Genomic DNA, 71,238 nt, shown 5'->3' with positions numbered 1-71,238 from the left:
CTGGGAAGAGAATGGAGGATGATGGAGGAGACGCCTCTCGCCCAAGCATGCAGTGTTTGGTTTCCGCGTCCTAGTTTCCAGTCCCCGGGACATTTCTTGGCTGTGTGCTAGGGGCATGTCTGCCAGGGTGCCCCCATGGCTTTGTTGCCGCCGGGTCCTTCCCATCCGGTCCCATCAACTTGACACAAGCGGCATCCAAGTGGTCAGACACCCAGAGTCAGTTCAATACCGGCTGGTCTCACTCATCGCAGGAATTTAGAAAACCTAAATAAGGGACCAGGAAAAAACCTAATTCTAATAAAGTAAAAATCAAAATCAACAAGCAACTACAGAGCAGAGAGGAGGGAGTAGGATCAAAACAAGGGGGGGAGGGGGGAATTGTATAGGGGCTATAACCAAGACGAAAAGGCATGTGCAAGAATGAAAAATGATGTAAAAAATGCATAAAATAAAATATATACATAAAAAAATTCGGCACTCACCCCATTCTACTCACCCCATCACCTTCTAGGTGATGGGAAGACCTAGCTGAGAGCTCTGCATGAGTGATTTCATTTCCTCTTTCCAACAGCGGAGCTTGCTAAGTCCCCTTATTGCATTGCAGGACAAGAGTAGTTCTGAGATAATGCAATGTTAGGTGATTTCATTGTTGTGCAAAAGTCATAGAGTGGGGCCTCCCTGGTGGTGCAAGGGGTTAAGACACAACCTATGAAGCTATCTGCAGCCTCTGCAGCACAAGTTTGATTCCCAGCCAGGGAGGTGACCCACATGGTGTACCAGACCTCTTCTGTCTGGCCCGCCGCTCCCCTCAGCAGTGCATTTCAGTCGATCTGCCTGTTCTGTTCCCCACTCTGTCTCTGGTGAATCCTCTCACCCCTAACACCTCTGGCCTGCACCTCAGTTCTTGTATGCATAAATAAATGAATCTTTAAAAAAAAAAAAAGTCATAGAGGGCCTCCCCGATGGCGCAGTGGGTTGAGCACAGCGCTGTGAGGCTGTCTGCAGCCTCTGCAGCGCAGGCTCGATCCCAGAGGGCAAGAATCCCACATGGCGTATGGGATGTCTCCTGTCGCACCCGCTGTTCCCCTCAGCAGTGTACTTCAGTCCTTCTGCCTGTTCTGTCTCTCGTGAATTCTCTCACCCTCCCACGCCTCTAGCCTGTACCCCAGTGCTTGCAAAAATAAATAAATCTTTTAAAAAAGAAGTCATAGAGTGTATTTACATGAGACTGAGCCTGGGTGGTAGGGCCTGTTCTACACACCTACACTATGTGTGGTATGGTCAATTATTGCTCCTAGCCTATAAACCTGAAAGCTCTGTTACTCTACCGCATACTGCAGGCAACTAGAACATGATGGTGTGTGTTTGTCTAAACACATCTAGACATAGAAAAGATACAATCATAAGATGGTATAAAGGATAGAAAGTGGAATGCAGCTTGCAGGACTAGACATTGCTCTGGGTGAGTCAGTGAGGGAATATGAGTGAAAGTGAATGCCTAATACATGACTGCAACTTTATAAACACTGTAACTTAGGCTACACTAACTTTCTTTTAAAATATTTTTTTAAGAGCCTCCCTGGTGGTGCAAAGGGTTAAGCACAGAACAGTGAAGCTATCCTAAGCCTCTGCAGCACTAGTTTCATCCCCAGCTGGCCAGGGAGCTACCCACATGGCGCAGCAGACCTCTCCTGTCACGCCTGCTGCTCCCCTCAGCAGTGTATGTCAGTCAGTCTGCCTGTTCTGCTCCCCAATCTGTCTCTGATGAATCCTCTCACCCTCCCACCTCTGGCCTGTACCCCAGTTCTTGTATGCATAAATAAATAAATCTTTAAAAAAAAATAAGGAGCCTCCCTGGTGGCACAAAGGGTTAAGACACAGCATTATGAAGCAATCAGCAGGCTCTGCAGCACGAGTTCGATCCCCAGCCAGGGAGGTGACCCACATGGTGCAGCAGACCTCTCCTGACTCACCCACTGCTCCCCTCAGCAGTATACTTTGGTGTATCTGCCTGTTCTGTTCCCCACTCTGTCTCTACTGAATCCTCTCACCCCCTGCACCTCTGGCCTGTACCCCAGTTCTTGTATGTATAAATAAATATTTTTTAAAAAATAAATAAAATATATATTTTTTAAATCTATTCTTCAAGAATAGATTACTGTAGGAGCCTCTTTGGTGTCACAGGAGTTAAAGTCTCAGTGCTATCAAGCTATCACCAGTCACAACAGCAAAGTTCAATTCCCAGCCAGGAAGCTACCCACATGGCCCAGCAGACCTCTCCTGTCTCACCTGCTGCTCCCCTCAGCAGTGTGTTTCAGTGGGTCTGCCTGCTGTGCTTTCCGTTTTGTCTCTGATGAATCCTCTGAACACTGCCCCACCCCCCCCCACCTCTGGCCTACACCCTAGTTCTTGTACGCATAAATCAATAAAAATTTAAAAAAAGAATAGATTACCATAGCTGACTGTAACTTTTTCCTTGATAGACTTTCAAAAACTGTTAACTTTTGGACTCTTGTAATAACATATTGTACAGCTATACAAAAACATTTTCTTTCTTTATATTCTTCTATGAGCTCTCTTCTATTTATACATTTTTTTATTTCGACTATTTATTTGTTTGTTTGTTTGTTTGTTGAATACTGAGACTTAAGCATACATGGGGGCCTAGGTCTACACAGGGTCGGAATTATCATATCACTGTTTGTCTCTCATCCCCCTGAAGGGAGCAACAACTTGCAAGGAGTTGCCTTCTCTATGATAGAATTTATCATTTTATTTTTTTCCCACCATAACCCTTAGATCCCCTTGTCCCTTTCTCGCTCTCTTAGGCTCAGAGCCTTCAGTGTTTGCTGATGCCCACTGATTTTTGACTGTGTTTCTCATTATTGAATTGTTTGCTATATAAATGTCTAATATTGGGCCTCCCTGTTGGCACAAGGAGTTAAGTCTCAGCACCATGAAGCTATCCACAGCCAATGCAGCACGAGTTCGATCCCCAGCCAGGGAGCTGACCCACATGGTGCAACAGACCTCGCCTGTTTTGCCCGCTGCTCCCCTCAGCAGTGTATTTCAGTAGATCTGCCTGTTCTGCTCCCCACTCAGTCTCTGGTGAATCCTCTCACCCTCCCCAGATTTCTGGACTGCACCCCAGCTCTTGCATGCATAAATAAATAAATCTTTAAAAATAAATAAATAAATAAATAATATTTGTTTTGTTATTCTGACTTGCTTTACTATATGTAATTCTCTCAAACTCCCTCCATTTTGTTGAAAATGACTACATCTCTTCCTTTCTTATGCTACATCGTATTCCATAGTGTGGATATTTCACATCTTCTTGATCCAGTCATCCAGCGATGGAAATTTAACAATGACTTCTCTTGGAATATGCCCTGAAGGACCTGGCTGAGAGTTTCCTTGAGGATGTGTCACTTTTCAGAAATATATCCGTGGTGGTTTGCGTGGTTTCTTTTTTCATCATAGATATGCTGTAAGCAGATAATGAAAATCTTTTGGTGTTCAGGTCTGTTTCTAAACTTGTTAAGGAGCTTGTTGAGGCCTGCAAAAACTTCTGCTAAACACTTCACTGTGAATTTTCTTTAGGTTTTTTTCTTTTTCTCCTCCAATTTCCTTTTATCTTGCCTTTTCTTCAGGTATGCATTCTTTTCCAGTTCCAACAACTCCTCATTAGTCAATGACTCCTCAGGAACCATTTCCAGAAGCTCTCCAAGCCTCTCTTCATCCACACCCAGGTTTAAGTTGCTTGCCACGTTGTCCACAACCTTATTGGGTTTTTTTTCTTAAAGATTTATTTTATTTATACAAGAACCGGGGTACAGGCCAGATGAGTGGGAGGGTGAGAGGATTCACCAGAGACAGAGTGGGGAACAGAACAGGCAGACTGACAAAATACATTGCTGAGGGGAGCAGCAGGCATGACAGGAGAGGTCTGCTTGCCATGTGGGTTGCTTCGAGGCTGACTGGGATTGAACCAGCACTGCAGAGGCTGCGGACAGCTTCACAGTGCTGTGCTTAGCAGTCTGCACCACCAGGGAGGCCCCTTTATTGGTTTTTGGAAACTTCATCCCTGGCAAATCCTTTGACATCACGGAGGAACTACTTGAGTATCTTCTTTCAAATGCCACTCATTTTTTGGTGACATCATCTCAAGTTCAAGCAAGGCACTTGCTACAGACGTAGATGGTGTAATCCTTCTAGAATTGCACTGATATCTTCTCATTGTTCTCTTTAATTGCACCAATAGCCCGGGCAAAGGTCCTCTTCAGGTGATAGACCTTAAAAACTGCTATAATGCCTTGATGCCTTGATTAGATCAAAGAGGTAGTGTTGGAGGGAGAAAATCCACTTTGACATTAGGATGAAAAGCACCAACAAAGGAGGATGTCCAGGAGCATTACTGACAATAAGCAAAATTTTGAAAGTTATGTTATTCTCCAAACAGTACTCCATTTCACTGGCATAGCAATTTAGGAGGGCCTCTTGGAAGAGGAAAGGGTCATCTATAACTTCTTATTGCTCAGGTAGTACTTTGGCAGTGTGAGCTTCCTGATCTGGGATTCTCATTGTACCAGGTCACAAAGGGTTTTTTTTTTTTTTAAGATTTATTTATTCATTTACACAAGAACTGGGGTACAGGCCAGATGTGCGGGAGGGTGAGAAGATTCAACAGAGACAGAGCGGGGAACAGAACAGACAGGCTGACGAAATACACTGCTGAGGGGAGCAGCAGGCACGACAGGAGAGGTCTGCTGCACCATGTGGGACCCTCGCTGGCTGGCTGGGATTGAACCGGTGCTGCAGGCTGTGGACAGTTTCACAGTGTGGTGCTCAATCGCCTGCACCACCAGGGGAGGCCCACAAAGGGTTTTAGTTTGTAACCCGAAACAATACCCCCCAAGCAAGACTGTTACCCTATTCTTTTTTTTTTCTTTAAGATTTATTTTTATTTATTTATGCATACAAGAACTAGGGTGTAGGCCAGAGGTGCAGGGGGTAGAGATGAGGTGAGAGGAATCACCAGAGATAAAGTAGGGAGCAGAACAGATGTATTAAGTGAAATACACTACTGAGGGGAGCAAAGGGTGAGACAGCAGAAGTCTGCTGCACCATGTGGGTCAGCTCTCTGGCCGGGGATTGAACTCATGCTGCAGTGGCTACGGCTAGCTTCATAGTGCTGAGACTTTAATCCCTGTGCCACCAAGGAAGCCCTGAAGCAATCTTTTTTGTTTTCATTTATGGCTTTTCTTATCCTGCCTTTAAAAAATTTATCTTTTTTGTAGCTCTTTGGTGTAGTTTCTTTCTATTTGCTAGATTAGAAACTGCCTAATTGATGAATCATCTAATAAAGCCAATTAGATCTTCACATTCACTCAGCCAGATTGTCGTCATTTCATACAATATTCCTCCCACTGTACTCCACCGCAGCCTCCGCCTACTGAATTGGGTGTTCCCTTCACAGAGACGTCTATGAGTGTGGCTGTGTTGTCAAGACCTTTGGAAAAGCCCAGTTCCTCCCATAAGCCCTGTTGTGGGGAAGGCCTGGGTGGTGATGTCTTGGTAAATATTCAATACATTTAAATATTTAATATTTAATATCTGACATGGGTTCAGGGGAATCCCGACTTGTAGCATTTGTGGGTTTCATGGAGTGAATGTTCCACCATGGCCAATTTCAAGCTACCAAAACTGGAGTGGAGCAAGCCACTGTATAGTACTTCACCATAACAGATACAATAGAAAATAATAAAATATAGTAAAATAACTAGGAAATGATGAGTTGGAGTCTTGACTGCCTTTGTTTTCTATGTAATCTATTTAAGTATAAATTTCCATAATTTCATTTTTAATAGCCATATTTAACAACCAACTCCCACAATTCCTGAAAATGTAACAACCAGCTCTCAACAAGCTAGTGCAAGCCACTCCAGCACTGACCTGACCTAGGTCCCTCCGGTCCAGCAGAGGGCAGCTCTTCAGCTTCCTCCCACCTCAGGGCTCCTTCGTATAGGATTCCCTGTCTCTCTAGCCTGGGTTTCCCTCTAGTGGACATAACAATCATTCAGGTGGTTCTCTAGCTCCACCTGCACCAGCACTCAGAACCCAGAGGAAGCTGTGAATGAGGTTTGTCGTCACTCAAGGGAAAAGTTTCTTAAGGAGGATCCATATGGCTTCACAATGTCCTCAGGCACTAGGCACTTGATATTCTGCCTCTCTGAGGAGCAGTACCTTGGAGGGACCCCTGGGCTTCCATCATTATTATAATCTCCAGAGCTCCTCAAAAATCCCATTACACTCCACATGTGGCAGCTCAGACTGGCTACATCAGCTCTTCAAGCTTGGGGGGTATCCCTCTTTCCTCCCAATCAGATCTATCTCTAAGAAGACAAACTGAAAGGTTGTGCACTCACACAATTCATAGCCCACCAGGAAACACTGATGGGGACCATTCATATATGTTGGGCACAAATGAGAAAATGGAGTCAATCACTCCAAATCTTTTTTGCCAGAAGGATCTTCCAAAGTATGGATATATTTGTCACCCATCTATTGCTTTCAGTTAGTCCAAGCTCCATAGCCAGGCATTTAAGGCCTTGGTACAGACCCCACTCATAGTGCTTACCTTAAACCTATGAAAAAGAGAAGAAAATTGACATTTAAAAAATTCTCCTCTGGCTAGGCACTTTGCTAAACAGTTTGCAAATTGTATGTTATTTAAATCTCCAATAATGTTGCTAGAGAGGAATTACCACTTCACAGAGGAGAAAATTGAAAGTCAGTACAAGCTGGCCCAAGGTAACACAGCTTGCAGACAGAGGAGTTTTATATTCAGTCTATTCTTTTTGCTCCTGAAAGCTGCATTTGTCTCTTGAGACCTGGTCTCTTCCTCAGGGTGGCTGCAGACTGGGGTGCAAAGTGTCTAGAACCCCTTTCTTGCTGCATGTAGAGAAAAATCACATTCCTTAGGGTTCTAAGGGAAAGTGTGCTTTGCAGTGAAATACAAAAAGAGGTAGCAGTGTCACAGGCATAGTGAGATAAGAAATCAGATTTTAATCTGATTACATTCTTCTGGTGCTGGCGCCACAGTCCTTCCTCTTCTTTCTTCTCCTTTCATCCTCCCTAACTCTCCCTTCTCATCCTCTCCCACCTTCACTTCCTTAGTTTCCACTGGAATCCTAGACATCTTTAAGGCTCAGATCAAATTTCCCTCCTCCAAAGAGGCCTCTCTGAGTTCCTGGTTCCGGAATTTGCCTAATGAAAGTGGGAATTGTAGTTTGAAAGGAAGAGCTGATCTCTAGCTAAATATGAGAATTGATCACATGTATTTATCTCCACTAACTCCTGAAATTCCACTAAAATGACAGGAAGTGAATTGGGAAGGGCGGTAAGTAAAACACACAAAGGAAGTGAATGACTCCTTAATGAAGACAGGTTTCTTTTGGGAGTGATAAAAATGTTCTAGAATTAGCCGTGATTTGGTTATACCAAAAAGAAAGAAATAGGATATAAACCAAAGATACTTCAATTATATACACATAATTACAGTTTATAGTAATGTTATATATAGTAATAATAGTGCAGTTGAAAAAAAGAAATGGGGGGCCTCCCTGGTGGCCCAAGGGGTTAAGACACAACCTATGAAGCTATCTGCAGCCTCTGCAGCACAAGTTCTATCCCTGGCCAGGGAGTTACCCACATGGTGCAGCAGACCTCTCCTGACTTACCCACTGCTCCCCTCAGCAGTGTATTTCCGTCAATCTGACTGTTCCGTTCCCCATTCTGTCTCTGGTGAATCCTCTTATCCCCCACACCCCTGGCCTATACCCCAGTTCTTTTATGCATAAATAGTAAAAAATTTTAAAAAAAAAAAATGGGAAAATTGAACTCCCACCTTAGATCACACACAAAAATTTAACTCAAATGAATCAAAGACCTAAATGTAAGGACTAAAATTACAGAACTATTGAAAGAAAACAAGGAAAACCTACATGACCTTGGATTTGGCAATGGATTTTTAACTACGATGCCCCAACTATAAGCAACAAGAGAAAATAGATAAATTGAATTTCATCAATTTAAGACTTTTGTGCATTAAAAGGCACTATGAAGAAAGTCAAAAGACAATCCACAAAATGGGAGAAAATACTTGCAAATTGTTTATCTGATAAGGGTCTGGTATTCAGGCAAATGATCTACCTTGAATTACACTCACACTCATGATTATGTGGTTGACTGCAGCTGCAGAGAGAATATTGTACTACATATTGCTAGCCTGGGGAGGAAAACAGAATTCAAAATTCAAAGTACAGTTTTTATGGAATGTGTATCACTTTCACACCATCATAGAGAAATAAAATCATAAATCAAACTGTCAGGGAACCTGTGTATTTAAAGACAACAGAAAGACAAACAATCCAGATATACAAAGAACTCACACAACTTAACAAAAACAAAGTAAACAAGCCAGTCAAAGAATGGGCAGACGAGCTAAAAAGACACTTCTCCAGAGAGGAAATGCAAATGGCCAACAGGTATATGAAAATATGTTCAACATCTCTCATAATGAGGGAAATGCAAATCAAAACCACAATGAGATACCACTTTACACCAGTGAGAAAGGCACATATTACAACAAATGTCGGTGACTATGTGGTGAAAAAGGAACTCTCCCACACTGCTGGTAGGAGTGCAAACTGGTCCAGCCACTATGGAAAGCTGTGTGGAGGCTCCTCAAAATACTAAAAATGGAGCAACCATATGACCCAGCAATTCCACTCCTAAGGATCTACCCAAAGGACACAAAAATATTAATTCAAAAGGATTCCTGCACCCCTATGTTTATTGCACGTCTGTTTACAATAGATAAGATTTGGAAACAACCCAAATGCCCAAAAATAGGTGAATGGATCAAAAAGATGTGGCATATATACACAATGGAATACTATTCAGCAATCAAAATGATAAATTAATGTCATTCATAGCAATATGGATGGAGCTAGAAGGGATTATGCTCAGTGAAATAAGTCAGAAGAAAAAAGAAAAATATTGGATGGTTTCACTTATAGGAAGAATATAAGGGAACGAAATAAGGGATCGGGGTTGGGGGGAAATAATAACAACAAAAAACAAAACAAAATTAACAGGCAACTATAAATCAGAGACATTCTGCAGGGGAAGGGGAGGAAGAGGGATCAAAACAGGGGAGAGAAGAGCACAGAGGACTATGGTGATGGTGCACAGGTGAATTGGTGATGGTAATTCTATGGGGACTACACCTGAGAAAAGAAAGTAAACATTGTGCAAAAATGAACAATGATGTAAAATATATATTAATAAATAAATTATAGGGGCCTCCCTAGTGGTGCAAGGGGTTAAGATGCAACCAATAAAGCTATCTGCAGCCACTGCAGCACGAATTTGATCCCCGGTCAGGGAGCTACACAAACGGTGCAGCAGACCTCTCCTGACTCACCCGCTGCTCCCCTCAGCAGTGTATTTCAGTCAACTCGCCTGTTCTGTTCCCCACTCTGTCTCTGGTGAATCTTCTCACCCACCACATCTCTGGCTGTCCCCTGGTTCTTGTATGCATAAATAAATAAATCTTTTAAAAATAATTAATAAATTATATAAAAAACAAAAAGACAAACAACCCAATTGAAAAATGGGCCAAGGATTTGAATAGACACATGGGCCAAGGATTCTTCAAAGAAGTTATGCTAATGGCCAATAAACACATGAAAAGACTCTCACTATTACTATTTTTTTTGAGAAATGCAAATCAAAACCAGAGTGAGATGTATTTCCTGTCACTAAGATGTGAACAATCATAATGATAAATATGAAAATAACAAGTGTTGGTAAAGATGTGGAAAAATTAGAACCCTTAAACTTACTGATGCATAATAAAATGGTGCAGAAACTGTGAGAAACAGTTTGGCAGTTCCTCTAAAAGTTAAATATCAAGTTGCCATTTGACCCAGTAATTCCAGTACTAGGTATAGTCCTAAGAGAACTGAAGACATATTCAAACAAAAACTTGTTCCTCAATGTTGATAGCGGCACTATTCATAATAGCCAAAAAATAGAAACAACCCAAATGTTCATAAACTGATAAATGAACAAAAGGTGATTATCTATAAGATGAAATGCTATTTATTCGTGAGAGGGAATGAAGGACTGATACATACTGCAACGTGAGTGAACTTTGAAAACACTTTACTTAGTGAAAGAAGCCAGACATAAAAGGTCACCTACTGTATAACTCCTTTCGTATGATATATCCAGGATAGGCCAACCCACCGAGACAGAGAGCAAATGAGTGGTTGTCAAGATGCAGGAAGGAAAGAAATGACTGCTTAATGGATGTGGGGTTTCTCTTTGGGAAGACAGAAATGTTCTGGAATTAGATAGTAGTGGTGGCTGCACCACCTCATGAATATACCAGGAATGTCATGTAACTGTGGATCTTTTAATATTCACAGAGGTGTCTTTTAACCTACCAGGGGCAGGGGCAGGGACAGATTATAAAACAGGTTACTAGGGCCTCCCTGGTGGCCCAAGGGGTTAAGCGCAGCACTGTAAAGCTATCCGCAGCCTCTGCAGCACGAGTTCGATCCCTCAGTCCGCCAGGGAATGTCATGTTATGTGAATTTTTCCTCAAACTTTTAAAAAGAAGGAAAGGAAAGAGGGAGAGTATGAGAAAGAGGGAGAGTATGAGAAAAAGGAAGAAAGAAGGAAAGAAACAGAAGGAGAGAGAAGGGTAGAGAGCAGCATTTGAGAGACATCTAAACTTTATGAAACTGGAAAGCAGATGGATAAGGGCTAGCTGGCTTAGCAAAAGAAGAGAAGAGAAGGCTGAAACGTAACTACATAGTTAGGGTGAAAGTGAGAAGGAGAGAAAAGTGTCAACAAGAAGCCAGTCCATTAGAGCATCCAAGAACAGAGCAGGAATTGGAAGCTGAGGACAGGTGGCAGGAGGGGCCTGGAAAGAGGAGGCTTGGATGAAAGTATCAGAAGTTAGAATCCTAAATCTTCCCCTGAACTTCCAGAGTCAGGCAACTGCCTCTCCTGGCTTGACAGGAGGTTGAATTGGCTCTGGATTTGGGGCCATCAGGCACAGCTGAGAACAGGAATGACACACTGTATTGTAATCAGTGGTGGTGGTGGGGTGGGTATGCTGTAAGATTCTCTCATCTCCTTTCCCCTTTTGGGTCCCAGAACACTAGTAACCTGCTTTAAAAAAAAAATTATTCATTTATGCATACAAGAACTGGGGTACAGGCCAGAGGTGTGGTGAGTGGGGATGAGAGGATTCACCAGAGACAGAGTGGGGAGCAGAACAGGCAGATCTACTGAAATGCACTTCTAAGGGGAGCAGTGGGCGGAACAGGAGTGGTCTGTTACGCCATGTGGGTAGCTCCCTGGCAGACTGAGGGATCGAACTCGTGCTGCAGAGGCTGCGGATAGCTTTACAGTGCTGCGCTTAACCCCTTGGGCCACCAGGGAGGCCCTAGTAACCTGTTTTATAATCTGTCCCTGCCCCTGCCCCTGGTAGGTTAAAAGACACCTCTGTGAATATTAAAAGATCCACAGTTACTGACAGTTAGAATCCCTGGTGAAACAGCCAGGTATCTGCCTAATAACCTGTCATTGAAACTCAGTCATTGACACACACACATCGAGCTTTCAATCAATTTTTAATATTTCACTCTTTAACATGAATTAAAAATGACAGCAAGTATTACCACGTACTTGATAAAAGCCTCTAACAACAACAACAGCAAAAATAGGCTAAAAGAAATGAGGGAAAAATTCAAAGGAATAAGGGAAAACAGGGAGCAGAAACTTTCAAAATTTAAAATCAATATAAGAATATAAGAATAAAAGAAAAATCTGTGTCCAGGGAAAAAGAACAGGAAACTACCAAAAGGAAACATTTGGGGAATAACAACAAAGCTTAGAATTAAAATATAAATAATAGTAAAAAAAAATGTTAAATAAACAAAAGGACTGGGAATTGTGATAATCCAGAGTCAAACAAAACATACAAAAGTGAAAATAAGGGGAAAGATTTTTTTTAAACTATCAGGAGTTTCAGAAAATAGAAAAAAAATAGATAGAGGAAATTTTTAAAAATACAGCATGAATGGGTTTCCAGATTATAAGGTATAGGGAAAAGAATTCAAAAGGATCCTGTAATGCAATTCTGACACCGTCGAGACTTCACAGGTGAAGGACAGGTGAAGGAAAACAAACTGGCTCTCACCTCTGACACCAGGGCTTCTCAGACCACCCACACTTGACTGGCTACAAATTCAGGGGTTTCCACTACCCTCTCAGGTTTGATAATTCACTAGAACTCACAGATCTCGAAAAATGCTAGCCTTATGGTTACAGATTTTCTAGTGCAAAAAAGGTAGTAGTCAAAGCCAAAAGAAATGACAGCGACAGCCGGGTCTTGGAAGATACCACCTGGAAGCTCCCCAGCGTCCTCTTCCCAGCACGTGGATGTGCCAAAACACACACAGAGTACTAGCAAGCAGAGCTCACCTGAGGGCCAGTGTTCAGCGTTCTTATTGGGGTTTCATTGTGTAGGCATGGCTAATTGAATCATTGTGTGATTAAACTCAATCCCCAGCCCTCTTCTTCTTCCAGAAGTCAGGTTTATATCACATGGCTCAAAGTCCCAATCCTCTAACTACATGGTTGGCCTTTCTGGTTTGGCCAATCTATATCTGGAGTCATGTCAAACTATCTAGGGGCACATCTTGAGTCATCTCATTAGCATAAACTGTTAGGGCCCCGCATGAATAACAAAGATAGTCCTTTTACTCAGGAAATTCCAAGGATTTAGATGCTACCTCCTACTGATAGGCGATAAGGGCAGTCAAATTCTTTATTATATAACAGACCCCAGCAAGGCACATCATTTGAAAAAAAATCAGAACACAAGAGACTAAGAGCACATCCTAAAAGCTTTCAGAGAGAGAAACAGGTCATACACAAAGACTTGTAGATGAAATTATATCTTCTTAACAGCAACACTGGTTACTAAGTAATAGGAAAGCAGCAGCACTCCTGTCCACCCCCACCTGTGACTATGCAGGTGTTTATTTTTCACAAACCTTTTCCCTTTGCAAAGACACAAAGGCAGCTCTTTCTCTTTCTGCCCACTTGTACCTGTGCAAGAATCTTCTTCTCCTTTCCTCTCCTTAATAAACCTGTTCTTTTAAAATGTGGCAAGAGAGAGAGACAGACAGACAGAGGAAGGAAGGAAGAAGAAAGAAGGGAACAGGAAAGCAATACCTTAAAATTCTGAGAGAGAACTATTTATAATCCGGTTTTCTATACCCAACAAAATTACTGACTAAAGGTGAGCGTATAATTGTAGGGTAAGGAAAAATGTCAGGGTTTTCTGCCCTCCCGCCATCAGGATAGATGATGGATCCTTGCGGTCCTGAATGCATGCCTGATGGCGGGCACCTGGAGTAGGGTGTGGGCATAGGTAGATGGGATTCACCTATCTACCTATGGGCTGAGACTGGGCTTTTAAGGGCGGCGTCATGGGGACGCCAGTAGAAGCCAAAAGAGAAGCCGAGAAGCAAGAGCAGAAGGAGAGGAGAGAGAGAGAAGAGAGAAGACTTGCTGGGGGCTAGGAGGCCTGCCAGCCTCCCGGACCCCCAGCACCCCTGCCTGCTGTGTACCTGGTAAACCGCAATAAAAGCCTCTGCAAAAGCCACTGAGAACTCTGACTCCTCCTTTACCCGGTCTGCTGGATCATAGAAAACCTGCATTGTACCCATGTCCTAACCTTACAATAATAAAGATTATTTTAGAAATGGAAGTCAAAATTTTTACTTCCCAAGTATGCTTTTTTAGGCAGCTGCTAGAGGATGTGCTCCACCAATATGAGGAAGTAAATTGAGAAAGAAGAAGCAATGCACTCCAAAAAGCAGGGTAGTCAGCATAGGACAGAAGCAAAGGGAGTTTCCAGATGTTGAAGGGAAGTTGCAGAAAGACATAGAGAAGGAGCCCTATGATTAACAAGTTTAGGTTACGACAGGAAGACAGGGCCTCCCTGGTGGTGCAAGGAGTTAAGCACAGCACTATGAAGCTATCTGCAGTCTCTGCAGCACAAGTTCGATCCCCTGCCAGGGAGCAACCCACATGGCGCAGCAGACCTTTCCTGACTGGCCTGCTCCTCCCCTCAGCAGTGTATTTCAGTAGATCTGGCTGTTCTGATCCCCACTCTGTCTCTGGTGAATCCTCTCACCCCCTGCACCTCTGGCCTGTACCCCAGTTCTTATAGCAAAAATAAATAAATCTTTAAAATAGAAGAAGAAAAAAAAAGAACAGGAAGATAAAGTGCTCCAAATGGAATGTTTCCAAGGAGAAAAAAATGGAACCGACAGATTGCTTGATGTATATGACCACATTAAGTAATCTTTGTAGGTCTGGTAGAAATGTGTAGGATTGGGGGTCTCCCTGGTGGCACAAGGGGTTAAGACACAACCTATGAAGCTATCCACAGCCACTGCAACATGAGTTCGATCCCCGGACAGGGAGCAACCCACATGGCGCAGCAGACCTCCTCTGACTCGCCCGCTGCACCCTTCAGCAATGTATTTCAATCAATCTGCCTGTTTTGTTCCCTAAAGACTCTGGTGAATCTTCTCATCCCCCACACCTCTGGCCTGTACCCCAGTTCTTGTATGCATAAATAAATAAATCTTTTTAAAAAATTTTAAAAAATTAAAAAGAAATGTGTAGGATCAAATTAATCATATATACATAGAAATATAACCCCCCAAAATGAGATGATTTAACTCTGAAAAAATGCATAAGAAAGGAAATGTAGTCAGTGTATTCCATATTCATACTGTAAAAATATCGTAAATATTGAATATTTATTTATTTAAAAATTGAACTATAATTTAATTGGAAAATAGGGGAGACTATCTGGGGGTGGGAAGGGAAATATAAACATTATATCTGCTCCTACTGTGGAATGTCAACAGAAATTTAAAAATCAGAAAGTATAGATTATCTGTAGTGATCAAAATATGGAAGTAAATATTAAAAATAGAAAAGTAAATGAGTAATTGCCTTTGTGGACTAGGAATCAAGAATGCTGAAGAGAGGGCAGAAAACTGCTTTATTTTAACCTTGTCGTACACTAACTGATTTTTTAAAAAAAACTTGTACATGTATTGTTTTGACTTAAAATGTTTTAAGATTAAAGAAATAAAAAAAAATGCAGAAAAATTGAGTGTCCCCGGGGTAGCACTCGTTACCTTGGTGAATTCATCACCATCCTGAGTCCAGATATCACCTCAGAAACCAGAGTTGTTAGCCCTAAATGCAGCAGCATCCCTATGGAAAAGACACACATTAACCAGACTCCTGAGACTGATATTTTAAATCAGATGCCAATTCATTAATTTATAAGGGGAAGCAGGGCTTTGAAGCAGACTGGATTGTCTTGTTGCTGATGAGTGCATTCTCTCTCTGTAGGCGGATCTACAAAGGGAACAGAGTGGTTTTCAGCAGGTTGCTTGGTGATCCATGAATGAGGTAGGGAGTGAACTGAGTGTTTTCAAAGAATGATTCTTCCTCCATCTCCCTTGTTCCTAGGCCAGCATCTTTGCTCCAGACAGTGCTAGGATGGATACTCCTGGTGATTTTCCAGACCCCTTCTGACTGGTGCCTTCTTTCTTTAGCTGCATCAATATATTTTTTAAAAAAGATTTATTTTATTTATTTATGCATATAAGAACTGGGGCACAGGCCAGAGGTGCAGAGGGTGAGAGGATTCATCAGAGACAGAGTGGGGAGCAGAACAGGCAGATCAACTAAAATACACTGCTGAGGGGAGCAGTAGGCAAGTCAGGAGAGGTCTGCTGCACCATCTGGGGGTTAGCGCCCTGGCTGGGGATCGAACTCAGGCCATCCTGGTAATGGTGTTGAGACTTAACCCCTAGGCCACCAGGGAGGCCCTGGCTTTTGACATTTGTAACTAACGATTATCTCAGACATCTGTGGATTAGAGAATAAATCACCTAAAGGTAGTTCTAATCCCTCTGCCTTGGGGCTACAACCAAACGTGGAACCATTCTGATCTGTGCCCTCCATTCATCACAAAGCAGAGCACACAGGCTCTTTCAATAAAATCTGGTTGACTGAGTCACTTAGTAAGCTTACAAATATCTACCAAAAGTCTTTCTAGGTACTGAGGTTACAAAGGTGGTAAAAGTTGGATGCTGCCTTCAAAGATGTCCCACATGCACCTCAGACCCAACATATGCCAAACTGAGGGCATCATCTTCCTTGTCTTTTCTCCCAACCCACATGTCAACTTACACTTTGTGTACCATGTCACACTCATCTGTTTGCAATTCTCACTTCCTCCTCATTTGGGATGCTCATAGTGAATGGCTTGGTGTTTTCACACCACAGGGGTGGAAGGAAGACACTGAGGCAGAGACTAAAGTAGACAGGGACCAGATCCTGAATGCTGAGTATTCTAGATACTTTGGCTGCTATCCCAAGTTAACTCTCTTTGACTTAAATAGAATGACTGTGTGTTCTGCAACCATCCCAGATTAGGCAGGTTCATTGGCGGTGGTTCAGGCAACTTGAAAGAGAACCTTGGAGCCCTTGGTATCATCCCCATCAGTTAGGGGAAACAGGCCAGCAGGAGACAACAACCTGGGCCCCCCTGCAACTCTCTTTATGTTCTCGTAGCTGCAGCTGTTCTCTGATGCTCTCCACTGCACTCTGCTATATAGTCTGCTGCCCCCCTGTCCTCTGCTGCCGCCCTTGTGGGCTCAGTCTCCCCACTCAATTGTGCCCACTCACACATGCCCACACCCTACCCAGGTGTCCTCCATCAGGCACCATGCAAGACCACAGGTGTTGATCACAGATGCTAATGACCGGAGGATGGAAAAAGCTGATGACTTCCATTTATCCTACACCGTGTAATTTAACTTTTCCTTTTCCACTGAAGGTGGATGACACAAAGGTGTCATTCATCATCTTGGGCAGAGATGCAGCTGCAAGCAATGTTTCCACTTTACAGAAAAGCAGAGGCTTGAGGGTCTCCGTGGTAGCACAAGGGGTTAAGCACCGCACTAGGAAGCAAGCCACAGCCTCTGCAGCAGGAGTTCAATCCCCAGCCAGCGAGGGAGCAACCCACATGGTGAGGCAGACCTCTCCTGTCTTGCCCACTGCTCCCCTCAGCAGTGTATTTCAGTCAATCTGCCTGTTCTGTTCCCCACTCTGTCTCTGGTGAATCTTCTCACCCCCCTGCATCTCTGTATGCATAAATAAATAAATAAATCTTTAAAAAAAGGAAGAAAAGCAGAGGCTTGAAATGACTTCACACCACAACTAGCAAGAAGCAAAACAAGGGTTTAAAATTTCCAGACTTCAATTTCCCATTCTCTTTCCCCTACTAATACACCTCCTACAGAATGCTTTGAGTGGAGTGTAAGAGAGGTGAGTCTCCGCCCAGGCCTGATACTGGTAGAAAATTCTCATCACTGGCACTAGAGGTTAAGTTCTTACCTCTTCTCCTGGCCTAGTTCTCATCCCTAAATATACTCGTCCCTTCCCCCTCCCCAGACACTCTGTCTTCCTTAAATCCTGACGATTCTTAAATGAAACTGAAGCTTAGAAAGGCTAAGTTTCATGCTCCAAAGTCCGAAGCTTCCCACCTCACTTCTCTGTCCAGGTGTGGACCACCCTGCTAAAGAAACTTGCAGACCGGTGAGGAAGCGGTTACCCTGGTCCAGCCCCAGTCCGAGGCTGAGAGCCGCCAGGTGGCGCGGTGGAGGTGCGTTGTTCCCCACCTGCCCCAGCAGCAGGCGAGACGCACCTGAACCAGGCGGGGCGAGCCCGGGGAAAGTAAGCTCCGGGGCGGGACGCAGCCCTATCCCCCAGCCAGAGTGGACTTGGAACGCGGCTTTACTTCGGCCTGCTGGGGACCGCCGGGGCCCCGCGAAAGAGTCACGCCCCCACCAGGCGAGCGCCGGGCTGCATCACCTCCCCAGAGTGCAATTCATTTTGGGGGGCACCGGGAATAAATGAGGGCGACGGCGAGAGAAGCCCGGCGAGGCGAGGAGGGGCCTCCACCGCCCCCACCTGTCGGCCGCCGGGAGGGGGTGGAGCGGGGGCGGGGCTCGCCGCGCAGGGCCCGCCCCGGTCCCAGACCCCGGGGCGCGCGACGAGATATAAGGCGGCCGGGAAACAATGCGCCTGCAACTCGCGCTCCCGCGCCGATCCCGGGAGCGTCCGGGCAGCTGTGCGCGGGCGAGGGAGGGCGCGCGCTCGGGGCGGGGGGCGCGCTCTTGGGTGCGGGCCGCGCGCTAGGCGGCGCGCATGTGCGTGTGTGCGGGCTGCCGGGCTGCCGGGCGCCGGCGGCTGGCCGGTCCACTCCAGGTGGCTGGCGGCCGGAGCTTGGTGAGGCTGGGGGCGGTCGGGAGACCCGCGCGGGTCCCCAGGGGCGGGCTGCAGTCTGCCTGCTGGGCACCGCGCGCCCCCGTTAGGCCCGGCCGGGCCCTGGGAGCTGCGCTCCGGGCGACGCTGGCAAAGTTTGCTTTGAACTCGCTCCCCGCAGCCCAGTCCGCGCGCTGAGAGCCGCTTCTCTGGGCAGGCGGACCCCGGCCGGGCTTCCCGGCACGCGAGAGGAGGGCGCCGGCTGCAGGCAGGGAGGTTAGGAGGACGAAAGCCCGACATCCTGCTGTGCTGGGGAACCCAGGGACGCCCCCCTTTCTGGGCCCGCATTTCAGTCCGCACGTCCCCCTTCCCTCCCGCAGGGAGTGGACATGGACTTCGACTCGTACCAGCACTATTTCTACGACTATGACTGCGGCGAGGATTTCTACCGCTCCACGGCGCCCAGCGAGGACATCTGGAAGAAATTCGAGCTGGTGCCGTCGCCCCCCACGTCGCCGCCCTGGGGCGCGGGTCCCGGCGCCGGGGACCCTGCCACTGGAATTGGGCCCCCGGAGCCATGGCCCGGAGGGGGCGCCGGGGACGAGGCGGAATCCCGGGGCCACTCGAAAGCTTGGGGCAGGAACTACGCCTCCATCATCCGCCGTGACTGCATGTGGAGCTGCTTCTCAGCCCGTGAACGGCTGGAGAGAGCCGTGAGCGACCGGCTGGCCGCTGGCGCGCCCCGGGGGAACCCACCCAAGGCGCCCGCTGCCCCGGACTGCGCCCCCAGCCTCGAAGCCTGCAATCCGGCGCCCACTGCACCCTGTCCGCTGGGTGAGCCCAAGACCCAGGCCTGCTCCGGGTCCGAGAGCCCAAGCGACTCGGGTAAGGACTGTCCTGAGCCATTCCAGAGGGGGGTACCCCATGGGTGGCCACAGCGCTGCCAGCGTGAGGTCAGGCACTAGGTCTTCCTGAGCCCTTCCGGCCACCTCCCCCTTTCTCTGGCTGATGCTGCCGGTGTAGCCCCCAGCGGTGTCTGTCTCACACGTGGGTGTGTTAGTAAACAGTTTCAAGAAGTGGCGTGGCAGCCAGAGTCCCTTTGATGATGATTGGCGCCCCAAGGGACTAGGGAGACAGGGTGAGGCTTGGCGCTTGGAGGATGATACTGGGGTTGGACTGTAGGGGGTTTATGTCCCGGGGAGGCTGGAAGGGGCCCCTTAAGGGTCACTCCAGGCTTGAGTTTATTGTTGCTTCCTCTTTCCCTGGGAAACTCACACTCCCCTAGGGAGAGAAGAAGCTGAGGAGCCTTTTGTGCAAAGCCAAAGCGTCCATCCTTTAAAAAACAAAAACAAAAAAAAAAACCGCAAAACACTAAAACTGGTCTCCTGCCTGTTTTACTTTAAAATGTGGGTAATGCCTTCCCCTTACACCTTTTATTTCTCACCACTTGTACGTCCACACCTTCACCCATGAGACAGGTAGTGGAGGAGTGAAAAACTCCCCCATTAACAGATGGGAAAACTGAGGCTTAGAGGTAGGAAATCACTAAGTTAAACCCAGCTTCCTCTCATCTGGCCAGCTATTTTTCCCCAACCCACCATCCCAACCAGGCACTTATTCCTCCATGTTTAGAGGATATTGGGGGTAGGTTATCCGAGAAGGGTTACACCTACCTTGTTCCTTTGGACTGAGGTGTAAAGGTGTCCCTGTAGCGTCTTCCCAGTTAATCAGAGCCTCAGCTGCTTCCTTGCACTCAACAAGGCCAAGCTTTGGGCTAGGCGTTCAAATCAAGGATATGGAGCTCCAGCCCCCTCTCCCATCTGTGAATGCAAGTTTGTAAACCTCACTGAGGGCAGACTTCAGCATCCTGTGCCACCAGAAAGCCTTATTCCTAGCCTAACCTCTTAGACCTCAGAACCCATGACAAACACTGGACAGGATGCTTGTATAGATGCAGAATGAGACTAGCATCTGGTAAGGTAGAACAGAGGTAACTCACTGTAGCATTTAAGAAGAACTTACATGACCTTTTGAGAGAGAACTGGGCCATAGTGGGGTATGGATGTTGTCATACACTTGAGTGGGAAGATAACAAGAAAAATTAAAAATCACTTTTTCCCGGTCCATTGTGTTCAGGTCATTTTTAACCTGCTTACTTTCTGCACCTAGAGGTGTTTAATGGCTGGAATGGGAATATTGAGATCAAGAAACCAAATAAAAAGATGTATCTCTACAAAGGCTGATGGAGTGGGAGAGTGGAAAGAGTATTATTTTGGGAGTTTAAGAGATGAGATCTTAGTTTTGAGATCCATTCATGTTACAAAGGTTATGTGTGGAGTTGGCTGATCTGGGTCTGTTTCTCTCTTTGCACATGAGGGGGTTGGACTTGATTGTAGAACTAAAGACATTCCCTTGTCTGGGTAGAGTTAGAGACTCCTCTTTGAAAAGGAGAATAGTGGCTTCCATTATTTCTTTAGGCAGAGCTTTCCCAGTCAGGAGGATTAACACTGAAATATTAAAGGTTTGGGATGTGGGTAAGCATATTGAGTCATTTTCTGACCTGCTGTCTAACCTGAACCTGTTTGCTAGCTCCTGGTTCACTCACAGGCCACATGGCCCAGAACAAAATGCAACAGATTGCAAACAATGAGGGGGGTGGGGAGAGTGACTGACGGCAAACCTCAGCCAATGGGGGCTAGGGGCTGGGTGAAGCAGCATTCCAAACACTGCTGAGCCAGCCAATCACAGTCATTGAGGCCAGGAGGGCTGAATGGTCAGGTTTTATTAATGGAGAAATAATGCGATTGTCCACACAATGGAAGCCTTCCTGACAAAGGGGCTCAAGCATCCTGATATGCAAACGAGGCCGAGAACTGAGCTCTTCTGTTGTCAGGCTGAAATGCATGAAGATGGCCTTCTCTGTGGGGCCTGCGAAATGTGTGAAGCAGGAAGATTTTTCCCCTAATTGCCCCATTCCTGGTTGGATAACTTAAGAGACCTCCAAACCAGGGATAATGTGGGCACATCCAGGTGTCTCCAGGCTCTTGGTGTTTTGGCCCTTGAATCGGGACCTTCTGCTGCTCAGTTCTTGCCCCCGGCACAGGTAGCTTGGCCGTGGTCGATGTCCTTTGTGAAGTTCCTGCTGACCTGCGAATACAAATTCAACCTTCTGGTCCCGGGAAGGGGGTGGGGCAGGCAACCTATAACTGACAGATGACTTTAGAAACCTATTGAACCCCGGAGCAAAATGCTCCTCAGGGACACACTTGCCCTCCCCTTTGGGTGAGAAGGGATGAGTTGTAGCCCTCCCTCCTCTGAATCTTCAGCTGAAAGGGATAGTAGAATAGAGAGGTGGGGGAATAATAGGATTTATAACTTGTGAAAAGTAACAATTCCCCAAGTGCAGGCTGTGCTGGGCAGGAACAAAGGGCAGCTCTGCCCACAGACCCCTCATTTACAATTCTGATGGGGCATGAAAGAGCCCGACTGGGGAGGATCTTTATAGCTAAACTTTGTCCCAGGCCCGATAGCTCTTTTTCTCCATCCCCTCAGTGGGGGAGGGGAGAGCCTGTGCAGACTGGGGGCTGTTGGCTTGGGTCTGCCTTTTGTTCTTATCTAAGCCTTGCTGTGCAAAAGGAAATTGGAGAATATTTTCCTTCTTGCTTATTTCCCCTCCTTTCCTTCACACTGCTCTTAGGCCATTACAAATGAATCCACTGTCTTACCCCTCGTTTCCATTTATTTTTATCTAAATCAGGAAAATGTCACCTCCTTTCCCAAGCCCGGGCTGAGGATCCGTGTATGTGCTTCTCATGGTGTGTGTTTCTCCTCTCGATCTCTTTTCTTGAACAGAGGGGGAAGAAATTGACGTTGTGACAGTGGAGAAGAGACAGTCCCTGGGTGTCCGGAAGCCGGTCACTATCACGGTGAGAGCAGACCCTCTGGACCCCTGCATGAAACACTTCCACATCTCCATCCATCAGCAACAGCACAACTACGCCGCCCGTTTCCCCCCAGAAAGCTGCTCCCAAGTTGGGGCTCCGGAGAGAGATTCCCAAGAAGAGGCTCTGGAGAGAGACACTCCAGAGGAAAAGGAAGATGAGGCGGATGAAGAGATAGTGAGCCCCCCGCCTGTAGAAATCGAAGCTCCCCAGTCCTGCCACCCCAAACCTGTCAGTTCTGACACTGAGGATGTTACCAAGAGGAAGAACCACAACTTCCTGGAGCGCAAAAGGCGGAATGACCTCCGCTCCCGGTTCTTGGCCCTCAGGGACCAGGTACCCACGCTGGCTAGCTGCTCCAAGGCCCCCAAAGTAGTGATCCTGAGCAAGGCCTTGGAATACTTGCAAGCCCTGGTGGGGGCCGAGAAGAGGATGGCCACAGAGAAAAGGCAGCTCCGATGCCGGCAGCAGCAACTACAGAAAAGAATTGCGTACCTCAGTGGCTACTGACTGACCAAAAGCCTGACTGCTCTGTCTTACAAAAAGACCCGAGTTTATTTTTTAACCTTTCCTCTCCCCCTTAGTAATTTGCACATTTTGGTTACGGTGGGACAGTCTGGACAGTAGATCCCAGAATGCATTGCAGCCGGTGCACACACAATAAGGGCTTTTGCATTCTTGGAAACCCTGAAACCCAGCTCTGCCTCTTCCCTGACTCACGGGAGCGCTGTGTCTTCTCTGGCGCCTCTGGCTTCTCGGGCAGGCAGCTGACTGAGGAGCCTCGGGGGCTGCCTAGCTCACTAGCTCTGAAGAAAAGCCTGACAGATGCTATGCAACAGGTGGTGGACGTTGTTGTCGGGGGGCTCCAGACTGCATGAAATCTCACACTCTTGATGAGCTTAGGCTGGGAAAGGATGCTCCCCCTGGTGTCTCTGGGGTGATGCTAGGACAGCTGGGCCTGGATGCTCTCTCTGAGGCTCCTTTTTTCAGGAGACACATGAGCTGTCTTGGTTGAAGACAAGCTCGCAGACTTGATCAACGTGGACCATTACCTCACTGTCAGACACTTTACAGTAGCTGAGGAGTTGGAAACCTTTAATATATATATTATGATGTTAGATGACACCCCTCTTCCCACTCTAGTGCTGCGCTCTTGGGAGCATTTAAGAGCTTGGCCTCTGGCTTCTTTGTCTCCTATCCCTCCAGGCGCTTTCCTCTGAGAGAGACCATTCTGTCCTCATAAGGGACTTTTTTGTTTCCTCTGCCTTTGTAATGCAGTGGGCTCCAGAGTACCCCTTTCCCCGCTGGTCAGAAATATTCCCCCAAGACACAGGGAGACTAGGAAGACTTAGAGTCCTGGCTGGGGAACTAGCTCCCTGCCCCAGTGTTTACCTAGGAGCCCATCTTGGAATCTTAAGGCAGGTCTCAGGCTACTCAGGAAGGAAGAACTCTGCTACTTCCTCTTTCCTGTCATCTCACTCTCTGCCTGACACATTTGAAGTTCTACCAGAACCATGTAAAACCTGTCCTTGTGTAACTTCAGGGAGCTTGTGGGCTCTGCAGCCACCCTTGGGCCCCCTGCCAGCCTGACATGAGTCAGATCCCTTTCCCAGAATCTGGGCCTCACTGAAGCTCTTAATGGGGTTGCCGATGGGACTTATCCAGTGCTTCAGAAAGTGGACTAGCTTCCCGGTGGGTTCTAAAGGAGCTCTGCTTAGTGGACCTGGCACCGCCAAGTGGAATCCAGGTGCAGCCTCCAGTCCAGGAAAGGCACCCAACCTAACAGGTGTTATGTGGGCAGCCTCAGTAGCCCATAAAGCCTGGCCTAGCAGAAGGATCAGCCCCTTTAGAACTCTGCCCAGGGCAGCAGGTGCCTGCTGGCTGTGGGTTTGCAAGTGGGGGTGGGGGAGTGGTAGAGTGCTCTGTATAGCTCTGGAAAGCCAGCTGCCACTTACAGACCTGTTGTACATGATGGGCTGTTTCTGTGGTTGCTTCCTGGGCTTAGAGAACTTCAGTGTAAGTTTGGAAAGAGCCTCTCTACCTTCCGGAGCATGGTTTTCAGGAGCCAACTAGCTTCTGGAACTGTCTTGGAGAACAGGTGGGATACAGGTTACTGATGTCTCACCTGAATAGCTTGTGTTTTATAAGCTGTTGTTGGATATTATGCTGGGAGCAGTCTTTTTGGTTTTTTTTAATACTGTATTTTTGTATGCCTTTTGCAAAGTGGTGTTAATTGTTTTTGTACAAGAAAAAACCTCTTGGGCAATTCTCCTATTGCAAGAGTCTGATTTATTTTGAAAGGCAAGTTTACCTAAAATTTTGTATTTAGTTGTGATTATGGATTGCCTGATTTTAAAATGTTGCCTTCTGGGACATCTTCTAATAAAAGATTTCTCAAACATCTGAGAGTGAGGCAACTCATGCCAACCAAGCACCCCTGAACCAAGGACAACTATTACAGGGAAGCCACAAGTGATCCAGAGGGTTGCCTCTCTAACCAGGTTGCTAACCTGGTCATTCCACTTTGGGTTCCTGAAATGCCATTTCAGACATGTCTAAACAATGTAGGCTCAGCACTTGGTGAACATGAAATTCTCTTGTGAATTGCAAGAAGTGCTGAATTTGTACTTCAAAAGACTTGAATCCTGGTTCTGCCACTTCCTGTTCCCTGACTTTTAGCTTTACCTTTCTGAGCCCGAGCTTCCTTATCCATAAAATGGGGACAAATGCTATTCACAAGGGGTCTACAGTTTCTAAATGAATTAGCAGACTTTAAACCACTTTCTACACTGTAAAGCTTTCCATTCTTTAAGGTGGGTCTGTTCTTAGTGTCATAACCTTTGCCAGGATGTCTTTAAAAATATTCTTTGAGAACTCACATAATTTTTCTTTCTCCCCTCATTAATGAATGCAAATGAAGGCTCCCTTTTCTCTCCCCTAGTTCTCATAAATTTGCAATAGATGGAAGAAGAGAGAATTTAATAACTTTTTGATAGAACTTTGCTATGGCTAAGCACTCTGCTTCATCCTGCATGTTATAAAAACACCAAGCACCTGCCAAAGCTATGGAAGAGGAAACTGAGGTTATAAAAGTGAAATAAAACTGCCCAGGCTCACAAAACTAGTAAATAAATAATTTGGGGTTTGCCTGTCTCAGGAGCCAGAGGTCTCAACCAGGGCAAAATAGTGATCAGCTTGTTTTGTTATGGAGGAGGGAAACATGGGATTCCATCACTTAACTGCTTGTTGGAACTGTCTCTCTGGGCCACTGTTCTTGCCACTTATTGGGATGAAGTGGAGCAAATGTTCAATATTCAGCCACTCTGTTGCATTTATGGGCTGGGTAGGTTAGTCTTGTCCCAAAGCGGCCCCTTCTGGGACAGAAAGGAAAGCAGTTGTTTGGAGAGGCTGTGAGCATCCTGGTGGGAGAAGGCTCTGCCATAGCTAATCTTGCCTTAGGGCTGAAACCTGGGTCAGTGTAGCCTGCCTGCAGTCTCTGGAGCATGAATAGGAGTAAAAAAAAAAAAAAAAAAGCTACTATAAATTCCTCACATTTACAAAGTAACCCTCATTGCAACCTAGTAAGCAGTATCTGGTGGTAGAGCACAGAGAGGTTTTCTTGTTCAAGGTCAAGTAATAGAATCTCAAATCCAGTTTCCTGTCAGATTAAAAAAAAAAAACAACTTACTGCTCCTGAGTCACCAAACTCATTTATAAGTAGTTGTTTGATAAAACAGACTTGCATCACTGGTGTTAGGGGGAAAGAATGTCCTGAGCACTGGGACTCTTCTCTTAAAACACCATTTCTCTCTGTTAGAGTCAATCTGTTCCCAGTATTCATCGTCTTTTGAGGTCATTTGTCAAGAGTAATTTATAGGACTTCTCTCCCTTGCAAGAATTCAAAGAAGCTTCATAAAATAGTAGGAACTACTGGGTACAGCACCAATATAGGTTGCTACATACATTTTTTAAAAAAAAAATTTTAAAAATTATGCGTACAAGAACTGGGGTGTAAGCCAAAGGTGGGTGGTTGGTGAGAGGATTCACCAGAGTGGGGAGCAGAACAGGGATATCTACTAAAATACATTGCTGAGGGAGAGCAGCCAGTGAGACAGGAGAGGTCTGCTGTGCTCCCTGGCCAGCCAGGGATCAAAGAGCTGCAGTGGTTGGCAATAACTTGACAGCGTTGTCTTTAACCCCTGTGCCACCATGGAGGTGCAGGTTGCTACATATCTTAATTCTCACAATAACCTAGAGGACAGGATAATGTCACCCCCATTTTACAGATGAGCAAACTGAAATGCAGAGACACTGAAGTCATTTGTCTAAGTAGCTAGGACAGCTGCCTGACTCCAGGCTTCCGCTCCTTGGAGTCAGACTCCGCGGAGAAAGGAGTGGGAATAGAGCTATTCTTGGGGGAGGGGAGGGTGTTTCTGGAATGTGAAGTATTTTAAGCTCCTTCCTAGCTGTTTCCAGACTCCTACCTCTATCTTTCTCTGAAAATAACCAGAAGTTTATTCCTGGATTTCAGAGAACAATGTTTACAAATTAGGTTTGCCTCTGAATAGTACACCTAAGGTACTACATGCCCAACTTGGGGGCGTGGACATAGGCAATAAAGGGCAGTTGAGGAACCACACACAACAGAGAAGAGAAAGGTCATTTTCTCTGTTAGAAAAAAGGCTAAAATGTGTGCTTAACTTAGTCCCCTACTGGCAGATGTTTTGAGGGACTAATACAGGTTGAATTCTCTCAAATGTGCTGAATTTGTCTAATGTGCCCCTGGGGTCAGGATATTCCAGAATATTCACTTCAGTGGAAGGGGAAGATGGGGCAGGGCTGCTTTTGTTGAACTGGAAGGTGATAGGAGGGAGTGAGAAAGAGATGTTCTTTCTAAGGATAAGATAACCGGTTGGGAGATGACTGATGACTGGGTAGTGAGGGAGGGGCAAAGGTCTAAATGTGTCAGCTCCAGTTCCGTTGGGGTGTGGGCATTTCTACTTTAAGGGGGGGGGGGCACAGTTCTTGTTAATGTCTTTATTTAAAGCTCTTCCTGCCAAAGGGATCAACTGTATTCATGTTGCCATTCTTTTGGTGAGGAAATGTAAATATGTTCTTCAAGTCTATAATGAGAAGTGGGTTATTAAACAATTAGATTTAATGCCACCCATTCAGTAAATGCCCAGAAAATACTGGATTGCCCTTAAACTTGTGGGAAATGGTCTGGTTAAGTGGCCTCCACACCCAACATGTCTCAGTTCCAAATCTTGGCTCTCCATTTTCTAGGTCTATGTGACCTTTGACAAATTATTCTTCCCCAGACCCAGTTTTCTTATCTGTAAAACAGGTATAAAAATGTGCCTCTGGGGCCTCCTTGGTGGCATAGGGGTTAAGTGTCAGTGCTATTGATGGAGGACAAGAATAGAAAGACTGGAAAGGAGGTGCCCCAAGACCAGAACCTGACTCACAAGGAGGTGGGGGTAGAGGGAAATAATATGACCATTAACCTAGCTGTAGAGGTTGTGACCCTTAGGTACCAGTGTCTTATCACAAGGCATGAGACCCAAGCAAGATCAGATGCTATAGGGAGTGGAGCATACACCTGAGGGTAAAGATAGAGAGATTGGGCCCATCCTGGAATCTCCACTCCACATCCTGGTAGCTCCGGTCCCTTTTGGATTCTGCATGGTTATCCAAAATCAGCAACAAACTGAAGGCTCTCAAGGAGTGACCCCTCCCAAACAGAAGAGGACTATATCAGTATAGTCTCTGCACAGGCTCAGGACAGCACTCCCACTGCCCACCTGTGACTATGCAGGTGCCTCTTTTCACTAACTCTATCCCTCTGCAGGGCAGCAGCTTTCTGGCTGCCCATGACCTGTACCATGCCTGGACTTCTCTTCACTGACCTCCCTCAGGGGAGACAGCTCTCCTCAAGGCTGCCTGCCTGCAACCATGCAGGCCTCTCTTAAAACCTACCCCTTTCCCTTTCCCTAATAAACTTGCTCTTTTAATATGACTAACGTCTCTGTCTCATGGAGAAACTCGCCTGGGGAACTCACAACTTGCTGCTTAAACGGGAGCTCTGGTGAAACCTTTCCCAGAGTGCACCCACGGACCCCTGCACTAACTCCAAGAACCTCATCACTATCACCACCACAGCCTGAGTTGGACCCCTGGCCAGAGGCTAAGGGAGCTAACCCACATGGCACAGCAGACCTCTCTTCTCTCTCCTGCTGCTCCCCTTAACAGTGTATTTCAATAGACCTGCCTGTTCTGCTCCCTACTTTCTCTCATGAATCCTCTCACCACCCGCATCTTTGGCCTATACCTAGGTCTTCTATGCATAAATAAATAAATAAATCTAAAAAAAATAGAAAGAAAAAAGAAAAATTGGCACCTGTTTCACTGAGTTGTTAGGAGCAATAGTAAGTACTCAGTAAATGATTAATGCTACTTAAACCACACCCAGAATGACATCAGTCATATTTGAAAGGTAATAGAAGGGATTGGTAAAATAAGATTCAGAAGGAGTACTTAAAGTCATCTGGAATATAAACATTGATGCCTCAAGAGTTGGTAAATCATCAGGGAAGGAATAGGCAGGGTTTGGGGAGACAGCTAGGCAGAGGAGGAATGGAGGGCAAAGACCTGAATCTACCTATCCCTAGTCCCTGATGCAATAGGTCAGGGCCAGGAATCTCAGTTGCTACTAAGGAAGCAGGGAGGTAGAATCCTGAGATCATGCTTAGAAAAACATTGGAATAAGGGGTTGGAGCCCAGGTACTGCAGAGATGTAAAAATATTCACAGTGCCACATTGTAGAGAAATATATATGAAATTGTGGTTTCTTACAGGAAGTTTATGTGCATGCAAACAGGATCACAAAATAAGGCGTTGTACATCTCAGATAAAGGCTACAAGCCTCAGAAGGGGAAGAGAATGCTTCATTTGAAGTCATCAGGAAAGTTCTTGTTGAGATATTGTAACTAACTGGAACTAGAAGTTCCAGTAGTATTTGGCCAACCCAAGAGTAGAAAGGTTCTAGGCTAAGGAATAGATTTGGGAAGAAGGGATTAAGAAGGTTGTATGGAATCTGGGAAAAGGGAAAGAATCTGGTCTGATTTGCTGGCTCAACTATACAAAACAAGGGGAGTTGCACAAGATTTCTAAGGGGATCCTTTCACTAGCAAACATTTTTTATGATTCTTGAAATAGGGAAGTTAGGAAAGAAACTGATTGTGGTTAGGGACAAAATGAGGTTGAAGTGATGGAGTCATCCAAAATAGAGCACCTAACAGGAAGTTAGAAATGTGACATTGAAGCTTTAGAAAGAAGGTTGAAATAACCTGATGCAGGTTTGAGACTCATTAGGATTTAAAATGATGAAGGGGGCCTCCCTGGTGGCGCAGGGGTTTAAGATGCAGCACTATAAAGCTACCTGCAGCCACAGCAGCACAAGTTCAATCCCCGGCCAGGGAGGTGACCCACATGGCACAGCAGACCTCTCCTGACTCGCCCACTACTCCCCTTAGCAGTCTATTTCAGTCAGTTTGCCTGTTCTGTTTCCCACTCTGTCTCTGATGAATCCTCTCAGCCGCTATACCACTGGCCTGTACCCCAGCTCTTGTATGATAAAATAAACAAATCTTAAAAAAAAATAAAATAAAATGATGAAGGCCCAAGCCATGAGAAAGAGCAAGGGCCAGGGGCCAGAGAGGGCTTGAAAGAGCCATAGAAGAGAACTGGAAAGGACCTCCGATAGCTCACATCTTTTCTCCTTTTGCACTTCCCCCATTCTGCTTTTGTAACCTTTAGAGACCCCCTGTGGAAGTGCACATGGAAGTGAGCACCCTCAGAAAACACTCTAGTATAGTCTAGAGCAAACCCTGTGATTCAGGGCCTCCCCGGTGGCGCAGCGGTTGAGCGCTGGGTTGCGAAGCTGCGCGCGGCCTCTGCGGCGCCGGTTCGATCCCCGGCTGCTCCCCGGCCACCAGAGGAGGGTCCCACATGGCGCGCAGACCTCTCCTGCCGCCCGCTGCTCCCCTCAGCAGTGTACTTCGGTCCTTCTGCCTGCTCTGCTCCCCGCTCTGGCTCTGGTGAATTCTCTCGCCCTCCCGCGCTTCTGACTGTACCCAGTGCATGTATAAACAAAACAAACAAAACAAACCAGCAAAACAAAATAAATAAAGCATGCCTCTATAAAAAAAAAAAAATTAAAAAAAAAAAAAAAAAAAAAACCCTGTGATTCAACTTTAGGTATCATATAAACACAATAACAAACATGGTGAGCTAGATTCTATTCTTTCCCTCACTTGTTTTGTGTATTTCTGATGCTTTCAAATCTGGATCAGCTAATCACAGTAGGAAACTAGTGTAAACGACAATTCACCAAAGCAATCAAAGCTGTTTTGATAGCAACTCTACTGGATTATATATTGTGCCCCCCTCCCAACCACCACCAAATTCATGTCCATCCAGAATCTGTGAATGTGATCTTACCTGAAAGTAGGGTCTTTGCAGATGTATCAAGCTAAAATGAAGTGATACTGAATTAGGATGGGCCTTAATCCAATGACTAGAACCCTAAGGAGAGGGACATTCAGAGACACTCTCAGAGAAGATGACGATGTGAAGACAGAGGCAGGATTGGAGTCACATGTCTATACACTGAGGAATGGCAAGGATTGCCGATACCCACTAGAAGCTAGAAGAGGTAAGGAATTTTATTTTAGATCAACATCTTGATTTTGTGTTCCTGGCCTTCAGAACTGTGAAAGGATACATTTCTGTTGTGAAGTCATCCAGTGTGTGGATGTCTAGGAAACTGACACAGGCATCAAATTCATGATGAAATATTCCTGCAGGAAATCTTATATGGGGTATTTAAGTACCACGGAAGTTAGGCTGCAATGGTACCTTGGGTAGCTCGACAAAGCTAGTGTTTTTCTTTCACCCAACTTTCTTCTCTTTCCTTGGAAACAGCCTCTGGCACGTTCCTTCTTCTGTATTAAAAGTCACAGCATTTTGTAGAATTCCATCTTTCTGGATGCTCCACTTTCAATGACACTTTCACTCCTATGGCTTCACATTTACCTTTTCTGTACAGTTCATTGTTATTCTAAAAAAACATAAAGTTTGCAGAGGACAGGAAATAATAGACAGGTTTCCCCACTCTCCAAAGATAGATTGTTCCTATTTGGTTTGATTTGGAAGGTTATTTTTGGGATCTGGAAATGTTATAACCATTCACTTACATGGAAATTTTTTTGTGTATACCTAGACCCACCTAATAATCTACCAAATCATACTGAATAGGAACGTTCTACTTTCAGATAGTGAGAGAACTATATAATAAACATTAATGAGTCATCATCCAGATATTCCCTCTACCTTTCTGTACTTTCCCCTTTTCTGCTGTTTCCATGCCCATCACAGCCCTTGTACTCAATTTCCAAAGAAGGTGAGGTAGATGCAGAGGTTGCCCAGCCTGATTATAAACTTACTATAGGGTACAACACATAAGGTAAGAGTGGGGCTGAACTTTCAGAAGGGCAGGCAAGAATTATTATCCTCCAAGTAACTTGAGTTTCCCTAGTACTTCATTTCTGCATTTTAGGTATGCTCTTCCAGACTGAACCTATCCCATCATGTTTGAGTTTTAAGCTAGAATTTTTTTATGCCAGGGGCTGCCCTGATGGCGCAAGGGTTTAAGTCTCAGCACTATCAAGCTATTGGTAGCCACTGCAACACGAGTTCAATCCCCAGCCAGGGAGCTACCCACATGGCACAGCAGACCTTGCTTTTCTCACTCCCTGCTCCTTTCAGCAGTGTATTTCAGTCCCTCTGCCTGTTCTGTTCCCCACTCTGTCTTTGGTGAATCCTCTCACCCACCCCCCACACCTCTGGCCTGTACCCCAGCTCTTGTATACATAAATAGATAAATCTTTAAAAAAAGGAATTTTTTACCCAAAATAATCTATAAATAGTAGAGTATGGGTTTACATAGCTGAGAGTATTGGTATAAACAGCTGAGATGGGTTTCAGCATCCTCCACTTCTAGACATACACATGCATTTCAAGTGAGACTCCCTTTCCTCTTCAGCTGTCTTTCAGAATTGATTGCGCTTCTTCCCATCTGGCTTCGTAGACGGGGGATAATAGCTCAGGGCTAATACCTGTGCATGACTACAAATAGCTTTTCTGCTCCCTTTTGTTGCCTTTTGCCTCTTTATTATCCTATAAAGCTTCCAAACAGAGGATTTTGTGTTTTTTTTTTTTTTAAGAAATACTTATTAACTCTTGGCCATAGACTTCAACTTCCCAATTTCCCCTTGAACTTCATCTCTTCAATTAGGATTTCAAATTACAGATTATCTCTCAGGAACTGTTCTTGGTATAATTTAGAGTTCAGAAGATCATCAGGGAGACAAACAGAAATGCAAGTAAAATAACTTAAAGGTGTAAAAATATTCTTCTTTTGGTAGGACTGGCAGAATTACAAAGAATGGAAGAGGGATCATGTTGTTCTCACTTCTCGTTTGTTTTGGACCACAGGCTCCTTTCTGATTTAGAAGTCTTTCCTGCTCGGCATTTCAGTGATAATTCTCCCCATGGTCTACAGGATCCCTGTTCTCTTTGTTTCTATAGCAACAGTCCTGTGTTGCTTGGCTAGAAGCAATTTTCTGCTACTGTGGTGAAGCCCCATTTTTTCATTCCTTTCTCCCTAGTTGCCTTAGTAACAGCCTCTCCTTCTTCTGGTCTCTCAGTGGTAAATTCCAACTCCCCCCCCTCTTTTTTTCCTCTCTGTAGTAACAGTCACCTGGTCATGAGTTGGACAGTGCTTTTCCATCTGTGAGTGAACATACTTTGTCATGGTTAGATTGGCATCATGAAATTAGCCTCCCTTTTGCTTTATTTGCATCATTTCTCTGGCCTGCCATCTTTCTGGTGGTTGCCATGGTAACTGTACCCTCTGAAAGTCTCTAGGCAAAGACTCTACAGTTAACAACCATCATGTGAGAGTGTCTGCCAATATGTGGATACACATCTCGATTTAAAACCCAGCCCCAGGCGGTTACCACAAATTGGAGCAAACAAGTCTTTTGATCAAAGCAGGCTGGATTGAGAAAAGGAGGTACAGGGACCAGAACTGGGATCTGGTATCCTCCAAACAATACATGTGACTGTAAGATTTAGGCTGCATCTGAAAGAGTTGTCATTATGCTGATGTGATCCAAGTGATTGAGAAATGTTTTGGCAGCCATTCCAGGCAGCCCTATCATATACCCTAAACTTCCAGGAGTGACTCCTCTGTCCCAAGGGATCCTCTTGATATGTCCTGGGAGCTGGACAGAGTCATGTAATCTCAGGGAGAAAGCAATTAGAACTGTTAAGTTGGCTAAAAGGGGTTAGTACAATAGGTATTTAGGCACTTTTACACATTAGTGAAAATGTCTCTGCCCTTAGGCTGCTGCTCTTACCTCTTTAGTGAGGCAGATGGGGTGTTATTATTATAATAATATGAAGTGTTCAACAAATGGTGCTTGTTATGTGCCAGGGCATTGTAGCAGGCACTTTTCAGACATTACTTCATTTTCTCCTTATGGCAATCCCGAGAGATATTTAAAGATAAGAAAAGGAATCCTAAGAAGTAAAGCTAATTTTTGAATGTCATATGGCTGATAAGTGGCAGAGTTGGGATTTGAACCCTGGTACATGGTTCCAAAACCCATTTTTAAGGGTTGATGGATGTGGTGAATGTTGGCTCCTTCTGGTCCTAATTTTCCTCCCTCCCACATTAGTCTAAGGGTTGCTACTACTTTATCCTTTCTGCTTTCGGTATTTTCCCTCTTCATATTTTATGGGTTTATTTGCTTGTTTTTTCTCAGTGGTCACATGTCTTGCATTCTCTCTTTCTCTTTTTTAAAGACTTATTTTTATTTATGCACGGAAGAACTGGGTTGCAGGCCAGAGGTGCAGCAAAGAGAGGATTCACCAGAGACAAAGTGGGGAGCAGAACAGGCCAATTGACTGAAATACACTGCTGAGGGGAGCAGCGGGCGAGACAGGAGAGGTCTGCTGAGCCATGTGGGTAGCTCCTGGCTGGGGATGAACTGCGGATATCTTCATAGGGCTGAGACTTAACCCTCTGCGCCACCAAGGAGGCTCACCTCTTGCATTCTCTTACCATAGGGATTCATTGTGCCTTCTGATTGTGTCTGAATTGGTGTTGCCAGAGGAAAACACTAGAGCAGCCTTGCCTGAGAACTGGGCAGATTTGCTCCTGGGGAATGCTACACGTCTGAATTCGCTGGCTCCAACGTAAGACAGACAAGCAATTCTCCTCTTCATTTAACAAGTGTCTATTCCGTACCAGGCACTGTGCTAGGAGCTGAATACAGAGCAACAACCTAGGCAGACTCTGTCTCTTTCCTTTATGGAGCCAACAGCTTTCAGTGAAAATCAGACAATAGACTACAGGACAATACGCATTTTGTATCGAAATGAGTGCTATGAAACAAAAGAAGTGTGCCCCTAAAGAAAGAATACTAGCAATAGATAAGACTGCCGTGCTCTCCTTAAAAGAGAAGGCAGGCGGACGGTCTGACACCAGTAAGCGGATGACAGGCACGTCCCGAGCGTCTGAAGCTCCGCGCTCTTGCTGCGGCTGCCAGCACCTCTGCTTCCTCCCCGCAAAGCCGGAGGTTTACGCATGCGCACTGACGGTTGCCATGGGGACAGCTGCCCCGCGCAAGCGCAAATGTTTTCAAGATGGCGGCGGCGGCAGCAGCACGAGCAGTTTCTTTGGGACCTGGGCTCTCGGGCCTGCGACCGGCGCTGCCACTTGTAGTGATTCTCGGGGCCACGGGCACCGGCAAGTCCACCCTGGCGTTGCAGCTCGGCCAGCGGCTCGGTGGCGAGATCGTCAGTGCTGACTCCATGCAGGTACGGCAGTGCGATGCGCCCCCAGCCTGTGAACCCCCGAGGCCCTGCGCCTTCCTCCGGGCGGGTGGATACCCTGTCGCAGGACCGTGGCGGGTGAACCCCGAGGCTTGTAGCGCGGAGGGATGAGAGAAGAGAACCCATAATTACTAGACACCCACCTTATGCCAGACACAGTGCCAGCTGTTTCACTTTCATCTTGTTTACTTCTTACGACATTACCGTTCGGTAGTTATTATCTTCATTACAGGTCGGGGAATTGACCCAGGGAGGGGAAACCGTTCTGCATGTCACAGAGAATAAATGGAGGAGATAGTATTTAACCCTACAAGGTTGACCACAGGTATCCGGAATGAAAATCGTTCCAGAACTTTCACTATTTTAAGGTCACCCAGCGAAACCAGAATAAATATGTTATCATTTATGATTATCTGCAGAGGAAATGAAACAATGTGAGAATGGAACAGAGTGAATCGTCAGGAGACCTGTATTCCAGCCCCAGATTTGTCACCAGCTACGTGGCCTTAACAATGTCGGCTTTTGTTGTTGTTTTATTTATCTGTAAAGTGAAGAAAATGGCATCTACCCCACAGGGGGTCCTTAATAAGTAAGATCATGAGTATTAGAATGAAGAGCAGTGTGATCTGTTCTGAAGAACAAATGCTTATTGAAATGGAGATTTAATTTTTAACCTACTTGGTTGAAGAGATTTAATTTTTTATCTGCTGAGAGCTGAAGAGGCATTGTCCTCTTTCTTGAGTGGAGGAAGGGTTGCCCATGAGTGTAGTACACTTCATACCTGGGAGCACTTGTACTCAGATTGAGAGAGTGACATTTTGGGTAAGCCTTTGATGGAGGAATTACAAGGGCTATTTGTTGAGAATTTACAGTTTTGAGTTGTGTTTTTTTTTATAAGATTTTTATTTATTTATATTTGCACAGAAGAACTTAGATATAGGCCAGAGGTGTAGAGGGGGTGAGAGGATTCACCAGAGACAGAGTGGGGCGCAGAACAGGTGGATCGACTGAAATACACTGCTGAGGGGAGCAGCAGGCAAAACAGGAGAGGTCTGCTGTTCCCCTCAGCAGTGTATTTCAGTCGATCCACCTGTTCTGTGCCCCACTCTGTCTCTGGTGAATGTGGGTCACCTCACTGTCCGGGGATCAAACTCAGGGCATGATCTCCGGCCATTGCAGCATGATGATAGCACTGAGACTTAACCTCTAGGCCACCAGGGAGGCCCAGTTTTGAGTTTTCACATAGACTCAACAAGGAAGGACAGTCCTTCCCACTGCACCTATTAAACCTTTGGTCATAACTTCTACCCTCATCAGTTAATTGGGGTGACAGGACTGTCAACATACATGAAATTATTAGGATAATTAAACAACTACCTTTTTAATATTAAAAGAGCAGGTTTATTAGGAAAGGGGACAGAAGAATAAGGGACACTTGCATAGACACAAGCGGGCAGGAAGAGCTGTCCCGATAAGGACAGGTTTGCTGAGAGAGGCCTGCATGGCCACAGGCGGGTGGCCTTGAGAGCTGCCTCTGCTGAGGGAGGTCAGTGCAGAGAAGCTCCTGCATGGTGCAGGTGATGGGCAGGCAGGAAGGCTGCTGCCCTGCAGAGGGAGAGAATTGGTGAAAAAAAAAACCTCCTGCATAGGCACAGGTGAGCAGAGGGACTGCTGCTAAACAACTACTTTTTGCCACCTACTTTGTGCCACTTCAGGAGACAGACTGTAGATGAAATCTAAGTCATGTCTTTTCTAATGTGACTTTAACCTAACGTCTTTGACTCTCTGTTCTTTTGTAAAATAGGAAGAACAGTATCAGTAACAACACTGTGATAATTAGGTGATGATAAAGTGTGTTAATGTATGGCGCATAGTAAGTGCTAAAAATGTGGTAGTTGCTATTTTTTTTGCAAGGTTCTTTTGGAGAAACAAAACCATATCTCTAGCTTCAAGGAGTTTTTTTCCTTCTACACATGAAACAAAGCAGAGTTAAGTATTTGAATTGAGACATCGATGATGCTTTGCCAGGTGGTCAGGGTCAAGAGGAGAGAGACTATAAGTGATAGATTTTATGATAAATCATAGAATTTCTGAGAAGGTCGAAATTAAAGAAGTCTGGTATAGTTATGTAAAGCTTTCTGAAAAAGGACTTGAAGTCCTTTGATAAGAAAGAAGACATCAAGGAAATGTTCAGGTATGGTGTAATAATAGATATTTGGTCTGATACTTTGGAGACTTGAGTAGTATAGCTGTAAGTAAGATGGGACTAACACTGATTGTATCTAAGGTCCATTCTAGTCTTAATGCTCTGTAGTTTTTATAATTTTGAATTGGCGTGGTGTTAGTGGGACTAGAGGGGAAGAGAAAGATGTAACATTTCGAAGGTAGTATGGTACCATATGAGTTGGTCTCTGATTTGTGAAAAGAAGAGAGTGTGCATTGTGATTCAGGATGCAGGTTTGTGTGCCTGGGAGAATATGCCTGGAAGTCAGAAAGATCTGGTGGGGGCACAGAAGGAGTGGCAGTGCTTCATCCAAGGGGAAAGTGATGTATGGAGAACATAATAGATATGATCCCACTTCAGACACTTGCTCTTGTTTTCTCTGGTAGAATCCCTTGCCCTGTAACCAAGTGGCTCACTTGCTCTCTACATTCAGGTCTCTACTTAGATGTCACCTTATTCAAGGCCTTCACTTACCATCCTATTTAAAATAACATACCCTGGCTTCCTAGCACCACCTCCTTCCCATATGCCACACATAATCCTTGTCAGGAAAGTGTTCTCAATAAATCATCTTAATTTTACATCAGTTTTCAAGTGAGTTAGTGAGTTCTGGCAATGATGGTTGGGTGTAGTTCTTCATTAGCCATTGTCCATATCTTGGAAATGTTTCTTTTTTTTGTTTTAAGATTTATTTATTATGCATATAAGAACTGGGGTACAGGCCAGAGGTGTGGGGGGTGAGAGGATTCACCAGACACAGAGTGGGGAACAGAATAGGCAGACTGACTGAAATACACTTCTGAGGAGAACAGCAGATAAGGCAGGAGAGGTCTGATGTGCCATGTGGGTAGCTCTCTGGCTGGCCGGGGATCGAACTTATGCTGTAGAGGCTGAGTATAGCTTCACAGTGCTGTGCTTAATCCCTTGCGCCATCAGGGAGGTCCCCTCAGAAATGTTTCTTTACTCATTGTTGTAATACTACAGGGTTCAAGTTACTAAAGTTCTTTCTTGCTGGCTGTAAAATAGGCCATATCAGCATGACGTTGCGCCTCATACAGTGCTGACAATATGGTACATCCTTAATATTTGATGAAATGTTTGTTGAGCTACTTTACTAAAATGGTGCATCTTGACCTATTTAGATTCTTCCTGTGGTTATAAGTAACTAGAATGAGAGAATTAAATTTCTTTTATCCTTGGACGCCATGCAGATTAATTAATGGCTGAAAAACACTGAAGATTATTGAGCTTTCTGATGACTCAATAATGGCTACCGGTTATGTTTAATTTGAATTCAAAACAGGATCTTAGAAACATTTCCTTTTGGGCCCCACTAGAAAACTTTTGACCTTAGATTTTTTCAGTCTAAGTAGTGAAATAAAGTATCCCTGCCCTATTTGCTATGGTGTATGCATAGTTCTTACTACCTTTGCTCACCATGCCCTTGTTAGGGTAATGTTCTGTGATTGCTTTTTTAGCCAATGGAAGAAGATCAAGCTATTTAGTGACTTGAGGTTGACTCCAAAGTTTTTGTTAAGCATGTGAACAAAATGACATTCTTTATGTTACATCATCAGTTCCTTGAAATAACATTTTAAATTTTGAATAAATCCACAGGAAGAATAACAACAACAATGAACAAATTCAGTTTCTATAGCACTGTTTATAAAATGCTTACATATGCTTCTTTATCCTCATAATACACCTAGAAGGTAGATATTATTATTAATATCATTTCACAGTAAGTAACAGAGCTGTAGTTGAGCAGAAGTTTCTAACTTTCTGTGCCCAGTGCCTGATCCACTACACAAAACCATCACACCTTTAGGAGATGTGGGATTCATTCATTAGAGAGTATCTCTTAACTTGTATGCCACACTTTTTCATGGGAGTCTGCTACATTTTGATCAGGATATGAAATGTAGTTTAGGATTCATATTGTGAATTAAACTGTGACTTCTTAGTGATGTCTGTGAAATGGAGTGTTGAGCTGGGTGGTGGCCATGTGATGTGTTGCTTAGGGGTGTCAGACTTGCTGAAGCTAGGAGATATAATTTAATGCCATTGATTTAGTGATAGATAGAATGTTTACTGGAACAAAGGGGAAACTTGGCTTTGTGGAGAGACTAGACAGAGCAGTAAACTTCTTGTAATGGCCATACAGTCCAAAGGGTGACCAAATGGAAAGTGTGATAATTAGAGACTTTTCACATTTCCATATTGGTCTTTGTAAAAACCAATGCTTGCATTTTAATAATGCCTTTTGGGATGCTACCCAGATTTTTTTTTTTTTTTTTTAATTTCGAAGTGCCCTCGTAACTCAAAAAGAATTTAAAACAGTGCCTTGAATCTTGTCTTGCACCTCAAACTTTGTCATCTCTTTGGCCTACTTTAAGTATAGGATCATCTCAAGGCAACCCCTATTGGGTACTTGCCATCCAGGGAGAGTGCTTGTTTTTTTTAAACATGGAATAAGTAAGCATTTTAAGTATTGCAGTAGCTTCTTTGAGGTAAAACCACAATGGAGTGTTAAGGGTTGTGTGTGTAGGGTGAAGATATTGTCATGGAAATGATAGACAATGGTTTGCTTCTGTAGCCATGTAACATCTGAAGACCCTACCTGACCTCATTCTCATATACGTGATTTCTTGAGGGCAGTAAGAACTATTCTCTGAGGGATGGGCCCTTTGATTTGAGATTTCTTTTCGGCTCTACTATGGATTTCTGCATGGCAGGTCTGACAAAAGTAAGAAACAATATTTGTGCTTAATTTTCGGAGTTACTCAGCCTGCAGTTTCACAAATTGTAGAAAGATAAATATTCCCAGTCAGCAGTAAGAATCTAAATTCAAGGAGGTACAGGTAATACCATCCTTGTTTTCCAGGATGGAAAAACTGAGGTACAGAAAGATTAACGAGCAGACTAGAGATCAAACTGCAAAACACTTGCACACCTGGGAATTGGATCTGGGTCTTCTAACTCATGTGTAGGGCTTGATAAATTGCAGGAAGATGATACTGAAGGTCTTCTTTTCAGCCTGAGTCTGTTTCTTGGCATGTAAATTCAGGTACAGTGCATCGCCTTCAGTGATTAGATGAAACATTGTACTGAGAACTTGAAGGCACTTGCCAAAAGATGTACAATGACTGCCCGGAAATACAGACTACCACCTATATTCCAAGTGTTCCATATACGTTTATTTTATTTTAATTTTTTAAAAGATTTATTTATATATACAAGAACTGGGGTGTAAGCCAGAGGTGCAGGGAGGTGAGAGGATTCACCAGAGAGAGTGGGGAGCAGAACAGGCAGATCTACTGAAATACACTTCTGAGGGGAGCAACGGATGAGACAGGGGAGGTCTGCTGCGCCATGTGGGTTGCTTCCTGACCGGGAATGGAACTCGTGCTGCAGTGGCTGACAGTAGCTTGATAGTGCTTTCTTTTACCCCTGCACCACCAGGGAGGCCCCTCCATACAGGTTTATAGAGAGGAAGTATCTCTAATGCCTTAGTTCTCCAAGTCCTGTGGGGAAGCAGTAGTCATACATAGGGGCACAGTTCCCTTTGTGTTTGTCTAAGCCTATAAGAGGAGAAGTAAATGATTCTTGGCAGTCTGACTAGTAAGCAGGCTGTGTGTTGTCTAATAGATGTGGTGTTCTATGTTCTTTTTGTCTGCTTTGGAACATAAATCAGGAGCAGATTTTTTTTTTTTTTTGCCGAAGGACTGTCTGACGGTACTCAAGGGAGATCTGGGATGCGTGGGGGAGGGATATGAAAAAAGAGAAGGGATAGTGGATCACAGTGGCATACTAGGACATGAAATAAGTCACAGAAACCTGTTAATCTGGAGATTGGGATAGGTGGCTATCCAGAGTGTTTGCTACAACTGACAAGGCAGTCTTTTAAAAAAAAGATTGAGCCTGACAAGAGACTAAGAAGGAAATGTAACAATTTTTAAATCATCTTAAATTATGTGATGAGTGTTTAGGTCCTTTGGTTCATCTCCATTGTGAGTGAATATAGTTTTCTGTTTGATGGCAGTGTTAAACTTGCATGGGACACATATATATATTCGTGGGTTGTTTTTCAGTTATGTGATGAACTTTGGAGCCAAACTTCCTGTGTCATGTAAAGAAAGAGAAGTGACCACTGACCAAATGGCAAGCCAAAGAAGAGCCCAGATGGGGACTTGCAGATTCAGATTTGTGAGGATGAAGTACTGAAGCTTCAGTGTCTGGGACAGGGTGTTGAGATAGCTCCACTTCAAAAAGGAATGTATGTTTAAGGGGTTAAAGTTACTTGGGGTGTGTAAGAAATCACTTAGGTGTTCTGTATGTACTCTAGTGTGGCTTATATGAATTGGTTTTGGGTTTTTTTTTTTTTTTAAACATTTATTTATTTATGCATACAAGAACTGGGGTAAAGGCCAGACGTGTGTGGAGGGGGGATGGGAGGATTCACCAGAGACAGAGTGGGGAACAGAACAGGCAGACTGACTGAAATACACTGCTGAGGGGAGCAGTGGGTGAGTCGAGAGGTCTGCTGCCCCATGTGGGTAGCTCCCTGGCCGTGGATCGAACTCCTGCTGCAGTGGCTGAGGTTAGCTTCATAGGTTGTGTCTTAATCCCTTGTGCCACCAGGGCAGCCCAGGAAAACTATTCTTGATGAAAGAACAGCATGGTCAAATAAAAAGAAGAGTAAAAGTGTATGGTATGTTTTCAAGAAATGATCAACAACCATACTTGAGGGACAGTAGTGAGAGGTGAAACTAGAAATACAGACCCTGGGAAGAAGTTGTAGAGGCACGCTATGAGGTATGGGTTTTTAAACAGAGAAGTGATAGTAAATCTGTTTCATAAAGTAGTTTTTAAAAAAAAAAATTTTTTTTAAAGATTTATTTATTTTTACAAGAACCGAGGTACATGCTAGATGTGTGGGAGGGTGAGAGGATTCACCAGAGACTGAGCAGGGAACAGAACAGGCAGACTGACTGAAATATACTGCTGAGGGGAGAGCGGGCGAGATAGGAGAGGTCTGCCACACCATGTGGGTTGCTCCGTGGCCGGCGGGGATCAAATCTGCACTGCAGAGGCTGCAGACAGCTTCACAGTGCTGTGTTCAACTGCCTGCGCCACCAGGGAGGCCCCCCAAAAAATTATTTTAAAGATTTATTTATTTATGCATACAAGAACTGGGATGTAGGCCAGAGGTGCAGGGTGGAGGTGAGAGGATTCGTCAGATAAAGTGGGAAGCAGAACAGACAGATCTACTGAAATACACTACTGAGGGGAGCAGCAGTCAAGACAGGAGAGGTCCGCTGCTCTTTTGTAGACTGTCTCAATTAGATTTGTCTGATGGTATGGGATTTCGGGAAAGCATACCACAGACGTAAAGTGTTATTCTTGTTGTGTCATATCAGGGTATAATATCAACATAGCATGATATCAGCATGACTTACTGGTTGTCAACCTTAATCATTTGGTTGAGGTTGTGTCTGCCAGGGTCCTCCACTGTAAAGTCATGTTTTTTTCTGTTCTATATACTCTGTTAGAAATGATTTGCTAAGTCCAGCCCACAATGAAATCATCTCCTAGATGATTTGGGGACATATGTTAAAGTATCACAATAGTTAACTAACTTTTTTTTTTTTTTTAAGATTTATTTATTTATTTATACAAGCACTGGGTACAGTCAGAAGTGTGGGAGGGTGAGAGAATTCACCAGAGCCAGAGCAGGGAGCAGAACAGGCAGAAGGACTGAAGTACACTGCTGAGGGGAGCAGCGGGCGGCAGGAGAGGTCTGCGCGCCATGAGGGACCCTCACCCAGTGGCCGGGGATCGAACCAGTGCTGCAGAGGCTGTGGGCAGCTTCGCAACCCAGCACTCAACCGCTGCGCCACCAGGGGAGGCCCAAGGTTTTTTTTTTTTAGATTTATTTATGCATACAAGAGATGGAGTACAGGCCAGAGGTGTGGGTAGGGGTGAGAGGATCCACCAGAGACAGAGTGGGGAACAAAACAAGCAGATTGACTGAAATACAGCAGGCAAGTCAGGAGAGGTCTGCTGCGCCATGTGGGTAGCTCCCTGGCTGGGGATCGAACTCCTGCCACACTGGCTGCGGACAGCTCCTTAGTTTGCGCCACCAGGGAGGCCCTTCACCCACTAGTTTTAACATTTATCAATAGATCTTTCCTGCTGCAATTACTCTGATAATCGCCTTCATTTCCTTTATTTTTATGAATTGAAATGCTTCTGCAAAGATTTGACCCTATCCCCTATTTGTTTACATCATTTACTTACATCAGTATGGATATTTATTTCTTTGGGTTATAATCTGGTACCAAGTTACTTTGTTGCTCAGATTATTCCAAATTTAGTTATTGGATGCTCTTTCACATGACTTTTGTGTTCTTTGGCATGCCCTCATGTTTGTTGGTTTGTTTAGTACTTCCTTACTCTCTGGCACTACGAGATGCTCCTGATTTGTATTTGTCCTGGCTTGTATAAGTCCAAGAAACCACTATTTCTCCAAGGAGGCCTGGCGTGTCAGGTGTGCTTGTTGCTTCTTGGTATCATTGCTTCTGTTCCCATCAGGGAATGTATGTATATACACTAATCCATGTACAGACCAGGGGGAGACTTTCTGAGAAACCTGTTAGGTGGTTTTGTCATTATGGGAATTTCGTAGAGTGTAATTACACAGTCCTAGATGGTACAGCTTATATACACCTAGGCTGTGTGGTGTAACTTTTTGGGACCATAGTCACATATGTAATTTGTTATTGACTAAAATTTCATTAAGGAACATGTGACTGTATACATAAATATCCATATTTATTTCTGTGTTTGTGCATATATATATATTAACTAGCATGAATTTTTAGCAAACCTCTGACTACTCTGGTACCACAAGGCTTGCTTGCTTAAGAGTAAGCAATCTGGCTCTCATTTTCTACATCTATCTACTCATTTGTGCAACCTGTAAAGTTTCAGCAGTTCAGTCTATGAGAAACAAATTTAATGTTTGTATAATTCTTTTTGATGGTTTTAGTTTCACTGTATCCAGTTATAATGTTGTTTTACAAAGTTACTAGGTCAGTACCCCCACCCCCTTCAGCATTGTTATGTCATACATTTGTAATACAGCTCAATTGTTGCAGTCTGCATTGGACCTGGGTTCCTCAGACATTCTGGTTATGTTTTAAATTTGCATGCAGTGAAATATACTCTATGGGTTTTGACAGCTGCATGGAATTGTATCCACTGCCACAGTATTATACAGAATAATTCCATCACTCTAAAGGTTGCCTTGTGTGGCATCTTTATAGTCAATTCCTCTTCCTACCCCAGCCTTTACTACCACTGTTTTCTTTTTTTTTTTTTTTTTTTTTTTTTTTTTTTGTTGTTGTTGTTTTTTGGTGGGACCCTCACCAGAGGCCGGGGAACGAACTGGCCGGGGAACGAACCGGTGCTGCAGAGGCTGTGGGCAGCCTCGCAGCCCAGTGCTCAACCGCTGTGCCACCAGGGGAGGCCCAGTACCACCGTTTTCTTTTTCTTTTTTTAATTTTAATTTTTTAATTGAAGTGCCATTGTTTGCGGTTATCTTCACTGTGTAAGTAAGGGATCTGAGGAATAGAGAGAGGTTAGCCCAAGGTTACATAGCTAGTAAGTGGTGGATCCAGGACTTAAATCCTGAATTCCAGAGTCCTTATTGTTAATCTCTTCACTATATTATATGCCTCTCATTGATGATGGAAATGTTAGACAGTTAAATGTACAGGTCTTGTATCATGAGAGAGAACTAGATTGTACATTCGGATTTTGGGAATTATTAGCACAAAAATGGTTGTAGAGCTTGGCCTTCCTGGTGGCTCAAGGGGTTAAGTCTCACCATTATGAAGCTATCCACAGCTACTGCAGCACAAGTTTGATCCCTGGCCAGGGAGCTAGCCCACATGGTGAAGCAGACCATTCCTGCCTTGTGTTTTGCTCCCCTCAGCAGTGTATGTCAGTCACTTTGCTTGTTTTGCTCCCCATTTTGTCTCTGGTGAATGCGCTCACCCCCCCCCCCCCGCTCCCTCTGACTACACTCCAGATCTTCTATGCATAAATAAATAAAATAAATCTTAAAAAAAAAATGGTTGTAGAGCCATGGATGTCACCCAAGGAAAGTCACTCACTAAAATGGTAGGTGGATGCCATAAAGACTGCCGTTTCTTAAAATAAATCAGTAGTATCAGATTGTTTTTTTTTTCGATTACATATCTTGAAAGTTTTGTAGAAAAGTACTGTATTTGGAAGTGAGGGTTCATTAGTGATCTCAGTGAGTGAAATAATCCATGGAGAAGTAGGGGGCAGCCAGCAGATTTGAATGATTTTTGGGAGTTTTTCCAAGGTAAAGTTTCTTTGGATCAAAGTCTTTTGACTTTGAAGTTGTTGACGTTTTCAGGCCAGATGTCTCTTTGTTTTGCAGTGTGGGATTGTCCTGTGTATCACTGAATTATTAGCAGCATCCCTGGTCTCTACTCACTTGATGCTAGTAGCACCCCCATCCTTGCAGTTGTGACAGCCAGAAATGTTTCCAGATGTGCCAGATGTCCCCTACTGGACTAATTCACTTCGTGGTGATAACCATCACTCCAGATTCTGCTGATTTTCCTTAAAGTCTCTTGTAGATTTTCCTTGCTGTCATTAACTTCTTTTGGCACTTCAGCTCTGTTGATTTGGAGAGTACAGGTTATTTCAGGCTTTTGACTCAACTCAGGAAATAGGACATCATCAGCCTGCTCAGTCATTTTGAAAATTACCATATGATCCAGCAACTCCACAGGCAGGTACATATTTAAAAGATTTGAATGATGCAACAAAATTTGAAAATGATATTTCACTGCTAATATTTACTATCAAATAGTTTGTCATTATACCTAGTATCTAGTATCCAAGTCTGTATTATTGTGGTAAAATATACTTAACAAAATTTACCATTTGGGTGGGATTAAGCATCTTGTTCTGCAACCATCACCACCTTCCATCTCCAGAACTTTTTTCATCTTCCCAAACTGAAATTCATACCCCATTATACGCTAGCTACCCATTCCTGTCTCCCCAGCTCTTGGCAACCACATTATATTAATAGTTTCTGCCTTTGAATTTCACTATTCTTGTTACGTCATAGAGTGGAATCATACAATATCTCTCTTTGTAACTGGCTTATTTCATTTAGCATAATGTTTCCAATGTTCATTCATGTTGTAGCATGTGTCAGAGTTTCCTTTATAAGGCTGAATAAGATTCCATTGTGTGGATACACCACATTTTGTTTATCCATTCATCCATGATGGATACTTAGGTTGCTTCCACCTTTATTGTGATAAAGCTTCTGTAAACACGTTTGTATCAATATCTGTTTGACTCTGCTTTGGATTCCCGGAAGTGGACTTTTTTGAGGAGCTACAATACTATTTTTCACATGTATGAATCACTTTTTTTGCCTACCAGTGGTGTACAGGGCTCCAGTTTCTCTCTATCCTCCAATATTTGTCCTTCCTCCTTCTCCCTATTTCCTTCCCTTCCTCCTTCCTTCCTTCCCTCCTTCCCCCTCCTTTCTTTTTTTAAAAAGATTTATTTTTATTTATTTATGCATACAAGAACTGGGGTGTAGGCCAAAGGTGGGGGGGTGCGGTGGTGGTGGTGGTGGTGGTGAGAGAATTCTCCAGTGACAGATGGGGAGCAGAACAAGCAGATCTACTGAGGTACACTGCTGAGCGGGGCAGCGGGTGAGTCAGGAGAGGTCTGTTGCACCATGTGGGTCAGCTCCCTGGCTGGGATCAGGATTGAACTTGGGCAGTGGCTGGTGATAGCTTAATAGCACTGAGACTTTAAGTTTCTCTACTTCCCATTATCAGAATGTTGACTTCAGTTATCATATACTACTTTTTTATTGTTAAATGTAGAAAATCAAAATTTAATGTTATTAATATGAATTGTTATTACAAAATTTACTTGCATCACTGCTCTGCCTTTGATTTAGTGATTATAGCTCTTGCATTATTATTAACAGGTGTCTTCTTAGCATCATTCTTCCTCTCATGCAATGCAGATATAGATGTATTTTATATATGTCCTTTATCCTTTTCTTTTTGCTTGTTAAAAATTTATTCATGGTGGGGGGGTCTCCTTGGTGGTGCAAGGGGTTAAGCACCCCACTATGAAGCAATCCACAACCTCTGCAGCATGAGTTTGATCCCCGGCCAGCCAGAGAGCAACCCACATGGCGAAGCAGACCTCTCCTGACTCACCTGCTGCTCCCCTCAGCAGTGTATTTCAGTCAGTCTGCCTGTTCTGTTCTCTGCTCTGTCTCTGGTGAATCCTCTCACCCCCCACAATCTCTGGTCTGTACCCCAGCTCTTATATGCATAAATAAATCTTTTTAAACAAAGAAAAAATCTATTCATGGGTAAACTCTAAAAATACACAGAAGTAGCTATGATCACAAGTTGCACAGTCATTTGTAAGCACAACTATAACAGCATGTCAGTAACTATCAAAATAAATCATCAGAATGGAAGAAAGTAAAGCAACATCATTATAGACATAACCTTGAATCAGCTCCAGTTTCTTTAAAAAATAAAAGATATTGGGCCTCCCCTGTGGCGCAGCGGTTGAGCGCTGGGTTGCGAAGCTGCCCGCGGCCTCTTCAGCGCCGGTTCGATCCCCGGCTGCTCCCCGGCCACCGGAGGAGGGTCCCACATGGCGCGCAGACCTCTCCTGCCGCCCGCTTCTCCCCTCAGCAGTGTACTTCGGTCCTTCTGCCTGCTCTGCTCCCTGCTCTGGCTCTGGTGAATTCTCTCACCCTCCCGCGCTTCTGACTGTACCCAGTGCATGTATAAACAAAACAAACAAACAAACAAATAATACATAAAAAATAAAAGATATTACACACTTTCATTCATGTATTCTTCATTATATTGTATATACTTCAAAGTTGAGGGCTTTTTTTTATTTAAAGATTTATTAATGCATACAAGAACTGGGGTACAGGCAGAAATGCGGGGGGTGAGAGGATTCACCAGAGACAGAGTGGGGAACAGAACAGGCAGATTGACAAAAATACACTGCTGAGGGGAGCAGTAGATGAGTCAAGAGAGGTCTGCTGCGCCATATGGGTAGCTCCCTGGCTGGGGATCGAACTCATGCTGCAGTGGCTGAGGCTAGCTTTATAGGTTGCGTCTTAACCCCTGTGCCACCAGGTAGGCCAGGCCTTTTTTTTTCTTTTTTTTAAGACTATAACCATAAAACCATATTATACCTAAAAATTAACAGTAATTCTTCCATTATCAAATATCTAGTTATCACCCATGTTTTTATGCCCAGTCTCCTTAAATCTGAATGTACAGAAAGCAGAGGGTTTCAAATCATTGTAAACTGACAATTGTTGTTGGTAATGAAGATGTAGTACTTTCATGAGTTAGAATTTTTAGTTTAACTGTATATGCATGAACTCTGCTTTAATCCATTCATGCTTTTTTTTTTTTCTTTCTGATATTTGCTGGCATTTGTGTATACCATCAACAGTATAGTAAGTCACCTCTGTTTGTAAATAAGATGAGCCTCATTCTGGGGTTGCCTTCTGTTTTATTTGTGGCTGTCATTTTAAGGGGCTTTAGAAGATACACCTATCTAAAGGCAGGTCTCAGGATGAAAGTTTATTTAGCTTTTGACTTTTTTAGAGGGAGGTAGTAACTGTATGTTTGCAACTGTGTTTCCTTAACATTAATCTCAGTGTTAAAAATGAGATTGAGATTAAAAATGAGAATCCATTTACAGAAATGGATTTACAGAAATCCTCTACTGGCAAAATCAAGCTGTTGCTATATAAATTCTTTAAAAATGGGTCATTTAGAATTCTTAAGTTACAACAGAACCATCTGAAAGCTTTGGGAAAAGAGGAAGAGGAAAACATAATTATTTACTCTTTTGCTCCTTTTGATTTGCACAGTAGATCCTAGTACCACAGTATACTCTATAGCACTTTATCATGTCAGAAGGCAGTCTTATTCAAGATGCACAGAAAAGAACACCCCATGACTTAAGATTTCACCAACATTCAGGCATAAGAATATAATTCCAGGGCCTCCCTGGTGGCGCAGCAGGTTGAGCGCTGCTCTGTGAAGCTGTCTGCAGCCTCTGCAGCCTGGGTTCGATTCCCGGTTGGCCAGGGAGAAACCCACATGGCATGGCAGACCTTTCCTGCCTCCCCAGCTGCTCACCTCAGCAGTGCCTTTGGTCTGTCTGCCTGTTCTGCTCCCCGCTCTCTCTGGTGAATTCTCTCACCCTCCCGCGCCTCTGACCCATACCCCCATTCTTGTATAAATAAATAAATCTTAAAAAAAAAGAATATAATTCCATGGTCAGGCAGAGCAAATGAGTCAAAGATAGAACTGATAACTACCCTGTGGTTATATTTATAACTTTTCCTGTGTGCTGTTTTACTACTAATTAGCAATTTTTGTTAATTTGAAGATAGTTTTCTTCCTGTTGGGTAAGTAACTTTAGTAGCTAAAAGCACAGAGATTTCACAGTGAAAAATAGTGACACTAAAATTATTTTTTACTGTGATATCAGTAGTGGAAGTAATCATAATACAGGTGATAATATAATGGCTGTTACATAGCATTTACAGAGTTCAGGCAAAAGCTAAGTTCTTTACATGTATTAACTCATTTAATGCTCGCAACAACTTTAGGAGATGGATATTATTTTTACTGTCATTTTACTGATGAGGGATAGAGGTACAGAGATGTTAGCGACTGACTGCGCCAAGTACATATAACTAGTAAACGGCAGAGACAGGAATTGATCTGAGGCAGCATGGCACCATGGTCTTCCCTCCTAACCATTATACTGTGCTGTACGTATTTGACACCCGTATAAGTAAAGGGAAATGTGAGATAAAAAATGCTTTTAACGTCTTTGTGGGCTTTATGGAACTTATTATTTGTTCATTCAGTTCTCTCTGTAGAATCAGTGATTACAGAGAGAACATTAAATCTCAAAGCATTCATCCCTATTTTCAAACTAGTATTTTCAGATCTGTTCGTCATCTGAGACCTTGAATTTAGAAAAAGTACACTTGAACTTTTCACTTGAATTGGCAGATCAAGAGCTTACAGACAGGATATTGCCTTTGAGTCTTTAGACTCTATGTGCTGACCCCCTGAAGCAGTAATTTGGATAGATCACAGTGTTTCTACCAGAGTGGATCAGTATTAGAGGTTCTGACTTCAAAATGTGTATGTGTGTGCTTTATACATATCTTTGTAGATAGGCCACCTCTCCATAAACGGAGCCAATCTTACACAAATTCTAAAAGCTACTCAGAGCTATTTAAATCCAAGAAATATTTAACATTTGAAGTAGAACTATGAGTAATGCAAAATGTTACCTTTCTGGAGCCTTGTGATAAGTAGAATAAATAAAACAACCTGCCCGTTTTTAAATGCTTGAGAAGTTCAAGCCGAAAGGACCTTCAGATAATCTTGCAGAATTAGTTTTCACTGTGCCACTGATTTACATAGCTTTTTTATCTTTAAGTCTGAGCTAATAGCCACAATTTGACAAGAAAGCCAAGGTTCTATTTTCTTCTGCTTCCTTTGTATCTTGGGTTTTGTGATTGTGACTGTGCTCTGGTTAGAAATGTCTACTCGGGTGCTTTGGGTCAGTCAAGTGTGTAGTGGAGAGAGGAACAGATTACCATTCCCACCCATCAAGTACGCATTTATTGGAGCTAGATGACTTTCTCATGTTAATTTCCCCCCTAGGTTTATGAAGGCCTAGACATCATCACCAACAAGGTTTCTGCCCAAGAGCAGAGAATGTGCCAGCACCACATGATCAGCTTTGTGGATCCTCTTGTGACAAATTACACCGTGGTGGACTTCAGGAACAAGGCGACTGCTCTGATATCCTTGGAAAAGACAACACCTAGACTTGGGTATGCAGGATACCCCAAACCAAGAAAGTTTTCTCCTAGTGACAGTTTCTTCTAAGCAGTAGCACTCAAGACCAGAAAGTAGCATCCTCATCAAAGATATATAGATTGAAAAATAGGGTATTCTTGCTGCTCACTCTGTCCTCCGATGCAGCACCAGTATCTGTTTGCTGGAATGCTGAATTTGGGTCTCACTTTTAGATGTACTGAATCAAGATCCATTTAATAAGAGCTCTGAGTGATTCACATGCACTGTAAAATTTGAGAAGCACTGTTTTAGTAATGAGTTTCTGATTGAGGAATCAGAAAATCTGTGTTTTAGTCTTATTACTGCATCTTTGGGCCATGTGAATTTTTGTGAGAAAATAATTTTTCCCACTGAAATTCAGTTTCTCACCCTTTAAATGGGGTTATGAAATTAATTTGAAAGTATAGTGAAGTTGCAGTTAGTTTCAAAGGGTTTATTGAGCGGGGAGGACTGGAAAAAATTAGTTCTGGGTAACCAAGAAATTTTTGAAAAGAGAATAACGTTGGGGACAGCCCTTTTATTTTAATATCTATCCTGCCTTTAATATCTATAATGCTGGAAATTAAAATACATTGACAATTCAGAATAATTTTTAATACTGTGGAACTTACATAATGCTAGACAAATTTATATAAAAATATGTTTACACTATGGACAAAATAGAAAACTGAGATATAAATTAATGTAAATGTATGTATTTAGCTTATGATGAGGGTAGCATTTCAAAACAATGGAAAAATAATATTGTTTATAATTGTGTCAGTGACAGTTACTGGTCCAGGAATAAAATAAAAACAAGTCCTCCTATATGACATAAATTCTTGATCAATTTGAGTTAAATCTTTGTATCTTTTTTTTTTAAGATTTATTTATTTATGCATACGTGAGCTGGGGTATAGGCCAGAGATGCGGGGGGGTGAGAGGACACACCAGAGACAGAGTGGGGAACAGAACAGGCAGACTGAAATACACTGCTGAGGGGAGCAGCAGGCAAGACAGGAGAAGTCTGCTTCACCATGCAGACTGCTCCCTGGCTGGCTGGGGATCGAACTCATGCTGCAGAGGCTGTGGACTGCCCCATACTGTGGTGTTTAACCCCTTGTGCCACCAGGGAAGCCCCTTCATGTATCTTTTTTTTTTTTTTTTAAATAGAGGCATGTTTTATTTATTTATTTATTTATTTGTTTGTTTGTTTTGTTTATACATGCACTGGGTACAGTCAGAAGCGCGGGAGGGTGAGAGAATTCACCAGAGCCAGAGCGGGGAGCAGAGCAGGCAGAAGGACCGAAGTACACTGCTGAGGGGAGCAGTGGGCGGCAGGAAAGGTCTGCGCGCCATGTGGGATTCTCCTCTGGTGGCCGGGGAGCAGCCGGGGATCGAACCGACGCCGCAGAGGCCACGGGCAGCTTCGCAACCCAGCGCTCAACCGCTGCGCCACCGGGGAGGCCCCCCTTCATGTATCTTTTAATGAAACCTTGAAACAAATGGGATGATATATTACTAAGTTATATGATTTAGAGTAAGGAAGAGCTTTGTAGGTACAGTTTTTCTTTAAAAGCATTTTTAAATTTGTTTTTTCTCTTTTTTTTGTATTGTGTTAAAATACACATAACATAAAACTCATCCTCTTAACCATTGTAAGTGTTCATTTCAATGGCACTAAATACCATCACCTTGTTGTGGAACCATCAGCACTGTCCGTCTCCACAAGTATTTTTTTTTTTTAAAGATTTATTTATTTATTTATTTATACAAGCACTGGGTACAGTCAGAAGCGCGGGAGGGTGAGAGAATTCACCAGAGCCAGATCTGGGAGCAGAGCAGGCAGAAGGACCGAAGTACACTGCTGAGGGGAGCAGCGGGCGGCAGGAGAGGTCTGCGCGCCATGTGGGACCCTCCTCCGGTGGCCGGAGAGCAGCCGGCGATCGAACCGGTGCTGCAGAGGCTGCTGGCAGCTTTGCAACCCAATGCTCAACCGCTGAGCCACTGGGGAGGCCCCACAAGTAATTTTTTTTTAAATGGAAACTAGCTAGTTTGGAATATGTAAGAATTTGTACTGACAAGAATATAAATCAACCAGGACTCCTAGACATCTACCCTAGAGTAACCTTGCCACAATATATATACCAGGAAATATGTGACTGATCTTATCCCTAATAGCATTGTTCTTAGTAGCAAAAACATAAATACTTACATTCTTTTTTTTTAAAGATTTATTTATTTATGCATATAGCAGCTGGGATATAGGCCAGAGATGTGGGGGGTAAGGGGATTCACCAGAGACAGAGTGAGGAACAGAACAGATAGACAGACTGAAACACATTGCTGAGGGTATCAGCGGGCGAGACAGGAGAGGTCTGCTTCACCATGTGGGTTGCTCGCTGGCCAGATGGGGATCGAACTTGTGCTGCAGAGGCTGCGGACTGCTTCATAGTGCGGTGCTTAACCCCTTGTGCCACCAGGGAGGCCCATAAATACTCAAATTCTTATTCACAGAAGAATGTATAAAATTTTCTTTGTTCACATAAAGTACTTTTCCAGTAAGTAAATTGTGGCTATATGTATCAGTGTGGAAAAATCTCAGAAATGAATTGTAGAAAATTATAGGAGACACATACATGTTCATACCAGTTTTTATAAAGGCTGTAAGTAATAATGGAAATAAGCAGTAATAATGGAAAGAAAAGCAAGGTAATGATGAAAAACAAACAAAAAACCCAAAACAACTCAGAATAGTGTTTCCCTCAGAAAACAGAGAAATCGGAAGTTGGGATAGAAATGAATACATAGGAAGCTTTAAAGGAATTGATAATACATTGGGTTCATGAGTGTTTTATTACTAGGTTTTCATAGTTTACCTGTTACAGATGTTTTTGTGTTTTATTCAAAATTTTGTAATTAATAAAAAAAGGGGAAACAGTCCACTATAGACAAAATTGAAAAAAAGAAACAGATCACAAGCCAGGCAGAAAATATTTGTAGCATAGGAAAGACAGATGAATACTATACTTATAAATGAAGAACTCTTGTGAATCATTATGCAAAATTCTTAAAGGGCTAGGAGTAGAATCTCACAAAGGAATAAATACAAATGGTGATAAAACATGAAAAAGTTTTTACCCTTGCTGTTCATCAGGGCCATGCAAATCAAAATCATGAGATAATTTTTTTTTGCCTATCAAATGGCCAGAGATTAAAATGCAGATAATAATTCTTGCTGTACCTGATGAACAAGGCACTTGTATCAGCTAAGATAATGTATATGAAAGCCCTTTGCAAATTAAAATATAGCACCAAATGTCATTACTGCTATAGGACAATTCAGTTGTTCAGAAAAAACTAAATAGAAAAATGGGCAGCTAATTAAAAATTTCAAGGGCAACAACAACAGATCACTTAAATGATTGGAGATTTGTGAATTTACCTAAGAACCTAGAATCAGAATGTGAGAATTGAAAGTATCCAGTCAACCTTATTGATTTGACAGGTGAAGGTATTAAATACTGAGCCTCAGAGAGGAGAGGTTTTACTCAATATCACAGTTTGATCACTGGGACGAAGTTAAACGTTTTCCCAACATACATTTCATATTCCATTCCCTTCCTCTTCTCCATTCCTCCCCTTCATGTATCTTACCAAATTTCCCTTCCCCTATTATTTCCCTTGCTCCCTTTCCCTTTGTTAATCATATTATATGTTTTGAACTTCTATTACAATTACTGTGTAATTATATCCTCCCTATATTTCATTAAAGGTGGGCAGGTATAAAAGTTGTTTCTCTTTTTAAAAGATACGTAGGCAGTGTTTCTTCTTTATGATCCTTGATCCAGACCACCTTTCTCTCCACCCCATCCAACCCCACCCTAACCTCTTTGGGTTAGTGGGCTTTTGACAGAAAAGAAGTTCTTTATCTCTGTGTTCATTGATTGTCTGGGAAGGGGAAGATGTATGCAAATGAGTTTTTACCTGAGTTGAAAGTCTTTTTTTATCAGTTATCCTCAGAAGCAAAACCCTTAGCAATTATCAGCAACAATTATCTGTTCAACAGAAATTCTAAAGAACTCAAAGTAGTAGGGATATAAAGATAATAGTGACTAATGTAAATTGAATGCTTACCCTGTTTGAAAAACTATTTCAGCCATTGTGGTAGGGAATTTACATGCACTGTTACATTTAATGCTCACAAGAATTCATGAGGATTTTATAGGCGAGAAAACTGAAGCTCAGACAGGTTGAATAACTTGTCCAAGAGTTGGAGCTAGTAATTGGAATCTGTCTTCAGAACCTGTACTTCTCAATTTACCTTGTAGAGTCTCAAGTAGCTGAAATGTGTGCTACTACCACATAATGTGGAGACTGAGTCTAAGAACCATGGTTCAGAGAAACCAACTTATATTTTGACTTAGAAGGCAAAGTCACACAATGGATGTCAACTTCTTGGCTTCCTGAACAGCTAGCCCTTAGGCTCACCCCCATGTGAGAGCCCTTAGGCTTGTGTTCATTAAACTGGTTGGGAATACGAAGAAAGCTTTAAATTTTAGCAGCAAGGCCTACAAGTTCTAGAACTGGAAGGAATTACCAGTAGCATTTGTCTGTATTATATGCTTGAATCTCCAGAACTGATAGGAAATGATTCTTAGGACTCATGGGAAACTAAAGACTGGTATCATTTTATCTTGGTTTCCTCCCTTTCTCTTTGCTTACCAGACAAACATGATTTCTTGCTCATACCCTCCTTTTCGAGTGAGTCAGTTTTCTCTTCTTGATGTTAAATATTATGATGTCTTTCTTAATGTTCACATTGAAGATATATTTGCCCGAGACAAAATTCCTATTGTCGTGGGAGGAACCAATTATTACATTGAGTCTCTGCTCTGGAAAGTTCTTGTCAATACTAAGGTATGTTTAGTTCCCTTGTAACTCACTGAGGAAATGGGTTCCTCTGTCTTGCCAACTAATTTTAGTGGGAGGAAGGTTGACTCTTGCCTGCTTCTTATACTCAGCAACTGTAATTTTCCTACTTTAATATTCTGAAGCAAATGCCACCTCCTTGCATGAAGTGTGCTTCTCCAGGCTGGCCTAAGGGCAGGGGCTGTGTGTGGGAAAAATGTTCCTCTGTGGATTAATTAGCATCTCCATGTAAGTTAACAGGACATTAGTCTGATTCAGCATTTCCTGGCTGTAACAATCTTTGTCAGGGAGATGTCCAACACTAATCTTTCTTAAAGAGGTGATATTGCATAGAGGGGACTTCACAAACTGTAACGTACTGACGATTCTGTTCCGCTCTTTGGTCACCCTCACAGAGAAGACTAAATTGTATATGTTAATATAGATGTGTTAGCCCTGGTACCCATTTGTACTGCTGACTGGGAAGTAGAGTACCTGAGTACTTCCATCAGTAAGTTCTACCTCCTTTATTTTTATGATGGTCTCACTTCACTCACCACAGTGTATTGGAATTTTCTATTATGATCTCTCTCCCTGTATAGCGAGACCATCTGATTGATCTCTATTCTGCTTTCCTAACACTTAGCAGAGTGCCTGGCACAGAACAGTGACTCAATGTTTGTTGAACTGTTGGATTAAATTTACTCCTAAACCTTCATTTAATAGCCCCAGGAGATGGGCACTGCAAACGTGACTGACCGGAAGGCAGAGCTTGAGAAGGAGGATGGCCATGCCCTCCACAGACGCCTGCGCCAGGTGGACCCAGAGATGGCTGCCAGACTGCACCCCCACGACAAGCGCAAAGTGGCCAGGTATGAAGGCCAGGGCCTGCTGACTCCAGTTCCTTTAGGGTCGAGGGGCAGTTAGTGCTTCAGTTTGCCTGGGTGAGAAAGGCTTGGTAATAGCAATTAGTGTAGATTGGTGTGTTCTAGTTCAGCAGGTTGGGAGGCCCTGAGTTATTGCCTCAGTCCAACTCCCTCAATAAATAGTTGCACCCTACTTTGTTATTACATTTAAAATGCATAATACAATATAGTTTTTCCCTAGGGCCTATGTAATCTTGCTTCATTTTCTATTTGATCTTTGCTTGTATAACAGTTTTCATATAAATTTTTCTGGCATGCAGTTGGTTTACATTGTGATTTGGGTTTCATAATTGATTGTGCAATGCTGAGTTCTGCCCCGGCAGTTTTTCCAGTGGGAGGCAGATTTTATAAACTGTCTCATAGATCAGCTCACCTTTGTACATGTTGACTTTCTTGAAGGGAAAAGAGGTGAATGAACTCATAAGGTCATGTTTTCTTAGGTTGTTTTGAAATTGCAGTTTCATGTGTTAGGTTTATTTTTCTGCTGTGTTGGGAATGATACTGTATCTGGCAGAGAAGTGGATCTAGTAAAGGACCTACCATATGACTAGCTAGCAGATTCAATATTACAGCAGCATCTGATAGTAGCAAGGGTAAGGAACATTTATTTATTTTTAAAGATGTATTTTTAGGGCCTCCCTTGTGGCACAAGGGGTTAAGACGCAACCTATGAAGCTGTCTGCTTCCAAACATTTATTTTAAACATTTTAATGGAACTCTTTCAAACATTTTTAAGGAAAACAGGAACATTATGATGAACATTTGTTTTCCATTGTTTTATGATTCTGGAACTTGGTCTTTATTATCCTATCCTTTTATTAATCAGTTCTTTCTAACTACCTCTTCTTATTTTGCTATGTCTAAGTAGTGAGTTGAGAATTATGTTAGTAAGAATCAGTTGGTTCTCAGCGAGAGCTATAAAGTCTCTTTGAGAGGATTGGAGGACTTTTTCCATCATCTTGAGACTATATTTTAACTTCTAGGTAGCATCTGTAGTAACAGATGTCTGTCACTACATTTTTCCTTCATAGGTCCGTCCAAGTGACCAGGACACTGAAAGACAAGGGGTCTCTGCTTTTGAGTGTTAGGGTTTCAGGAAGTAGAATTGGGTCAGGAAGGGAAAGATCACTTTCAAGCTGATAAGTTGCAATCACCCAGAGTGGTAAAGTATAGATTTGGGGGTTAAATTACCTAGTGCTGCATAATATAATAGATAGAGTGGATGGTGACTTAAGAATCAGTATGTGAGTTCTTTCTTCAGTGATCTTCGTGTTGGTAGAGAACTGAATTAGTCAGAAGCATTCTTTATTAATTTTAGACATATTTAAAAAGAAAGTTGTTGAGCTGGATATACAACATACTTTTGTACTGTGGGAAAGGCATTCTAGCAAGACTAGACATGTTCGCTTATACCCAAGTGTCCCAAACAAGCACTTTTACTGCTTACCTGAAAGTGAGTAGGCCCCATTCTTTCTGTGTAGAAGAAATCTGTTGTTTCTGAACCTATTTAACTGATTTTAGACATATTTATGTATGTTTAGAAGAATTATATGATTTCTTCTTTCACCTAAAGTTTTTTAGGACTCTTTTCTGAGTGGCTATAGGATGGGAGCAGCCCTCGCCCTTCGTGTCTGCAGGGGATTATGCAATAAAAATGAAAAAGACATTCTGTGACAAATAGCCTTTCTCCTTGTTTCAAGAATATTTTTAATGGTTTTTATGGGTGTGCCCCCCCTTTTATTTATTTCAAATTAATACTTTTTCCTTTATTGAGGTAGCAGTGGTTTACCCCCTCTCTTTTAAATGACTTAGGAGCTTGCAAGTGTTTGAAGAAACAGGGATCACTCATAGTGAATTTCTTCACCGTCAACATGCAGAAGAAGGTGGTAGTCCTCTTGGAGGCCCTCTGAAGTTCCCTAACCCTTGTATCCTCTGGCTTCATGCTGATCAGACAGGTAAAAGCCCTCGTAATGCTTGTAATACATTGCTAAATATAAAATGCTTAGAACCCTGAGTGATTCATAAGCACTAAACAAGTGTTTGCTACTAATTTTACTATTGTTGCCATTACTTGTTGCGTTAGTCAGTCAGTACCATTACAGTGCTATTTGTCTAGAAAGGGAGGAGGTGTTCTTTAGGGTAAGATACTAGGGGTTGAGATAAGATGGAATGGGAAAGAGGTTGCCATCCTGGGAAAGTTCATAGGAGAAAGACAAGAAAGGCTGCTGTTGAAGGAGGTCTTCATCTAACAAGCATTCAGTAAGCATTCAATGAAGTGCCATGTATTTTATGTAGTATTTGAATTTCAGGGTGGAGTATCAGACTATGGCTGATCTTCAGCTGCTCCCAATCTTGTGGGACAGCAAATAGTTATATATGGTATTATATTGTGATAAATGCAGCACTAGAGAGTGCTGTGAGGCTACAGGGAAGGGATGATATACATTCTCTGGAGGGAGTCAGAGAACAATTATAAAGCTAATGTATGAGAGCTAGATCTGGGAAGAAGAGATTTTTATGGACTGTATAGTGTAGTGATTCAGAACACAGTCTGTGAGCCAGATTGTCTGGATTTACATTCTTCCCTCACCATCTTCTAGCTACATGAATTTTAAGCAAAATTCCTTATCCCAGTTTTACGTATATAAAGTGGAGATAATAATAGTACCTATCTCATTGTTTCATGGAGTATTAGTAGAATTAATAATATATTCAAAGTGCTCAGAATGTGCCTGATAAATGTTGAGTTCTCAATAATGTGAGCTTTTTAGGAAGATAGGCCAAGAAAATGCGATTGCAGTAATATAGAAGAGCATCTTTGAAATGGTGAACATTGGGCCTCCCCGGTGGCGCAGCGGTTGAGTGCTGGGTTGAGAAGCTGCCCGCAGCCTCTGCAGCGCCGGTTCGATCCCCGGCTGCTCCCCGGCCACCGGAGGAGGGTCCCACATGGTGCGCAGACTTCTGCCGCCCGCTGCTCCCCTCAGCAGTGTACTTCGGTCCTTCTGCCTGCTCTGCTCCCCACTCTGCCTCTGGTGAATTCTCTCACCCTCCCGCGCTTCTGACTGTACCCAATGCTTGTATAAATAAATAAATCTTAAAAAAAAAAAAAAAAGAAATGGTGAACATTTGTGGTTAAATTTAATCTCAGTTATTAGTTTATAAGAACGGGTAATTTTTTAATGAAATTTTTGTAAATGAAAATGTCCTACAGTGCAGCATTTCTGTGATAATGACACATCTGAAGGATTGTGACCCTTTACTCTTCATTCCTTTGTCTACTCAGTAGTTCAAGATATACCTAGAATAGCTGTGGATTAAAATTCCTTGCTTCTATCCAGGTTGTCATCTGAGAGCTCTTAAATGTGAAATAACACAAAGTAGAGTAACAAATACACTGGAGAAAATTAAGAAGGTATACCAGAGGGGCTCTTAGCTGCTTCTAAAATAAATGATGGATATACATTCCATGTGAGAATAAAACACTTGTCTTTGCTAATAACTGTAATTGCATGCTTTCTCTTTATATTCTAAGAAGACATATACTTCATCCTGGCTCATTTTACTGGAGTTGCAGAGTCTTAAGTGTGACTAAAAATGAATTGTTGTATAATTTTTTTTAAAGATTTATTTATTTATTTATACAAGCAGTGGGTACAGTCTCACCCTCAGCAGTGGGAGGGTGAGAGAATTCACCAGAGCCAGAGGGGAGAGCAGAGCAGGCAGAGCAGGCTCCTCTCACTGCTGAGGGGAGCAGCAGGCGGCAGGAAAGGTCTGCGCGCCATGTGGGACCCTCACCCTGCGGCTGGGGATCGAACCAGTGCAGCAGAGGCTGCGGGCAGCTTTGCAGCCCAGCGCTCAAATGCTGCGCCACCAGGGGATTTTGGATGCTGAATTTTTGGATGCTGAACCCTTTCTTCCATTTGGAAACAATCCTCTTTGTGGCAGTTTTTCTTCATCATATAAGTGTATATAGTTGGTACCTAATGAGTCTTACTGGTTGATGGGCTCATTTGATTCAAGTTCTAGATGAGCGCTTGGATAAGAGGGTGGATGACATGCTTGCTGCTGGGCTCTTGGATGAACTAAGAGATTTTCACAGACGCTATAATGAGAAGAAAGTTGCTGAAAATAGGTGAGGTTTTGGCTATTACTTTGATCTACTTTCCAGTCCTAACTTATAGTCAAAAGAAGATAAGCATAATACTGGCTTTGGGCCTGCTTGTTTACTAGCCTTTGTCCTTGGGATTGGCAAGATTTATAGGAAGGATGTTTGCTATATGGTTACAGTTGCAGTTTTCTAATCTGTCAGACATTCCCAGGAGTTAATTTCCAAGGAAAGTAACCTAGAACTGGTGTGGTGTGAAGGAAGAAGGATTTCAGAGAGGAAATAACTGCTGAAGATCTCAGTTTCTCATCTGTGAGATGAAAGTGTTTAGCTAGATCACCTCCATGGCCCCTGTTAACTCTCAGATGCAGTAACTCACCTGTTGATGCTCTCTTGTTCCCAGCCAGGACTATCAACATGGTATCTTCCAATCAATTGGCTTCAAGGAATTTCACGAGTACCTGATCACTGAGGGAAAATGCACACCAGAGACTAGTAACCAGCTTCTAAAGAAAGGTGTGAATTCCTCCATCTAATTAGCCCTGGACATCCTTGTGTGACAGAGTGCCCTGTGGGTATGGTCTGAGAAAGAGCTGAGGCTTGCAGAGTCCCAAACGGCCTTCAGTTCAGAGTTGAACTTTGAATGTACTACGTGTTCGCTGTGTGCTGCCATGGCAGATGTCCCTTCTGCTGGGCTGGGAGGGCCTGCCTTTCGACAGGAGTATTAGTAGAATTAGTAGTACATACTTAGAGGTTCTTAAATATACCTTATGTTTTAGGTATTGAGGCTCTGAAACAAGTGACGAAGAGATATGCCCGGAAGCAGAACCGATGGGTTAAAAATCGCTTTTTGAGTAGTAAGTCTCATGTTTTTCTTTTACCCTTGGCTTTCTTTTCAATAGAATGTAGATGTTCTCAGCTCACCCAGAAAATGAACTTTAGTTTATGGACCCATTCTAGGATTTGGGACAGGACCTGGAGGAAGGTCTTTTGTGAGGGAATATCTTTTTGTGATATCTTTGAAAACATTTTGCAATGAAAGAATGCCTTGTGCCTAGACCACACAGTACTGTCCGCAGACAAATAGGAACAAAATAGCAGAACCATCTTAACAGAGTTGGTGCTAAGGGTTGATTTTAGCAGTCAGATTTCCCTAAGGAGGCTTTCCTAATTAAAATGGTTCTTGGACTAGATGAGCAGTACATAGAGACACAACCTTTCCCAGTTCTCCCAGTAGCAGCAGCATCGTTCAGATATATGGTGCTTCAACTTTAACTTTTGCGTAAAGAGAAAAGGGAAGGAAATTCTCATTCTTTTGACTCTGTACTATATCTTTGGCACTAAAGTTGCTGCTGTCAATATGTTATAGAGTCTTCAAGTCTTTTCTTTTTGCAGATAAGGAAAAGGAGAAGTTAAATAAAGAGGTTAAATAACTTGCCAGAAACTTCCCGGCTAAAGAGTAGTAGAGTGTTGAACATGGGCCTGACTCTAAAGTCCACATTCTTCATAACTTTCTTCTTATTTCCTTTAGCTATAATTTTAGCTGGACAGCATTAGTATTGGGCCTTGGATAAGAAATTGTGTGGTTATGAACTTAAAGGAGAGTAATTTAATGGAGATTAAACATGAGTGAAACCCCAGCTTTATCTCGTGGACACTTTTAATATGTTTCCGAATCATCCACTATTTACCTTTGCCATTGGACTTCTGCTTCCGATTACAGATAAGGACAGCTTAGGTCTCCACCCCTGCTCCTCGTGTCTTTGAACATGAACACCCTGATTTGCGTCTTGACCACTGCATTGCTGATGTTCTCTCTCCAGCTCTCACTCTCTGCCAGAGCTAGCCAGTGGAGTTCTGGGGCCGGGGGCTCTTTACATTTTCTTCTACTATCCTGCTTTCTCGCATGTGCTGTTAGATAGACGGAGTCTTTGCATCAGCTGAAATTGAAGTTCACCCCTGCAGGTTTCTAATGCAGCTTCTCTTCTCCCCAGGGCTGACAATTAGTCTGTAACAAAAGATGTTTTTTTTGTAATGGTTTGGAACTTCCTTCTGTGGTGAAGCCACAATAACTCCCCCGTCTCTGAGTCAGGAGGGGTTGATGGCACAGTGCATCATATGCCCATTCCTCATTCATGTGTATGCCGGCACAGTCCTGGTGCTAGAGTGAAAGGCACAGCTGCCTTGTAAATCAGGAGCTGTGTGTGATTGGCCAGGGCTGGTCTGCTGGGATATGGTTCTGGCAAGAAGCCAGAGGGACTTCCCCACCCCAGCTTGGCCTTGGACCTAAGCCAGAAATAGCAGCTGGGAGCCGAGAACTTGTTGAAAGGTGCTTAGACAGGGCACAGAAGCCCAACAAAAGGACTTAGAGGGGAAAGGAAAATATAGAGTGGCCTGGAAACAGGTGCAGAGCTTAGCCAAGGCCAGGTGTGCTGTGGATGCTGCCTGCACCCTCCCAGTCTCACCTTTCCGTGTGGTGGCAGGTGCAGCCCAGTCCAGTTTATGAAGAATCTTATTTGTGGTTGGCGCAATCAAAAGACCAGCACCTGCCAGCCGTTGGCATCCCAAGGACTTTGATGTTTTTGTCTTTGGGGCGATGCTCTTTGCCTTTAGGCACACTGACTTCACCTAACTGCAGAAGACAATGTGGTGTGTCCTTAGACTGGGGAAGCTACCAGATAAACTAAACATGGCTGACTCCAGTGGATGAAATGCTTGTAGCTATACTCTTGACTGCCTCCAGGCGCACCTCCATTCAGAAGTATTTATCAGAGGATGTTTCTTGAATATTCCTCTAGATCTGTTTCCTAGAAGAAGGAGTTCACCTGGTTCAATTCCACGACATCTTTATAGTTTTCAGAATCAGTGGCTCATTGACTGAAACTGTTCTGGTCCTTCTTTGTGGGTAGGGTATCAGTGAGTTTCCTGAATGCCAGACTGCTGAAGGGATATGTACAGACCTGAGATTAGCGTCTGTTCCTAAAGAAAACTGAACTCTATTCCCACAGAGAGTGGTATATATCAATTGTAAATTGATATAGAACTTAGGGCAGGCATTTATGTTGAACAGTTATTTTTCTCCTCATGTGATATAGTCTTTATTGTAGCTCACACAGGGGTCTATAGCTAGAACCCTATTCTGTTTTCCTGAGTGATATAGAAGATCCTACACCTGAATCTCTGGATTATACAGTTAGACATGTTTGGCTTAGGCCAGTCATTCTTCTAGATCTTTCTTGGATTGCATGTAGCTTTTCGGTTCATGCTTCTAGTTAGAATGACATAGTCAGAATGTTTATTTCTTTGGCCCTGATTCTTTCCCTAGAGAATATGGAGTCCTGAGAGCAGAATAGATTGGGTTTTAGAGGCTGACTTCTCACCCCTTTTCTTTGTCATCATTAGGACCCGGTCCCAGTGTTCCCCCAGTGTATGGTCTAAAAGTATCTGATGTCTCCAAGTGGGAGGAGTCTGTTCTTGAACCTGCTCTTGAAATCGTGCAAAGTTTCATCCAGGTGATTATTAATCATGGTACGGTTTGTTGTCTGGTTTTCGGATAGCTTTCCTTAGCCGATACCTTTGTTGCTATATCGGGGAACGAAGTCACCTTTTCCATGGAGCAGCACAGAAGGGCTGGCTGCTTTTCAGTCTCTGAAGGCTACATTTCTACTTTCACATTTAGAAAGGTTTTTACTGAAGTCTGTTCACAACCTACCAGCTCTCAGGATGAGAAAAAGGAACTGTGGGAAAATCCTACTTCCTTTACTATCAGAGAATGATAACCAAATCTTTTTGAATTGAATGCTTCTTCCCTGTCCCCCCTTGTTCTTTCAGGGCCTTAAACCCGCAGCAGCTCCAATAAAGATGTTATGCAATGAAACTGAGAACAAGAGAAGTTATCATACATGTGACCTCTGCGATCGAATCATCCTTGGGGACCGAGAATGGGCAGGTAGAGTGTAGGGAAGGCATGGAGAATTCTATAAGGGTGGGTCCCACTGATCCATGAGATTCAAGGTCTTTGCAAGGTTCAATGCTTGTTGGTAAAGGGATGGCCAGATTTCTCTAAGAGCTTGTGCTCAGACCTCATGGAGATCTTCCCAAATTGGGAAAATACATTGTATTCTGAACTTTTTTTTTTTTTTTAATTTATTTATTGACACAAGAACTGGGGTCTAGACCAGAGGTGTGGGGGGGTGAGAGGATTCACCAGAGACAGAGTGGGGAACAGAACAGGCAGACTGAGTGAAATACACTGCTGAGGGGAGCAGCAGGTGAGCCAGGAGAGGTCTGCTGAGCCATGTGGGTTGCTCCCTGGCCAGGGATTGAACTCATGCTGCAGTGGCTGCGGATAGCCTCCTAGGTTGTGTCACCAGGGAGGCCCTATTCTGAACTTTAAAGGAAGATCACATGCTTCCAACTTGAGCTAAAGTAGATATGTTATACTGAGAGGTCTGCAGTTTACTTCCCAGAGCTCCTTTGACTTTCGTGATCCTGCCTTCTTGACCTTTACTGTTTAGATCTCAGTGGGGGTGAAATATCAATAGGATTATATGGGAAACTAATAGGCACCTCACCCAAGGAACCATTAAGAAACAGAAACAACTGGGAAGGGCAGGAAGTGCATTTATTCCTCATGAGTACATTCTTCAAAAGTGGTATCTCCTGTCATTTTTAAGTTAATACTTTGAAATGGTAGTGTTAAAATTATGTAATGAAAAGCGTTAGGGAAATTGTGACAGTAAGATTGTCAGACTTGTGTAAAGAAGGTAGTCAAGGTATTTTCTTTTTAAGATACTGTTTAACCCAGGTTTAGCCCTGCCTTCACGCTGAACTCCCCTGTCAGATTTCTATAGTTATCAAATCAGTCCAAAGGACCTTGGCCTCCAAGCCTTGAATTTACATTGCATTTAGAAACTCATTCGTTTTAGCCATAGTAGGGCTTGTAGTATACCCAGCAGCTAGAATCCTTCTGTTCAGAGCACTGCTTTGCGTGGGATTCTTATAGAAATAGATTTTTCTCCCCATACCAACCAATAGAATGATTAGTTCTCTTAACTGGTAACTCTGGCAAAATGAGCTCCATTGTCAGAGACTGGGGACGGCTGTGATTGCCCGAGCAGCAGAAGAAGCCTCGATTGTCGTTGGTTTATAATGATGAAAGGGAAAGAGAAAGAGAGTGTCGGATTGTTTTTTCTAAAGGAAACTTAGTGATTCGATTTGTCGAATGTCCTTCAGGGATAGCCTTAGAGAAGCAACATTTGTGAGCCTTTGTGAGCTTAGCTTGTGTAAGCCCTTCTATAGTGCCATCTGTCAAGTCCTTGCTCCCATCTCCTGCTGCCATGGAGAGCCAGTCCAGAAGCCCATTTTTTGCCTTAGGCACTAGCTGGAGAACAAAGCTGACTTTTCTCCCCAACTCAACTTTTCTTTGACTTCTAACCTCCTCCTTACTTATTTTTGCTTCTAAACCCTTAAAAATGTTTTTAATAAATGTGTAAAAGAGAACTTAATCTAGTCTCTCTCTTTGGGTGTTCCCAAATAAGATCTTCTTGAGAAAGAATAGGTTAGTTTTTAAAGGGAGCTAGTGTGAGTTCATCAGAGCAGGTTAGGACTGCTGGGGTGAGAGGTCAGAAATTGATATCAGGCAGCAGTGGCTTTTCAGTTTTACTGCTTCTATGGACCCTCAAAAGTGATCAGAGGAGAATGCTTCTTGTTATCTCTCTGGAGCATTGTGTGCTTGGAGAATATGAGCCTTGCGGGTTTGTCTTTCAAATGGCTTATCTGACCCAGGCATATGGATGTCCCTGTTCTAGCAAGGGAGAAGTGGAAAGGCAGCGCTGGGTGCTGTAGGCCTGAGGCAGGACAGATAGAGACAGGATTTGGATTTGTGACTTTTTCACTGTGGAAGTTCAAATGTGTCTGTAACAGGAATCAGCCCCATATTGGAAGCCTGATTCTGGGAAATTGGGTCTCTTTTTTGAGGCTCTAGGTAAGCCAGAGAGCTTACCTTCTGTGTGATCGTGGATAAACTCTTAAGACTTCTGTGAATTTCAGTTTCTTTCTATGAAAAAATGAACTGAATAGTACTGTCCTGAAAGATTGTTGTGAAGGATCAGTGACATAAAGCACCTAGAAGGATTCACTTGATACATGGTAGGTTTCTCTGATTTGCTGGTGTGCTGGTGAGGGTGTGGAGAAAAAGGAACCCTGTTACACTATTGGTGGGAATGTAGACTGGTCCAGCTCCTATAGAAAGAAGTGTGGAGATTCCTCAAAAGACTGTAAATGGATTTACCATATGACCCAGCAATTCCACTACTAGCTATCTTTCCAAAGAGCACAAAAAATTCATTGGAGAGGAAATCTGCACACCTGTGTTTATAGGATCAAGAAGTTGTAGTATATATACACAGTGGAATACTACTCAGTGATCAAAAAAAAATAAACTCATGTCATTTGTGGCAACGTGGATGAAACCGGAAGGGATTGTTCTAAGCTAAGTGACCTATAAGGAGAAAGATCAATACCAATGGATTCACTTATGAATCTAGAGAAACCAAACAGGATCAGACAAAGATAAACTGTAAGGCTGTCCCTTGAAAGGAGACTGTAGATCTGAGACACTCAGTGGGGGGTGGGGAGATAGAAGGGGAGAGTAGAAAACAATGGAGGAAGAAAGTACAGTAGAGTGTGGTGGAGGACTGTGGGCACTTAGGTGGTGGAAAACTATGTGATTGCACCTGAGGGGGGGACATTCTGCATTGTGAAAAAATAAACAAGTATGTTTAAAAATAAATAGGAAAAAAATTAAATGCAAAAAAGTAGCAATATCAATGCATGTGTTAATCCTGTTGTTAAAGAATTGTGTAGTTAATCTTATGCACTGCTAGGATTAAGTCTAGAAAATTCTAATGACTTTTTGTTTGTTTTGGTTTTGTTTTAGCACATATAAAGTCCAAATCCCATGTGTACCAACTGAAGAAAAGAAGAAGACTGGACTCAGATGCCATCACCCCCATAGAAAGTCAGTGTGTTTCCCTAGATTGTGACAATGAGCTTAAAGAGAAGGGATCCCCAGGGCAGAATGATGAAGAGCTGAAGTCCAGTGTTTAAAAAACAAGTCCAGTGGCCTTTGGAAAGGTGGCAGGAATCCAGTTCTGGAAGAAGGGCTGTATCTGTCTCTCATTCTGGACTGAGGAGTGCTGTGCAGAAAGCTCCCACCATTTTCTTCCACTCAGTGGTGTGGTTTAAACTCGTGTTCTCTGTCATGGAAGCAGCAGATTTTGTCAACTACTTGTGTGGCTGATATGTCTGGTAATTAGGAAGGGATTTTTTTTTTTTTTAATGTTATAGGATCCTTTTTTTTTTAAGGCACAGATTGCCTTTTTACTTGAGGATCTTTTTTGTGATAAATACCAAGATTCGCTATATTCCTTAAAAAACAAGCTTTATGTCTCAGAATCTGGCTAAAAATAGCAAATTTCTGTACAATTTTATAAAGGACTGAAGCATTGGAAGCCACAAATCAGGAGTTCTGGATTTGAGTGAGTGGCAGGAAAGAACCAGCCCTGGTAGGAGAGTAAGATGACCCAAACCATTTTTCTTGGAATTCTGTAGCAAAGGAGAGAATCAGACCAAGGTAATTGTGACATGGGACTTGAAAACTAAAGACTTTGGCATTTGTTGATAATTGTTGTTTGATAATTATTGTCGCTGCTCTCTGTTGAATTAAGAATCTATTTTTATTGAAAAGTAAATAAAGAAAAAGTTTGCAAGAGCCTCTGTAGTCCTTAAATATGAGTGAATGAATGAATGAATTCATGTCTATCTTATATACAATATGCTCTGTTATCAACATGATGGCTTTTCCTCACACTTGCCACTCTTCATATGAGTATGCTATCATTTTTTAAAAAAGATTTTTATTTCTTTATACAAGAACCAGGGTATAGGCCAGATATGTGGAAAGGTGAGAAGATTTGCCAGAGACAGAGCGGGGACCAGAACAGGCAGACTGATGAAATACACTGCTGAGGGGAGCAGCTGGCGAGACAGGAGAGGTCTGCTGCACCATGTGGGCATCTTGCCTGCCGGCCAGGATCGAACCTGCACTGCAGAGGCTGCAGACAGCCTCACAGCACGGCGCTCAGCCACCTGTGCCACCAGGGGTGGCCCTGCTATCATTTTTTTTTTAAAGCAAGTGTTTATGGAACACTTAGTATATTCCTGGAAGATATTTGGAGGACTTTTACTAGAGATTTAAGGTATTTCCAGTTGGAACTCCCTCTGAAGTGACCTTTGCTGGCAGCAGTGTTAAGGTTTTTTTTTTTTTAAAGATTTATTTATGCATACAAGAGCTGGGGTACAGCCAGAGATGTGGGGGGTGAGAGGATTCACCAGAGAGAGTGGGAACAGAACAGGTGGACTGACTGAAATACACTGCTGAGGGGAGCAGCGTGCAAGGCAGGAGAGGTCTGTGTGCCATTTGGGTTGCTGCCTGGTGGGGGATCAAACTCATATTGCAGAGGCTGCAGATTGCTTCATAGTGCAGTGCTTAACCCCTTATGCCACCAGGGAGGCCTGAGCACCGTTAAGTTTATATATGTTATGTGTCTAACACAAAGTTAAGCATATAGCAACATTATTTTCAAAGTTACATAGTTACCACCACCATTTCCAAGACATTTTTATCACCCCAAACAAACTCCCTATCCATTAAGCAGTAACTCCCCACTCAAGCAGTATTTTATTTGTTCAGAATCAACTATATGAGAGATCTTGGACTGGTCTGGGGGAAATTAGAAATAAAATGAGATGTGATTCTTGCTTTCCAGAAGCTTTTAAATAATGTATATATACACAAACAACCATTCTAGGTAAGAGAAGTCAAAGACCAAGAGCTGTGTAGAATATCACTTTGAAGGGGACAGGAAGTGATGGTGGGAAGAAGGAACATTTCTGCTGGACCTTAAAAAACAATTCTTGGTAAGTCTTGTATTGTTAGCCAAGTAGACAAGGAGAGGACAAAGTAAAGAACTCTCAAACTTGATTAACCTTTTTAAACAGTGCTAAAGTCCATCATCCCTCCCACGTACTTTTTCAAACATCTTTTTAAAAACAGAAAAAAAAAATTCATTTATTCATACAAGCACTGGGTACAGTCAGAAGCGCGGGAGGGTGAGAGAATCCACCAGAACAGAGCGGAGAGCAGAGCAGGCAGACTTGACGAAGTACACGCTGAGGGGAGCAACGGGCGGCAGGAGAGGTCTGCGCGCCATGTGGGACCCTCACCCAGAGGCCGGTGATCTACTGGAGCTGCAGAGGCTGCGGGCAGCTTCGCAACCCAGCGCTCAACCGCTGCACCACTGGGGAGGCCCTAAAACATCTTTTAAAAGTACTTTTCACTAGAGTTGTTGCATAGTTCATAAATCAAAATGATATAAAAAGACATTTGGGAGAAATCTTGTTCCTGTCTCCATTCCCTTCTTCCCTCAAAGATAATCACTTAAAGGCCTCCCTGGTGGCACAAGGAGTTAAGATGCAACCTATGAGCTATCCACAGCCACTGCAGCATGAGTTCGATCCCTGGCCAAGGAGCTACCCACATGGTGCAGCAGACCTCTCCTGACTCGCCCGCTACTCCCCTCAGCAGTGTATTTCTGTCAATCTGCCTGTTCTGTTCCCCACACTGTCTCTGGTGAATCCTCTCACCCACCCC

At 43.4% G+C, this 71,238-nt stretch overlaps 2 protein-coding genes across 4 annotated transcripts; both read left to right on the top strand.

The window, feature by feature from the left end:
- The first annotated feature begins 17,195 nt into the window (after positions 1-17,195).
- MYCL (MYCL proto-oncogene, bHLH transcription factor) lies at positions 17,196-24,803 on the top strand. Of its 2 annotated transcripts, none has more exons than XM_054691457.1 (3): positions 17,196-17,218; positions 18,837-19,341; positions 22,309-24,803. In XM_054691457.1, exons 1-3 carry the CDS (start codon positions 17,216-17,218, stop codon positions 22,905-22,907), a joined length of 1,107 nt encoding a protein of 368 aa, XP_054547432.1. In that variant the 5' UTR covers positions 17,196-17,215; the 3' UTR covers positions 22,908-24,803. The 2 variants fall into 2 exon arrangements, with proteins under 2 accessions (XP_054547432.1, XP_037356211.1); XM_037500314.2 differs by lacking the exon at positions 17,196-17,218 and adding an exon at positions 18,400-18,480.
- A 10,368-nt stretch (positions 24,804-35,171) lies between these two features.
- TRIT1 (tRNA isopentenyltransferase 1) lies at positions 35,172-69,319 on the top strand. Of its 2 annotated transcripts, XM_054691013.1 has the most exons (11): positions 35,172-35,345; positions 51,405-51,547; positions 56,405-56,501; positions 57,219-57,364; positions 59,231-59,373; positions 61,439-61,550; positions 61,927-62,039; positions 62,303-62,380; positions 64,926-65,035; positions 65,355-65,472; positions 68,464-69,319. In XM_054691013.1, exons 1-11 carry the CDS (start codon positions 35,172-35,174, stop codon positions 68,631-68,633), a joined length of 1,404 nt encoding a protein of 467 aa, XP_054546988.1. In that variant the 3' UTR covers positions 68,634-69,319. The 2 variants fall into 2 exon arrangements, with proteins under 2 accessions (XP_054546988.1, XP_054546989.1); XM_054691014.1 differs by lacking the exons at positions 64,926-65,035; positions 68,464-69,319 and having other exon boundaries at positions 65,355-65,391.
- Positions 69,320-71,238: the final 1,919 nt, after the last annotated feature.

This window comes from Talpa occidentalis, unplaced genomic scaffold, assembly GCF_014898055.3.
Source record: "Talpa occidentalis isolate TD23 unplaced genomic scaffold, MPIMG_talOcc4v2.1 talOcc4.9, whole genome shotgun sequence".
NCBI classification, from domain to species: domain Eukaryota; kingdom Metazoa; phylum Chordata; class Mammalia; order Eulipotyphla; family Talpidae; genus Talpa; species Talpa occidentalis.
The sequence above is the reverse complement of the archived record's forward strand: the minus strand, read 5'-3'. Positions and strand labels throughout refer to the sequence as shown.

Coding starts and splice junctions, on each gene's coding strand:
- TRIT1 (XM_054691013.1), top strand. CDS start 35,172: ATGGCGGCGGCGGCAGCAGCACGAGCAGTTTCTTTGGGACCTGGGCTC. Junction 56,502..57,218: donor AAGTTCTTGTCAATACTAAG/GTATGTTTAGTT, acceptor TTCATTTAATAG/CCCCAGGAGATGGGCACTGC. Junction 59,374..61,438: donor GCTTCATGCTGATCAGACAG/GTAAAAGCCCTC, acceptor ATTTGATTCAAG/TTCTAGATGAGCGCTTGGAT.
- MYCL (XM_037500314.2), top strand. CDS start 18,400: ATGTGCGTGTGTGCGGGCTGCCGGGCTGCCGGGCGCCGGCGGCTGGCC. Junction 18,481..18,836: donor TGGCTGGCGGCCGGAGCTTG/GTGAGGCTGGGG, acceptor TCCCTCCCGCAG/GGAGTGGACATGGACTTCGA. Junction 19,342..22,308: donor CGAGAGCCCAAGCGACTCGG/GTAAGGACTGTC, acceptor TTTCTTGAACAG/AGGGGGAAGAAATTGACGTT.